Below are 72,089 nucleotides of genomic sequence, written 5' to 3'. Positions count from 1 at the left end.
GCAGTTGTGGGGTGGTCAGGTGGTGGTAGTGGTGGTCAAGCAGTTGTGGGGTGGTCAGGTGGTGGTAGTGGTGGTCAGGCAGTTGTGGGGTGGTCAAGCAGTTGTGGGGTGGTCAAGCAGTTGTGGGGTGGTCAGGCAGTTGTGGGCTGGTCAAGCAGTTGTGGGGTGGTCAAGCAAAAAACGCGATTCTAAAAGCTTAGAGATCTCCAGTGAATACTAGAAAGGACTGCCCTTCTAGCATCCAGCCTGTTACTGGGTTTTCGTAACAAGTAGTCAGTATCCTTGTCCAATTATCCATTAAAATTCAGTATGAATTATTAGTGCTTTAGGATTACAACTGGTAGGCTACTAACTAGAGAAATTAAAATTTAATAAATTTATTAAGTCTAGAGGTATATTATCAAAGTAAATTAAATCAATCACAGTAATGAAAATAATATCAATCTCTCGAGTTCAATATTATTGTGCTGAAAGCACATATCACATTTATAATTCTTAAGTACCGTCTGGTACATTAACATTTAATAAGATATTACAAATATGTACAAGTAAGTTTGTGTATGCGTGTAAGTGCTCTAAGTAGTTCACTATGTCTCAAGACTCGACTAGACTTAAACAAGTGACTGACAAAGTCCTCAAATAAACTAACTTCTTGACCGACTGGCAACCAGAACAGTCTGCTTGAACAATGAAAAGAATGCTAAGCCCAATAGCCATATAACAAGCGACTGCGACACAATCAGGATCAAGGAGATAATATAACGACACTAAGTAGGGACCATCAGCAGATCCTCCACAAAAGTTACAAAACTCCCATACTACTGAATCTAAGTTCAGCATAGGAAAAACCGTGACTGTGACAATACACAGAAACCAGTACAAAATTAGGTCAGAAGCTATAGCTAAGGACCTGAGATGTTCAGAGTGTCTAAGCGACACACAACCTCAGTACAACGTCGAAAATCACTAAGTCTATACAATGTTCTGTGAACAGAGTTCTACAGAACTAACAAGAATAATGAGACAGACAATCTGTCCAACCACCAAGCGAGTCTAGAGCAGACTGAATACTTCACGAGAGGTGAGGACACCCCCCACCTCGATCACATGATATCCCCGTGGACAGCACAGCTCAGAAGCCGGCAGTATAACGAGCGACAAGCGATAATTACAGTAGTTTGACAATCAAGACTTGAACTGAGCACATATTATGTACATCCTAACAACATAAGTCAAATAAGAATATAAAGCAATATATTTACGATTTAGCTATTATCGCAAATATAAGCAATATAAAATTATATGAAAAGATAATATACATTATATATATACATAATAATCATTGTAACCCATTCAGGGGTTGCAACAGTGGTGGTCAAGCAGTTGTGGGGTGGTCAAGCAGTTGTGGGGTGGTAAAGCAGTTGTGGGGTGGTCAGGCAGTTGTGGGGTGGTCAAGCAGTTGTGGGGTGGTCAAGCAGTTGTGGGGTGGTCAGGCAGTTGTGGGGTGGTCAAGTGGTGGTCAAGCAGTTGTGGGGTGGTCAGGCAGTTGTGGGGTGGTCAAGTGGTGGTCAAGCAGTTGTGGGGTGGTCAAGCAGTTGTGGGGTGGTCAAGCAGTTGTGGGGTGGTCAGGCAGTTGTGGGGTGGTCAAGTGGTGGTCAAGCAGTTGTGGGGTGGTCAGGCAGTTGTGGGGTGGTCAAGTGGTGGTCAAGCAGTTGTGGGGTGGTCAGGCAGTTGTGGGGTGGTCAGGCAGTTGTGGGGTGGTCAAGCAGTTGTGGGGTGGTCAAGCAGTTGTGGGGTGGTCAAGCAGTTGTGGGGTGGTCAAGCAGTTGTGGGGTGGTCAAGCAGTTGTGGGGTGGTCAAGCAGTTGTGGGGTGGTCAAGCAGTTGTGGGGTGGTCACGCAGTTGTGGGGTGGTCAAGCAGTAGTGGGGTTGTCAATCAGTTGTTGGTCAAGCAGTTGGGGTGGTCAAGCAGTTGTGGGGTGGTCAGGCAGTTGTGGGGTGGTCAAGCAGTTGTGGGGTGGTCAAGCAGTTGTGGGGTGGTCAAGCAGTTGTGGGGTGGTCAAGCAGTTGTGGGGTGGTCACGGGGTAGTTTACCTGGAGTTTAAAAAAAAATCAGGGAACGGATGGGGTTTGACCCCATCCGTTCCCTGTTTTTTTTAGAGTCCCAAAACTCACAGTCCAGTGCTGCGTTAACCACCTGGAGTTTACCTGGAATATCTTCTGAGGTCTCCGCCACCACGGCCCGGTCCCAGACCAGGCGTCCTGCTACTGGTCTGATCGTTCAAGCTGTTAGTGCCTGCCGCCCGCAGTCCAACGTATGCTCCACAACCAGGCTGACTGGAAACTATTTTAAGGAATCTGTCGAGTTCCCTCTAAGGTTAGGTAAGGTTCACCAGGAAGCAGAACAAGTGTTTCCTGACGCGGGTCTTAGTCATATGATGACCAACTGGAACTTTTAATAATCATCTGACCAGGGCCTTCCACTCTCTTAACGGCCCATCCCTTTTAAACTATGGTTTTGATTTTAAGCAATAAATAGCGTTCCCTCTTGAAGACAGCTATGGATTTGTTAGTAATAACCCCCCCCTTATGCATGAAGGAAGCGTGTTGACGAGTCGTGGTACCTTTACACTGAGTTCTCTCTCATTGTACTCATTGCTCCCCCGCATTTCGTTGGAGGTATCCTGCACCGTCTGCCAAGCCTCTTGTGTTAACAGAGCATAATTTCGGTGTGCAGGTTTGGGACCAATTCCTCCAGTATCTTCCAATTGTAGATATATCTTTCTCACCTTCTTTCTAAGGAGTACAGTTGTAGGGACTTCAGGTATTCCCAGTAATTTAGGTGCTTAGCTGAGTTTACGTGAGTTGTGAAGGTTCTCTCTACATTTTCCACCTCAGCAATTTCACCTGTCTTGAAGGGTTGTGTGATGGTAGTGGTGGTTGAGGCTGACAGATTGGGTGGTGCTACTGGTGATGATAGTGATAGTGGTGGTGATGATGGTGGTAGGGGTGATAATGGTGGTAGTGGTGGTGCTGATGGTGGTAGTAGTGGTGATGATGGTGGTAGTAGTGGCAATAATGGTAGTAGTGATGGTGATGATGGTGGTAGTAGTGATGATGATGATAGTGGTGGTGATAATGGTGTTGGTGATGATGGTGGTAGTAGTGGTAATATTGGTAGTAGAGGTGATGACGGTGGTAGTAGTGATGATGGTGGTAGTAGTGGTAATAATGGTAGCAGTGGTGGTGGTAGCTGTGGTGATGATGGTGGTAGGAGTGGTGATGATGGGTGTAGTAGTGGTAAGATTGGTAGTAGTGGTGATGTAGAGGTGGTGATGATGGTGGTAGTAGTGGTGATAATGGTAATAAAGGTGGTGATGATGGTGGTAGTAGTGGTAATAATGATAGTAGTGGTGATAATGGTGGTAGATGTGGTGATGGTGGTAGTAGTTGTGATAATGGTGGTAGTGGTGATGATGATGATATTAGTGGTGATAATGATGGTAGTGGTGGTGATGATGGTAGTAGTGGTGGTGATGATGGTAGTAGTGGTGGACAAGTGGTGCTTGTAGTCTCAGACCAGGTAACTTTCATGGCTGCTCCCTCATCCCTCTCTCACTGCCCTTCCCTTTCAATCTTAATCTCTCTCTTCCTCTTCTCCTCTTACCTCTCCCCTTCCGTCTCTCTCACACATTTCCCCTCACCCTCTCCATCACCTCTCCCTCACTATCTCTCGCTCTCTCTCTCTCTCTCTATCTCTCTCTATCTCTCTCTCTCTCTCTCTCTCTCTCTCTCTCTCTCTCTCTCTCTCTCTCTCTCTCTCTCTCTCTCTCTCTCTCTCTCTCTCTCTCTCTCTCTCTCTCTCTCTTTACACAGGGTTTGACAATGTTAAGGATCCCTAGCTATTTATTGACGAGCTATTTACAGATTAAGGATTCCTAACTTTATTGACAAGCTAAGAGCTGTTACCTACATCAGCTCATTTGAAAGCATTTTTATTGTTGAGACATACGAGTATTTTTATTGTTATGAGACATACAAGTAGGGAACAGGATGAAGTTGGAGCCATCTGTGGGCCAGCATTTTCATCTGATCAACTGACTTTATCTCGTTGACATCATAATGCTGTATGAATGTGTTCCATACTCGAGTCATCCTGGGGATAAATGATCTCAGATGAAGTGATGTTCTAGAGAAGGGCACAGCCAGAGTGAAGTTGCTGCTTTCTGCCCGTCTTGTGGTATAGAAGCTTGCTTCACGCTGTCCTCGAAGTGGATCCAAGTGTGGTACTTTGATAATGTTGGCCTTGTACATAACAGTAAGGCCACCCACATCCCTCCTGTGTTGAAGGCTCTGCTGAAATGACAGAGCTATCCAGGATTGGCCCAGGCGAGAGATGAGACGTCTTGCTCTGTTCTCGACTCTGTCAAGCAGTCGCAGATGAGAGGGGGGGGCAGGCGAACCAAGAAAGTGGAGCATATTCAAGGTGTGAGCGTACTTGTGCCACGTACAGAATCTTGCAACCCCTGCTGTCAAGCAGATGCGAGTTACGGCGAAGTGCTGTAAGCTTCCTGGCTGCCTTGTTTGCAAGATTTACAACGTGGTTTTTCATGGTCAGTTTGGAGTCAAATTTCACCCCAAGGATATCAACTTCTTCCCCAGGTGCCAACACCCTCCCATTCATCCTTACTACTGCACCGGCATTACCATCATGGTGCCTAGAGATCATCATCATTTGTGTTTTCTCAGGTGCAAATGTTACTTGCCATCTATTTCCCCAAGCTGATATAGCTCTTAGCTGGTGATTGATGTAGCTTAGAGCAGCTGGCATTTCTTCTCTTGGGTAAGCGAATGTCAGTGTACAGTCGTCTGCATATGCATGGGATTCTGGGATGAGATGAAGAAGGTCATTGAAGTAGACATTCCATAACAATGGTCCCAGAACGCTTCCTTGTGGAACACTTACCCCAATAGGATGTCTTGCTGATTCTGTTCCATTGAGAACTACCCTTAGAGATCTACCATGAAGGTAATCACTGAGGGAACATAGCATAAAGCCTGCAATTCCCAGAGCTTGCAGTTTTGCTAAGAGGCCCTGGTGCCACACCCGGTCGAAAGCACCAGCAATGTCCAATGCTACCACACAGCTGACTTTGGATTCATCCAGTGACTGGTGCCACTTAGTGGAGAGGTTTAACAACAGATCAGCAGCAGAGTAACCTTTCCTGAAGCCATATTGACGGTCACAAAGTAGTGTGTGGTAGTCAAAAAACTGTCATTTGTCTTGAGATTATTGTCTCAAGGAACTTGCCAGTGATTGACAGGAGTGACACTGGTCTGTAGTTGCTGATTTTTGCTCTGCTCTTCTTTTTGTGAACAGGGACTACATTTGCCTCTTTCCACAGAGAAGGCCATTTACACTGTACTAGGCAGTGCTGAAAGATGCGAGTTAGAGGTGCTGCTAGCTGGTCTGCACATCTTCTCATCAATCTTGGGCTCAACTTGTCTGGGCTCACAGCCTTTTTTTGGTCAAGCGATTTGAGAAGGAAAAGCACCTCTTCCTGCCTTATTGTCACCACTGACAGTTTTGACACAGTTCTTGCAGCTAGCCAAGGAGGGTCCCTTGCTGGATCTCTCTCTCTCTCTCTCTCTCTCTCTCTCTCTCTCTCTCTCTCTCTCTCTCTCTCTCTCTCTCTCTTTCTTCTCTCTCTCTCTCTCTCCCTCCCTCCCTCCCTCCCTCCCTCCCTCCCTCCCTCCCTCCCTCGCTCTCTCCCTCCCTCCCTCCCTCCCTCCCTCCCTCCCTCCCTCCCTCCCCTCCCTCAGCGCCAAGGAAATTGTAGAGAATCAGGTTTTATCTGAGGAAAGAAGAAGAGCTCCAGTTCCCTAGATCGGGAGCCCTTCACCGTCCTCACTGCACCTCCTCCAGGGTTCACCTTAGTACAGTGTTACTTGAAGCACAGTAACACTGTAAACAATACTGACAATTAGAATAAAGGTTCAACTTAGAGGGAAAAAACAAACATTATAAGATATAATGAAGAAAATATTATGCAAAACCGACAAGTTGATAAGTAAGACACATGTTCAACAGTTGCTTATTTTAATTGTTGAAGCGTGTGGCATAGGTGATAGTCTTCCTCAGTTATATACAGGAGGGCCCCCCAATGGAAATAAAGGACCCCAATGGAAATAAAGGACCCCAATGGAAATAAAGGACCCCAATGGAAATAAAGGACCACAATGGAAATAAGTCACTCTGTCTGACTTTTTTGGGTTATCCCAGGTTCTCTACACATATGCTGCTATGTATGATAATTCTATGTAACTGTATTTGTGTATACCTGAATAAATTTACTTACTTACTTACTTACTTATACAGCAGGTTAGGTTCCGGGCTGTTGCTGTAAAGCGAAAATCGCTCTAAAGTGAAACTTTTTATTTTTTTACTTTCTAATGCATATAAAAGTCTGATAACTTGTTTATACTCTCATATATTAAGTGAGCAGTAGAGCTAGGCCTAAATAAAATCATATACAGTACACACATTACTTAACTTAAAATATTTTCGTCCTTAGCATGTAGTGAGTATATTTATTGTAGGAAGTTTGAATAAAGGAAGAATAGGTATAATTGAAAACAGCTGCATTAGCAAAACGCTGTAAAGCGAAGCACTGTAAAGTGCTGCCTACCTGTACACAGGAGCAGGACCTTACAGGGGGGGGGGGGCAGCCGGTATGTTGGTCCGGGATCCGGCTGTGAATCTCTGTACGGGCCCAATAATACTCATATCCTTATTTACTACAAGTACATGTATATGGTGTATAGGCCTAGCTGACATCAGTGACATACTACTATATAGAAAGCCGCTTGTTATGCTGAGCATTTCGGGCAAATTAGATCAGTTTCGTCCCAGGATGCGACCCACACCAGTCGAGTAACACCCAGGTACCCATTTTATACTGATGGGTGAACATGGACGGCAGGTGTTTTATGGAAACGCGTCCCTAATATTTTCCAGCCGTACCGGGGTAGATTCGAACTCCGGACATTAGTGAGTGAGTTACGGGACAGCATATAAATAAATTTTTTAACAGACTACAAATTTTGTGAGATATTTCCAAATGTTTGTGTTAATTTGAAAATATTGTTGACAATTCCAGCTACAGTAGCGTTAACAGAAAGATCTTATAAGAAACTCAAACATATCAAAAAAATTTTAAGGTCTGCTACGTCTCAAACCCGACTTGTTGATTTAGGAAGACTGAGTATTGACTCAAAAATTGCCACAGAAATTGATTTTGATAGTCTTATTAGAAATTTTGTAGACAAAAAAAACGAAAGCTCATTTCAATAAGTAGTGTAAGTATTAAACTTTTAAAAAATTATTTTACTTTGAAAGAACTTATTAAACGTTTAAAAATTTAGGCACTTGTATAGTTTTAGATCAATAAAAATTTTCAAAATACATAAAGTATATGTATTAAGTATATGTTAACTGGTCATTGTGCTGCGCAGGAAATAAAGCTTAAAAGTTTACCAGTACTTTTATTGGGCTTCAAATTCTCAGTTTTGAGAGAAGCCTCAACCTGCTCCCTGGGACTCCAAATTAGTCTTGTTCCGCCTTCCAAAATTTCTCTTGAGTCCCTACAGAGGCGGGTAAACTAGAGAGAGCAGGAGTAATGACGAAGTATTTGACTGAAGAAACCTACCATGTAGGCCACACGTTTTAACAATAAAAATACTCACTGAAAGAATAAAAGGCAGTGTACCGTGACTGGAACAATATACAATAACCCGTACATGGGAGAATGAAACTTATGACGACGTTTCGGTCCGACTTCGACCAGTAACTAGTGTGACTAGTTAATGGTCTCTGTCGGACCGAAACGTTGTCATGAGTTTCATTCTCCTATATGCGGGTTGTGTATCGTGTAAGATATCGTGCAAATATATCTTACTCATCTAATTGTCGGTACTGTATACTATTTTCATCATTATATCTGTCGGACACAGCAGCACAACGGTATCTTCGTACAGAGGACATCTTCCACAACCCCATCGTTTAACAACTAGTTATAAGTAAAGAAGGGTTGCTTTTGAGAGGGACCTGCCTAGCATAGGCCAGTAGGCTTGCTGCAGTGCTCCTCAATTCATACCTTCTTGCTACTAGTAGTGGACCCCGCTTCCTGCAACGTCTTCCAGACCCTCCACATCCCACTTTCGGTAGTATATAAGACTCCATTCTCATGCTTCAGCTTCTCATTGTTCCAGACTATGGAGCAGAGCTCTTCTCCAGGCTGACAGACTGAGGCTAACAGACTGACTACCTCAAAAACTAGTTATCCAAGGTTGATAGACTTGATTACATCGTCTCTCCCTCGCCACTACTACTGTCTCCAGTTTATTCTTTCCTGTATTTGACTGAAGAATCCTGCCTTATATGCGACACATTTCAAGAAGATACGCAACTGTTACACCTCATGCTCGTACATTATAATATTTTTAATATGACAGAAAACAGGCCCTTCGGCTGTTTTCTGTCATATTAAGTTATTATTATTATTAAAGATTCGCCGGTATTCTCCCGGCCCGGGCCTTGTCCAAGTGGTGGCCCGGCCTTGGCTCCCTGTCTTGGGAGTGTCTGAGACCTAAGTCCCCCATGGGAGGAGGCACAAGTACCTCCTCATCTTTGGGACCAACTGTCCCCAGGCCTAGCCACAAGCTAGGCCTCTCTGGTCTGTCATCCCCGCCACAAGGGGGCTAATGGGAATGACAGTCTTGTGAGCTGCAAGCTCCGGCTCAGGCACCTTCCCTACCCTAGAAGAGCTGGGCATGGTGTCGATATCATATTAAGTCATCTTTGCATACTCTTCATATGGTTCAAAAATACAAATACCTTGTACTAGACCAGTTATGAAACAGTGTTGTCTTAATTCTAATTTGTTTTCATAAAATGTGTATACTATGGGCTTTCAAATAGTATATTTTTGTACAGTAATTTAAAAAATATAAATTATTGTTATTATTATTATTATTAACACACCAGTCGTCTGCCACGAGGTAGGGTGACCCCCCCCCCCAAAAAAAAAAAAAAAAAAAAAAAAACTTCCTCCATCATTGTCTTGCCAGAGTCGCGTCCTTACAATCTACAATATTCTTATTGTTATTTCTAAAAAACATGAAAAGTGTTAAAATTTTTGAAAAGCCGATAAGATTTGTTCGGATTTTTAACTGGGAGGTTAACCATCCATGATAACCCAGGAAAGTCAACACATCTTCTAAGACTATCTGTCTTATTTCCATTGTGGTCCTTTAATCTTGTCCCCCAGGATGCAACCCACACCAGTCGACTAGCACCCAAGTACCTTCTTATTGCTAGATGAACAGGGACTGCAGGTGTAAGGAAACATGCCCAACGTTTCCACCCATGCCGGGGACTGAACGAAGGACACTCAGTGTGTGAGGCGAGTGCGTTGCCAACCGAGCCACAGTAAATTATATATTTTATACCATGGGGAAAATAATATATACACCAAGAGGTGTGTATCTCTCAGTGTATATCCATTGAGAGTTTACCTTAATCCTTGTTTTAGGTATTAAAGTATCCTTGACTGGCGGTGAACAAGCGACATGCAGCCTTAATGACCCGTGGCTCGATTGGCAGCGCACTCGCTTACATACTAAGTGTCCGTGGTTCAATCCGCGGAATGGGCGAAAACGTTTCCTTACACCTGCTGTCCCTGTTCACCTAGCAGTAGGTAGGTACCTGGGTGTTAGTCGACTGGTGTGGGTCGCATTCTGGGGAACAAGAATGAAGGACCCCAATGGAAATAACACAGTTCTTGGTGATGCGCTGATTTTACTGGGTTATCCTGGGTGGCTACTCTCCCCAAGGTTAAAAAATCTGAAGAAAATGTTATCTTCGTGTAGTCCAGTTCCAGTTTGATTTGCCGGCCTAGTCCCGGCCCGGGTCTTGTCCAGCAGGTGACCCGACGTTGGCGTCCCTTTGGGGAAGTGTCGTAACATCGTCCATTCTTGATGTCTTGCAGAAACATCTTACCTTGGGAAGAGGGAAGTTCCTCTCTGTCTTCTGGGATACTTGCTGTTCCGATGTCTTTTTGCGCTGTCGATGATCATCTCAACGTCAGTGGTCAAGAATCTTGCATTGGTGTGAGTTGCGAGGCGGCAGAGGGCGGATAGTACTACTACTACTACTACTACTACTACTAATAATAATAATAATAATAATAATAATAATAATAATAATAATAATAATAATTTTTATTTCTACAAGTACATGTTGCAATTTATACAGACCTATCCGACATCAATGACATACTATATAATATTATTATAATGATAATTAAGCGCTAAACCTACTAGGATAATGCAGCGACATACTATATAGAAAGCCCCTGGTTATGCAGAGCATTTCGGGCAACTTAGGTTAATCTTGTCCCCCAGAAAGCGACCAACACCAGTCAGTTAACACCCAGGTACCTACTCGCTTGACTTACGAAATCGTAATGACACGATTGCTAACAAACCATACCACGGGCGGGGACTCTGATCGCGGGTTCTATCCCCACCCGTGGTATGGTTTACCTACTCGCTTCTAAGTGAACAGGGACAACAGGTGTAAGGAAACACGCCCATTGCTTTCACCCGTACTGGGGATCGAACCACGATGTCACATGTTTGACAGTGACATGTTAGAGTGGGTAAGTAGGTTTATTTAGGCACATGTACACATAAGTACAATTATTATATAGGGATAACCCCCCAAATGTCAGACTGTCTTATTTCCATTGGGATCCTTGTAATATCTTAGTATTTAAACCTTAAAAGTTAAAATAAACAGAAACGGTGGATCCTCAGCATGAACATTTACCTGTGGAGAAAAAACAAGCAGCCATCCCAAAAGCAGAAAATATAGGCTCCACTGGAGTTAGAAGGTGAAGGAGAGGGGATGGCAGAATAGTAGGAAAGGGGGAGTAGAAGGTGAGGGGAATGGGGTGTAGCGTTGAACATGGATAGATGGTTGGTGTCTTCAACGGGGCGACGGGTGGCATGGGATGAGTGGAAGCAGAGTCCTAAGGTCCTTGATGGCCAGGTACACTGTGTGCTGCCTTATCCTCCCGCACCTGTCCCACAGGGATCTGTGGGTTCGTGTAGTCAATAGGCTTTAATAATAATAATATATCTTTATTTCTACAAGTATATGTACAAGGTATACAGGCCTAGCTGACATCAGTGACATACTACTTCATAGAAAGCCATTTCTTATGCAGAGCATTTCGGGCAAATTAGGTCAATTTTGTCCCAGGATACGACTCCCACCAGTCGACTAACACCCAGGCACCCATTATACTGATGGGTGAACATGGACGGCAGATGTTTTATGGAAACACGTCCTAATGTTTTCCAGCCGTACCAGGGATTCGATCTCCGGATCTTAAGTGTGTGAGCTGAGTACGCTACGATCGGGCTACGGGACACCCAATTAACCATTTAATCAACTATACTATGGGCTTCACAGTATTACTGTACTCTCATCAAATATTCCTTTAAAATTATATCCATCTTGCTTTTTATTTGCTGTAAAATAAAGGATTGTTTTTATATCTATTCTGTGTTGGGCCATATATTAAGAAAATTAAGTAAGTTAATCCTAATTTATTTTCAAGTCTGGTTTTCTTTGTCACCTTTATATGTACTAAAGAAAACATGAGAAGTGTTTCTGGGTTGACTAAAGAAATATCATGAAATAGTTAAATAATAAGTAAGTGATGTTTACATGGCTTACCCTTCCGTATCTTGTTCCCCTACGTTGCAGTACTGACAGCACTGTTGGGGAATGGGTAACAGCCGTTACTGTTAAGCAGTCACCTGCTAAATACATTGAAGAAAGAGAGTTCACGGCCCGGTGGCCTGGTGGCTAAAGCTCCCGCTTCACACACGGAGGGCCCGGGTTCGATTCCCGGCGGGTGGAAACATTTCGACAAGTTTCCTTACACCTGTTGTCCTGTTCACCTAGCAGCAAATAGGTACCTGGGTGTTAGTCGACTGGTGTGGGTCGCATCCTGGGGGACAAGATTAAGGACCCCAATGGAAATAAGTTAGACAGTCCTCGATGACGCACTGACTTTCTTCGGTTATCCTGGGTGGCTAACCCTCCGGGGTTAAAAATCCGAACGAAATCTTATCTTATCTTAACTTGGTAAAATGTATGTACAATTATAGTAACGGTGCCAGAATTCATTTTGTGTGTAACAAATGTACTTTGGCACAGTTACCCTTTGCAATGATGACATTGATTTTACTAATTTTAATACAAATGACCCATTGTCATATATTTATGATTATAATTGTTTTATGAAGACAGGCCTTCACTTTATTCATGTCAACGCAAGATCACTTTCCAAAAATGGCAGATTAGGATTCTAGCTAATAGAACTAGAGCGGCAGTTATATCCATCTCTGAATCCTGGTTGGATGATACGGTGACTGACGACGAGGTCAAAATAGAAAGTTACAATATAAAACGCTTAGATAGGAACAGAAAGGGTGGTGGAGTATGTGCCTACATTAGAAATGACTTAGCTTACAACCCAAGACCTGATTTAAATAACAATAAACTGGAGATTCTATGGTTTGAAGTGCTGCTTCCCAAGACCAAACCCATCTTAGTAGGAACTAGTTACTGCCCTCCTACCCAGGACCAGTTCTTAGAAGACTTTTCCAGAGTCTTGTCCGGACTTGAAAACAATTGCGAGACAATAATACTGGGCGACTTCAATATCTGTTTTCAGCAGCAAAATAACGGGCTATGCAAAAGGTATAAGCAAATTCTAGGTTTAAATAGTTACACTCAACTAATTAATACACCAACCCGGATCGCGCAGTTCTCAGCCACCCTAATTGACCACATACTTTGTAACTGCTCTGAGAACATTAGTCAGTCAGGCGTCATTACCACAGGCCTTACCTGGAGTTTACCTGGAGAGAGTTTCGGGGGTCAACGCCCCCGCGGCCCGGTCTGTGACCAGGCCTCCTGGTGGATCAGCGCCTGATCAACCAGGCTGTTGCTGCTGGCTGCACGCAAACCAACGTACGAGCCACAGCCCGGCTGATCAGGAACTGCCTTTAGGTGCTTGTCCAGTGCCAGCTTGAAGACTGCCAGGGGTCTGTTGGTAATCCCCCTTATGTGTGCTGGGAGGCAGTTGAACAGTCTCGGTCCCCTGACACTTATTGTATGGTCTCTTAACGTGCTAGTGACACCCCTGCTTTTCATTGGGGGGATGGTGCATCGTCTGCCAAGTCTTTTGCTTTCGTAGTGAGTGATTTTCGTGTGCAAGTTCGGTACTAGTCCCTCTAGGATTTTCCAGGTGTATATAATCATGTATCTCTCCCTCCTGCGTTCCAGGGAATACAGGTTTAGAAACCTCAAGCGCTCCCAGTAATTGAGGTGTTTTATCTCCGTTATGCGCGCCGTGAAAGTTCTCTGTACATTTTCTAGGTCGGCAATTTCACCTGCCTTGAAAGGTGCTGTTAGAGTGCAGCAATATTCCAGCCTAGATAGAACAAGTGACCTGAAGAGTGTCATCATGGGCTTGGCCTCCCTAGTTTTGAAGGTTCTCATTATCCATCCTGTCATTTTTCTAGCAGATGCGATTGATACAATGTTATGGTCCTTGAAGGTGAGATCCTCCGACATAATCACTCCCAGGTCTTTGACGTTGGTGTTTCGCTCTATTTTGTGGCCAGAATTTGTTTTGTACTCTGATGAAGATTTAATTTCCTCATGTTTACCATATCTGAGTAATTGAAATTTCTCATCGTTGAACTTCATATTGTTTTCTGCAGCCCACTGAAAGATTTGGTTGATGTCCGCCTGGAGCCTTGCAGTGTCTGCAATGGAAGACACTGTCATGCAGATTCGGGTGTCATCTGCAAAGGAAGACACGGTGCTGTGGCTGACATCCTTGTCTATGTCGGATATGAGGATGAGGAACAAGATGGGAGCTAGTACTGTGCCTTGTGGAACAGAGCTTTTCACCGTAGCTGCCTCGGACTTTACTCTGTTGACGACTACTCTCTGTGTTCTGTTAGTGAGGAAATTATAGATCCATCGACCAACTTTTCCTGTTATTCCTTTAGCGCGCATTTTGTGCGCTATTACGCCATGGTCACACTTGTCGAAGGCTTTTGCAAAGTCTGTATATATTACATCTGCATTCTTTTTGTCTTCTAGTGCATTTAGGACCTTGTCGTAGTGATCCAGTAGTTGAGACAGACAGGAGCGACCTGTTCTAAACCCATGTTGCCCTGGGTTGTGTAACTGATGGGTTTCTAGATGGGTGGTGATCTTGCTTCTTAGGACCCTTTCAAAGATTTTTATGATATGGGATGTTAGTGCTATTGGTCTGTAGTTCTTTGCTGTTGCTTTACTGCCCCCTTTGTGGAGTGGGGCTATGTCTGTTGTTTTTAGTAACTGAGGGACGACCCCCGTGTCCATGCTCCCTCTCCATAGGATGGAAAAGGCTCGTGATAGGGGCTTCTTGCAGTTCTTGATGAACACAGAGTTCCATGAGTCTGGCCCTGGGGCAGAGTGCATGGGCATGTCATTTATCGCCTGTTCGAAGTCATTTGGCGTCAGGATAACATCGGATAGGCTTGTGTTAATCAAATTTTGTGGCTCTCTCATAAAAAATTCATTTTGATCTTCGACTCTCAGTCTGGTTAGCGGCTTGCTAAAAACTGAGTCATATTGGGACTTGAGTAGCTCACTCATTTCCTTGCTGTCATCTGTGTAGGACCCATCTTGTTTAAGTAGGGGCCCAATACTGGACGTTGTTCTCGATTTTGATTTGGCATAGGAGAAGAAATACTTTGGGTTTCTTTCGATTTCATTTATGGCTTTTAGTTCTTCCCGCGATTCCTGACTCCTAAAGGATTCTTTTAGCTTAAGTTCGATGCTTGCTATTTCTCTGACCAGTGTCTCCCTGCGCATTTCTGATATATTGACCTCTTTTAGCCGCTCTGTTATTCTTTTCCGTCGCCTGTAAAGGGAGCGCCTGTCTCTTTCTATTTTACATCTACTCCTCCTTTTTCTTAGAGGAATAAGCCTTGTGCATACATCGAGTGCCACCGAGTTAATCTGTTCTAGGCATAAGTTTGGGTCTGTGTTGCTTAGTATATCTTCCCAGCTTATATCGGTTAGGACTTGGTTTACTTGGTCCCACTTTATGTTTTTGTTATTGAAGTTGAATTTGGTGAATGCTCCCTCGTGACTAGTCTCATTTTGTCGGTCTGAGGCTCCACGCATACATGTCTGAACCTCAATTATGTTGTGATCTGAGTATATTGTTTTTGATATGGTGACATTTCTTATCAGATCATCATTGTTAGTGAAGATGAGGTCTAGTGTATTCTCCAGTCTAGTAGGCTCTATTATTTGCTGGTTTAAATTGAATTTTGTGCAGAGATTTAAAAGCTCGTGTGAGTGTGAGTTTTCATCAGAGCTGCCTCCTGGTGTTATTACTGCAACAATATTATTTGCTATATTCCTCCATTTTAGGTGCCTTAAGTTGAAATCCCCCAGGAGCAAGATGTTGGGTGCAGGAGCTGGAAGATTTTCCAGACAGTGGTCAATTTTTAACAGCTGTTCCTGGAATTGCTGGGATGTTGCATCCGGAGGCTTGTAGACTACCACAATGACTAGGTTTTGGTTCTCGACCTTTACTGCTAAAACTTCCACTACGTCATTTGAGGCATTAAGCAGTTCTGTGCAAACAAGTGACTCTGCAATGTACAGGCCAACCCCCCCCTTTTGCCTGTTCACTCTGTCACATCTGTATAGGTTGTAACCTGGGATCCATATTTCGTTGTCCAAGTGATCCTTTATGTGGGTCTCAGTGAAAGCCGCGAACATTGCCTTTGCCTCTGCAAGCAGTCCACGGATGAAAGGTATTTTGTTGTTTATTGCTGGCTTTAGACCCTGTATATTTGCAAAGAAGAATGTTATCGGACTGGTGGTATTGTTGGTACTGGGGGGGGATTTTTTTTCCGGCATTAGTATCTGTATCTGTTGGTTTGGAGTGGAGGCCATCGACTGTGGTTCCACTCCAGGAATGACTGGATTTGGTGTACGATTTCTGCCATTTCCTGCCAGTTTTTTTTCCTTCCTGGCACTAAAAAACCTCTCCCTCTTGAGTGGCTGTGGCTACCCAGGTTTTCCCATGGCCTGGATGTTTTGTATCTTTTTGTCCCCTTTAGATGGTATGCCTGGCAATTTAAGTTATAGCACAGTCTTTCCTGTACTGAAGAGGTACACATTTCATCATTTACTGCGCCAGGAACATCACTAGGGATAGGATAGGCCTACACAGGACAATAAAAATGAGGATTTTTTAGATTTTGCCACCGAAGTGGCTAGTTTATTGTGCACCCCATATCCATCCTGTGGACGGTAGCGCAAGAGCATATGGATACACAAAAGGCCCAGGAACTAGGCCCCAAGGGGTTAACATGAATACATATGGAGGTCAACTAGAAACTACAGTAAAGAAACACTGGTAAATAGACTACACAATTGTGACTGGACAGAGATAAGTTGCACGGACGTAAACGATGCCTGAGAAAAATTCAAAACAATGTTCACTACCATCCTTGATAATATTGCTCCAGTTAAAGAGGTTAGGATTAAACGAAGAACTGAACCCTGGATGACTACTGAGATATTAGATATGAAATTCAGAGACCAGCTGCTAAAAAGATTTAAAGCAAACAGACAGGATATTACAGCACTAAATGAATTCCAAAGGGTGAGGAACAGAGTACAGAGACTTATAAAAGGAGCAAAGGCAAAGCACTACTGCTCAAAAATTGAAGAGTATAAGCATAACCCCAGAAAGCTCTGGCAACAACTAAAACAGTTGGGGTATAGCCATAAACCAGTAGATAGGTCTAACATAGTACTCACTATCGATAATGAGGTATGCCACGAAACATCTAAGGTGGCAAATTGCTTTAATTCCTACTACACATCTGTTGCATCAACACTAGTAAGTAAACTACCAGCTGCATCAAATACCTTTAACACAGACTGATAAGTTTCAAACACACTATACCAATAAAGGGGTAACCCCAAACAGTTGTCAACTAGCAAGTGTATCTCATGACTTTATTCAAAAAGAACTGAGTAGGTTAAACCCAACTAAGAGCACCGGTCCGGATAACATCCCGTCTAAGTTCCTAAAAGATGGTGCTTCTGAACTGTCAATGCCTATTGCTCACATAATAAATCTGTCAATCACCACTAATACCATACCGGAGGGGTTCAAGGAGGCCAGAGTTACTCCTATCTTCAAGAAAAATAGTAGGTCTGATGTAAGCAACTATAGGCCTGTTAGTATACTTAGTATAATATCCAAAATTCTAGAGAGGGCGGTGTACTGTCAAGTAGTTAAGTACCTTAATGACAACAACAACATTCTCCATAGCTATCAATCGGGCTTTAGAAGATCCTAACCGACACCTTAATTAATCTGATGGATTACATGAGAACTGAAATGTCAATGGGGAATCTCATAGTATGGGCAGCTGTTGCAGTTGTAGCTCCTGAAACAGTCTCTGCACTCAGTGAATGCTCGCAGATGGACAACTGAACGAGGAAAGATGACAGCTCCACAACAGGTGTTAAAGCGAGTACGTCTGGGAACAGTAAGAAACTTATCATGTACAGTTTTGTAATTCTACTGGGTTATTAGCTGGACTTTCATCATTAACCCATTGTGCTGGATATGAAAAATGAGAGTCGGGTCAGCTTTTGTCAAGATCGCTTGGCTGACCATAATCGCAAAGAACACTTTGCTAACTATATAATCGCGAAGATCGTTTGACTGTCTATAATCGCATATCTGAAGCATTACTGGGCTAAATCATAAAATTTTTGACCAGGGTTGTGGGCCACACACCTCGTATATATTATTATTATTATAAAAAAGAAACGCTAAACCTACAAGCTTCGTGTATAGGCAGTGGAACTCATCGTGGAGACTGATTATAGTGAGGGCAAGAAATATTACAGGATCTTGATTATACATCGAGAGGAATTCTGTCGGGTATCACAAGGACGACTTGAGAGTTAATGGCCCGAAATCTTAAGTCATGAAACAATGATAGTTACATTCAGCTCCGCATTTACCTACCCACCTTAGAAGTCAACAAGGTAAGGCATACATATTTACAACAAACGACCTCCAGGGCTAACGGAAGTACACGCGAGTAACCATCAGAAAACCAAGTAACAGCCACGCGTCCGAGAACGTATGGATAACCATACTGATTAACAGGAGTACATCTAGATTTATATCTACAATTTGTCTTATCTGTTGCAAGCAAATTTATGCTATTGTCTTAATACTGTATGTATGGTATTTTATTTTGATTTATGAGATACTCTGACAATTCTTCCTCCGTAAGCCATGCCAGGAGCAAGGGGCTATTAACTCCTATATAAATTATTAAATTTAAAAATAAAATCTTTCTCTTTTAAGGTCACCCTGCCTCGGTGGGATATGACCGGTTTGTTGAAAAGAAAAAATATACTCTGAAACATCATAGTTTATTATACTCTATCTCTATATTTCTCACTAAGTGGACAATTAGGCACATTGTGTACAGAATAGTGACTATAAAGCTGACCACATACTTGACATTCAGAGTCTATATCATCACTAAAGACACTTAACTCACAGAGTGACGAACAACATACTCATTGGAGAAGCCAGGTATTGATACTCAAAAATTAGAGAAAAATGGAATTCATGTACAATTCTTACGAATTCCATCACACATTAAATTAGTCCTACATGATAAAGTTAAGAAATTAGAAAGTACCTCAAGGAAAAAATGTGGAATATAACTTGGGTATATATTTGTGTAGTATTTAGATTTATATTGGGAGAGAAGTAAATAATGAAATTGAATGTGACAGGAATGCAGCTCGAGACCCGAGTAGATCTATAACTCACTATAACACCATGAACATACATATATAAAAATGTTTACGGTGCAGTTTGCATCGTCATAGAGCGCTGCAGGGGAGGGTGTGTTGCTGGAGCAGAGTAGAGCCTGGGGTGGAGAGGATAACAGAGATAGAGTTAGAAAGGGCTGTGAGGAGTGCTACAGGAAGTATTATCAAAGTCTGTGATAAATCGGCTGCCGTCAAAAAGAAAGTTAATTTTAAGCCTGCTCATAATGCTCTGCATACAAGGGGATTTTGGCACGTACACCCAACTATTATAATACCTTGTACAACTATGTATCATGTCCAGATAAACTATATGAATATATATGAAGGTGAGACGTCAGCAAGGAGGGAAGGCGGGCAGACTCCCTCGTGGCAGTTTGTCTTACGCACAGATGACCAAACTAAACTGTGTATTGGGGAAGTAATATAATTATTAATATTATTATTATATTCAGGAAAAGCGCTAAACTCTGAGAGAACATATTCTAAGGTAATGGAAAACAATCCAGTTTGATCTAAGGAAACTGAGGATAACTCCCTGCCTTAGATCAAGTGTTCTTCACCAGAATCCAGGCTCTCCCTTGAAGGGAACATGATCAATAAACATTAACATGTGACCGCTAAAGATAATGCTACACGTATTTTTTTGGGCAGTTTTTACTTTGAAAGATGATCCAAAATTTAAGTCATTAAAAATGTAAAGTGTGTGGCAGAGACAGTCACACAGTAGATTATTATTATAATCAAAAAGAAGCGCTAAGCCACAAGGGCTATACAGCGCTGCAGGGTAGGGAAGGAAGCAAGGGAATTGGATGGCAGGAGGGAGGGGGGATGATCAGCAGGTTACAGAAAACAGCGGGGCAGGGGATAGTACGGGGGTAGAGGGTAGCAAGAGATACAAGTAGAAAGGGCTGAAAGTATCAGAATTTGTGAAGTAAGTCAGTCGTTGTCAAAAAGTCAATAAGAGAGTCCGGATGAAAGGTGGGTCCATCAGCGAGAAGGGAAGGTAAAGAGAGAGCAGCGGGGCGAAGACGACGACAGAGGTAAATTCTGCGTGCTCGTTGATAAAGTGGGCAGTCCAACAGAATGTGGCTGACTGATAATGGAGCTTGGCAATTCTCACAGAGAGGAGCAAGACGCCTCTCCATGAGATATCCATGAGTAAGACGAGTATGGCCAATGCGAAGACGGGAGAGAGTAGTCTCCCAACCTCGACACTGGTGATAAGAAGACGGCCAGTAACCTATACTCGGTTTAATAGACTGAAGTTTGTTGCCGAGCATAGTAGACCAACGTTGTTGCCAACGGGTGTGAAGGTGGGAAGATATTACAGCAAAATAGTCCGTACATGGAATACCTCTGTAAGAAACTGGTAGGTCATGTACTGCTGACCGCGCAGCAGTGTCTGCCTGTTCATTGCCCTGTACGTCAACATGACCAGGGACCCAACAAAAAACAATATCTTTATGCTTAGTAAAGATGCGGCGTAGCCAAAGTTGGATACGGAGGACTAAGGGGTGAGGTGTATCAAATTTTTGTATAGCCTGTAAAGCACTAAGGGAGTCTGAGACAACCACAAATGATGACACAGGCATAGATGCAATACGGATAAGTGCTGTAAGGATGGCATATAATTCAGCAGTAAAAATACTAGCTGAAGATAGTAAATGCCCTTGTACGACGCTGTCCGGAAACACTGCTGCGAATCCTACGCCGTCAGAAGACTTAGAGCCATCTGTGTACACAGCAATGGCATGAGAATGAGAGTGAAAGTGGTCAAGAAAAAGAGAGCGGGAAGCGACCGTAGACAGTTGGGCTTTCGAGCAAGGGAGGGAGAAAGAACAGACTCGAACAGCTGGGACCTCCCAGGGGGGTAGGGAAAAGTGAGATGCTACATGTACATAGAAAGGTGGTAGTTGAAGAGAAGACAAGAGCGAATGAAGGCGAAGAGAGAAGGGACGGAGTAAGCAGGGGCGGCGAACAAATAAAGAATGTCTACTAATATCAGTGACCATTCTATAAATGGAAGGATTGCGGAGATCATGAGAGCGTACATAGTAGCGCAGGCAATGGGCATCACGGCGATCGGATAAGGATGGAACGTTCGCTTCTGCATAGAGGCTTTCGACAGGGGAAGAGCGAAAAGCACCAAGGCATAAACGTAATCCTTGGTGATGAATGGGGTTAAGGCTAGAGAGAGTAGCAGGAGATGCCGCTGAATAGATCTGGTCACCATAATCAAGTTTCGATAAAATAAGGGTGGAATGTAGGTGAAGGAGGGTTCGACGATCAGCTCCCCACGAAAGATGAGCAAGGGTTTTAAGAAGGTTCAGCCGGCTGTGACAAGTTGCCTTCAGAGAGGTAATGTGAGGTTTCCAGGATAACCTACGATCAAAGAGGAGGCCCAGAAACTTGACTGTATCACGTTCAGGGATACGTGAGCCATAGAGGTACAAAGGATGATCAGAGATGACAGAGCGTCTAGTGAAAGTGATTTGGTGGGTTTTAGTGCTGGAAAATTTAAACCCATGTGTGGTGGCCCAATTGGAAACACGGTCGACTGCATGCTGGAGAGAAACTGTAAGGAGGTGACAGTCAGCGCCTGCACAGGCAATAGCAAAGTCATCAACATAGAGTGATGACCAAATATTTGATGGAAGACTAGAGGCCAAATCATTAATAGCAAGGAGAAAAAGTGTTGTGCTCAGAACACATCCCTGGGGGACACCTTCAGCTTGGACAAAGTCCGGGGAGAGCACATTATTAACCCGAACACGGAAATGCCTGTCAGTTAAAAAGTTCTTAAGGAAGGATGGTAGATTGCCTCGAAGGCCTAAGGAGTGGGCTTGGGCTAAAATATTATACCTCCAAGTTGTGTCATATGCCTTCTCAAGGTCAAAAAATATGGCAATAACTGAGTGGTTATTCGCAAAGGCATTACGAACATACGTATCCAAGCGCAGTAAGGGGTCTATGGTAGAACGTCCCTTACGAAAGCCATATTGACGAGTGGAGAGACTGTTGTGTGTCTCTAAATACCACACTAAACGTCTATTTACTAGACGTTCCATTACTTTGCAAACTGCACTGGTAAGAGCAATGGGACGATAGTGGGAGGTTTCATGTCCCGTAGTGCCTGGTTTGCGGAAAGGGAGAACAATGGCGGATTTCCACAGCTGTGGAAGAACTCCTTGTGACCAAATAAGATTGTAAAGGTGTAATAGGACTGCAAGGGCTGACTGATGTAAATGTTGTAGCATACGAATATGAATGTCGTCGGGCCCAGCTGCCGATGATCGACAAGCTGAGAGTGTTGCCTCCAGTTCTTGAAGTGTAAAAGGCACATTATACTGTTCTTCTCTGAGAGAAGAAAAGTCCAAGGGTGCTAACTCTCTGGCAGACTTTGAGGAAAGAAATGAGGGGCATAGATGGAGTCCCTGAGAAATACGGACCAGATGATTGCCAATTTCATTGGCAACATCTAGTGGGTTTGCTATATCAACACCGGCAACCCACAGAACAGGAGCCGGGTCAGGAGAATATTTACCACTCAGTTTTCGTACTTTTTTCCAGACTGCACTCATAGAGGAAGCAGAGGTGATGGTGGAGACATAATCTCGCCAGCAAGTGCGTTTAGCGTCACGGATGACACGGCGAGCGATCGCACGCTTCTGTTTAAAATCAAGGAGTCGCTCTGTGGTTCTATTGTACCGGTACCTGCCCCATGCAGCGCGTTTCAAACGTACTGCACGAGCACAAGCAGGAGACCACCAAGGCACGCATTTCTGAGAATGCCTGCCCGAAGTTTGGGGTATAGAATGAGAAGCTGCGGTGAAAACGGAGGACGAGAAGAGGTGTAAAAGCTCATCGATGGAGGACGAAGAAGGAACCTCTTTAAAAACAGTCAGGTGTGAGTAAAGGTTCCAATTTGCCCGATTAAATTGCCAGCGTGGGGTGCGAAGAGGTGGCGAATATGAAGGGGAAGTAAGAATGATTGGGAAATGATCACTGTCATGTAAGTCCGGGAGAACAGACCAAGTAAAGTCTAATGCGGCGGAGGAAGAGCAAACTGAGAGATCGATGCAAGAGAGAGTATGAGTCCGAGGATCAAAATGGGTGTGAGTACCTGTATTTAAAACATGGAGGGGGTGGGTGGCAAGAAAAGCCTCTAACTGAATTCCACGGGAATCACAGTGAGACCCTCCCCAGAGGAAATGGTGGGCATTAAAATCACCAAGTAACAGAATCGGTGGCGGTAATGACGAAACAAGGAAGGCAAAATCCGGAATAGATAATGCCCGAGAAGGAGAGAGATATAAAGAACAGAGCGTATACCACCTATGTAAGTGGATACGGGCTGCTGTGTAATGCAGCGAAGTATGAACAAATAGCTGATGGTACGGAATATCAGTGCGGAGAAGAAGGGCACTTTCATTAAAGGTCCCATCAGGAAAAGGATCTGAAGAATACAATAAATTATAGCCTGAGATGTGAGAAATAACAGCAGAGTGTAATTTTGGTTCCTGTAAGCAAACACCAACAGGGGCAAACTGGGAGAGTAACATCTGAAGCTCACCCCGATTACCCCTGAGGCCGCGTATATTCCACTGTAAAAAGGCCATGATTGGCAATGATAAAGATACTTGAAATCCGCAGGTAAGGGTTCCTACGGACTAGAAGGGTTAGAAAAGTCCACATGCGGAGGCAGTGGAAAATGTTCAAGCAGCGAAGGAACGGTGCGCTGTGAAGAAAGGAGTTGCGCAGATGGAGCAGAGGAGAGAGGAAGAGCGGAAGGTGGATCAGTGTCCATTGATGGTTTGGTCTCTGCAATATATTCAGAGATTGCTTCAAGTGTTTCGGAATTCAGAGATGTCGTATGGGAGACAATATTGGGAATGGTAGGGGGAGGATGAGTAAAGATTGGAACTGTATTGGACTGTACCAAGGTAGGGGGGGGCGAAAGGGTGGAGGGAACTGGAGAAGCGTGGCAGGGGACAGAAGAGACAGGAACCTGGGAGGTGGCAGAAGAGGAAGAAACTTGGGAGGGAACAGGGGAGGAAGGTACATTACGAGGAGGAGGGTGAACCTCTGCACTTGTAACTGAGCCAGTGAGAGGGGAAGAACTAGGGACAGAGACAGGGAGGGTAAAATGAGGAGGTGGAAGATGGGTAGGAGGTGTTACCGGACCTTTTTTTGACTTTTGAGAAGTAGAGGGACGATTGGGAAGAGGTGTCGTACGAGGTCTCGTCGATACTGAGGCTTGTAAGAGAGAACTCGAAGAAGCGAGATTAGACTGAGGCGTTGAAGTAGGGACGTCTGAGCCGAGGACAGCAAAAGGATTAGATACAGGAGTGATTATGGGAGAGGTAACCACAGAGGTGGGTGTAGAAGATGGGATACCAGAAGTGGGGGGACGTTTTGAAACACGGGAATAAGAAACACGTGGGAGTCTCCCTTGGAGGCGGAGATGAGAAACTGCCATGGCATAAGGGAGACCTTCTGTCTCTTTGAGGTAACGGATTTCCCGCTCGTTTAAATAGACCTGACAACGGCGAGAGTACGAAGGGTGAGCCTCATGACAGTTAAGGCAAGAGGGAGATCGATTGCAAGACGTATTAGAATGGTCATCGGCACCACAGACTGGGCATTCGGCGATAGATCTGCAATATTTCGCTGGATGGCCAAATCGCCAGCAATTTCTACACTGTTGTGGTGTAGGGATCACCTTTCGAACTTGTAACCGATGTCCTGCTATATAAACGGAGGATGGGAGTTCTCGGCTGTCAAAAGTTAAACGAGCCACATTGCTAGGGTATCGTCTCCGCCCACGGGCAGGAAGAACGTAAGTGTCTACCTTGAGGATTGGGAGATCTTGGAGTTCCAGCTGTTCTAGAATGTCGGTGCCACATGTCTGGAAATTTTGTTGAACTATGGTATGGGGCAGAATAACGGTACCACTACAAGAATTGAGGGAATGATGTTTTTCAAGGGTGACAGGAACAGTATCTATATGGGTAAGACGAGAGAGCTCACGAGCCTGGGTAGCATTCTGTACGGTAATGATGCGCGTACCGCTCTTAAGAGCATGAAAAGAAATATCTTTACCAACATGGCGTAGGAGTGCCTTGCCAATACTATGGTCAGAAAGATAGGCAGTAGAGGAAGTTGGTCGTAAAGTGAAGAATTTAGTCCACTGTTCAGTCTGAAACTGAGCGTGGAAAGGTAGTGAAGGACGTGTCGATCGTTTCTGAGAAGAACGAGAAGGTGAAGGTGGAGAAGTATCATCAGCAGGTAATTGTCGTTGACGTTTAGGCGTGGGACCAGAGTTGGTCCGACGTGGAACGGGTCGGCGATTTGAAAATTGCCGCACCGTAGAGGGAGAGGCCGGAAGCATAGTCAGAGGAGAGCAAAGGTCTGATAAATCGAAGGAGTCAGTCGAGGCCTCAGTACCTGAAGCGGGTGAGGAAACAGCACCGGCAGTAGGTACAGAGGCATGAGGAATGTCTGAAGAGTGGTCCAAAGACGAGGCGGGGTCAGAACGGGGTGCGGTATCAAGAAGGGGCCCGGGGGTACCAGGTTCATGGACTAGGGCTGCCATGGTTAGGTTACTTCTTTCTTTTTGTTTTTAAGAAAAAAAAAGAAAGAAGAAAAGAAAATAAAAATAAAAAAAAGAAAAAAAAAGGGGGGACCGGGGAGGGATAGTTCCTAGGAGGGATGAAAGGGCCAGAAATCTCCCTCCGCGCCCAAGAGGACTCGACACCGCTAGTAGCGCAGATGCAGCATGGAACCCGTGCCATACCCTACCCTTCATGCCAGTAAACCAGCAATCTGGGATAGCAACCTCACATCTGCCGAGCTACCTCGGTGGACAAAAGAGAGGGCGGCCGGATATCCGCCACAAAGCATACCTCCTTCAGCCACCACCCCCGGAATCCGAAAGGTGGCTTCCAGAGCTACACCCGTCGCCCAAAAGACACCCAAAGCTACTCCGGGATACCGGAGAGGGATCGGGACATCCCTAGGCAATCCAGATTCCACGGCAAACTACGCCACCGCCAAGAAACCTCAACGGAATGGGATGGACCCCGGTGTCCTTTCTCCTACCTAGGAACTAGCGCGCCTGTGGGAGAAATCCCAAAGGACAAAAAGAGGAAGGGCAAAAGGGAGGAGTGGGGAGGAGGAGGAGGAAAGGAAAAAGGGGAGGATGGGGAGGATGGGATAGGGGAGGGGAGATTGGGGGGTAATTAGGTTCGGTCTGAGGAAGAAGACCGATAGGTCTAATTCCTCAGACCAAGAGCCTCTTCACCACGCCAAGGAGCCCCCCTTGAAGAGGTCACACAGTAGAACAATCTTACACTGTACAAAAATAAAACTCTTTAGATCTACAGCTGTATAGTCCTTGTGGCTTAGCGCTTCTTTTTTGATTATAATAATAATAATTTAGATCTACAAACTTTACATAAAATGGCACATCACTATTATTAATGTTAATATACCTGAAGTCTTGAGATTGTATCCACTTTTTTTATATTTTACATTATATAAATTCTATTACATGAAACTAAGCTATGCAGTTACTTAGTTTTATAATAACCAAACTTATTTACCCAGTTACGTCTTATAAAGACCTCCTGAGAGACTAATCTTTGCGTGTTACTATTCACATAATGAACTAACAGGTGACGACTTTATCTAATCAACCTTGGAGGCTTATTAACCCAGGATAACTAGAGAAAGCCAAGCAGACTATCATATTTCTATTAGAGTCCTTAAGGTACTCTTTCCAGGATGAGAACCACAACAGCAGACTGCCTGTCGCTAGAATAATCAAATACAACACTGCCCCTGTTAAACATTTTTACGTCTGGAGAGGTCAGCTGGGGCCTTCTGTAATCGCAGATTCTGGACCTCCCTTTGCGCTTCCTTACTAACAGGGAGGCCCCACCGCTGGTAGTGAAGAATTAAGTCTGCTCCTACAGTGTAGCTTAGTTGTTTGTAAACGTAGTCATACTGGTGTTGAGTGCAGGAGGCCAACTTGTCAGCGTCTTCTTCAGATAAAGAGCGAGTGGTGCGGTTCAAGAGTCTGAACATTTCCCAGCCCTTCTGTGGAAATGAATGTTTAATTTCCATGAGAAACACAAGTTTCTCCCAGCAGTCTGCCTTCTCGAATGTCAGTCCTCTGTCCACAGCTGCTGCTGTCTTCGTGTAGCGGTTTTCCTTCTTCAGGCGATCCTCACATTTCAGTTGCTCTTGAATATATAGAGAAAACAAATTGACAGTTGATTCGCTTCCATAAGCGTATGACCACCAGTAACTTTGTTGGTAGTTGTGACCTAATTCATGCCAGGTTACCCAGTCATGAGGTGTAGATGTGCAACATAAGTCATAGTACTCCCTGTCAAACATGGCTGGAAAGCCAGAATGTGCACTCCCAGCAGTGATCTGCACATCATCTACTAGCCATTGCTTGCCTTGTGGTGGGGGATCTCTCTCATCAAATCCAGACAGAAAATCAAGTTTACTGATCACATCGTCGTACCGCCTTAGTAACTCGTCAAGTTCGGTGATTTTTCTAGCTGACAGTGTTGGAACCACCACCACTACCTTGTTTGTCTCTAGGATAGAGTATGGCGCATCTAATTGTTTCAATGTCTTCCATTCTGCAGCAGTAGTTTGTCCCAAAATATAATGTGGAGCCTTAACAACATTTTTCACTTCGACATTAATATTAAAACTCTCCCCCTCATCAAACATGAAGATCAAATTGCCACCAAACTGGCTACGCAAGCAGTTTTCGCCAGGATCTACATCAAACTCCTCCGTCACTAGTGGCATACGCTTAAATGAATCCTCAGATACGTTGTGCGAGTGTGGCTCCAGACAGTCACACTGAGCACCCACACGCACAGAGATTTGTGAAGCACTCTCAGGTGATAATGTGAGCGGCAGGATGACTTGGAATACGCTTCCAGCCGCCACGTACAGGTCAGTGGCTTGCCAATCTTCAGGCACAGTCATGCGCAGGTTTTCACGTTGTTTCACTCCAGTGATCCTTAGGGTGATGCTTCTGTTGATCCTTGGTGTGGTGGGCGCCACACGGCCGGGAAAGTTATCAATATCCCTCTGGTAAGGCACCGGCTGAGACAGCGGACTCAGCTTGTTGATCAACCCTCGGGCAACTTCTTGCTTGTATGTTGTATAATCTTTGGCAGAGAATGGATATATACTTTGCTGCGATGCTGCTTGAAGACTAGAGAGTGTCCACCATCTCTGGTTTATACCCCCATGTCTTGGGTACATAATGATGCGTGTTCGAGGCTTCTCCCAGGGCACATCCATGACATGTTGTCCCACACTTATTATCCCGTCTGCATCGATATTCCAAGTCCAGGAGCTAGAGCTGCAGGGCTCAAGCTTGAGGGAATAGGAGTTCCAGTCAGGCACCAGACAGAGGGAACGATCACATCCCCACAACCAGCGGCTATCTTTCAGGAACCACTGCTGACTACTGCCTCCTTCATAGGGTGCCAAGCCCACCACAGCATCGTCAGCGCCTCCACCACTCACCACCGTCACGAAGGTGTTCGTGCTCTGGCTGATTATATAGTCAGGCGCCTCTGTTGGTAAGTATAACTGGAATTAGTAATCAATGAAAGTCGAGCACAGGTAGTAAATAAACATGGAGCTATGTGAAAGATTTTACATTTTTATTAGTTACTTTTTTTTCGAAATATGCATTGAAACCCCTTTCCGATTTGCCAAATAGTATGTCGTTATTCTCTTTTCCTCGTGTCAACTTTATATGGCGCTTTCCTTCTGTGCAAACCAGCCAAGAGAACTCTCATTATACTTACACATATATTTTATAAGGAGGTAGCAGGCACTGTTGATGATAATGTTCTTTACAATGTTCTTCAGAGAATATTTGTTGCTGCTCAAGCAGCGCTGTAAGATAAGATAAGATAAGATTTCGTTCTGATTTTTAACCTCGGAGGGTTAGCCACCCAGGATAACCCAAGAAAGTCAGTGCGTCATCGAGGACTGTCTAACTTATTTCCATTGGGGTCCTTAATCTTGTCCCCCAGGATGCGACCCACACCAGTCGACTAACACCCAGGTACCTATTTGCTGCTAGGTGAACAGGACAACAGGTGTAAGGAAACGTGTCGGAATGTTTCCACCCGCCGGGAATCGAACCCGGGCCCTCCGTGTGTGAAGCGGGAGCTTTAGCCAGCCCTTGTGGCTTAGCGCTTCTTTTTGATAATAATAATAATAATAATAATAATAATAATAATAATAATAGTTGCTGCTCAAACACTTCAGTAACCAGGCTGTTAGCAACTGAAATATTTTGAAAAAACTATTTCTTAGCTCATTTTTCAGTGGGATCAAACGTACTTACAAGGGAAAAGAAAGAATGGGGGGGGGGGTCTAAATAAGAATATATACTACTGTAAATATTAAGAAAAAAAAATACGAAATTGCTGAAAAAATAATGCATATGGTATACCTTACTGCTTCATATATTTATAGCCTCATTGAAGGATTCTTTTCATATTACTATTATTAAGAATATTTAAATAAAAGTGTTTTTTTTTTTTACTTTAGGAAGAAAATAATCGACATAATTGTGGGTAGATTAAGACTCATCTGAACTTAAGTTTTGTTTAACTCGGCAGGAGATGCAACATTACAGTCTTCAAGCTGGCACTGGACAAGCACCTAAAGTCAGTTCCTGATCAGCCGGGCTGTGGCTCGTACATTGGTTTGCGTGCAGCCAGCAGCAACAGCCTGGTTGATCAGGCGCTGATCCACCAGGAGGCCTGGTCACAGACCGGGCCGCGGGGGCATTGACCCCCGAAACTCTCTCCAGGTAAACTCCAGGTTACCCCAGTGAAAAGTAGCGGCGCCACGAGTACACAGAGACAACACAATAAGTGTCCGGGGCCCAAGACTGTTCAACTGTCTCCCAGCATACATAAGGGGGATAATCAATAGACCCCTGACTATCTTCAAGAAAGCACTGGACAGGCACCTAAAGTCAGTACCTGACCAACCGGGCTATGGTTCGTACGTCAGTTTGCGTGCGGCCAACAGTAACAGCCTGGTTGATCAAACCCTGGTCCACCACGAGGCCTGGTCTCAGACCGAGCAGCGGGGGCGTTGACCCTCAAAACCCTCTCCAGGTAATTCCAGCCAAGTAACACTAGACAACGAGAGATACTGTTGCCACGATATTTTTCTGCTAGTGCACGACTCGTACTGGTTTAGGGTTTTACTCAAGGTGCTTGTCTGGTGTATTGTAAACTGTGTCGGGCTTAATGCCAATTATACAATATCTCAACACGTTAACTGATACCTACTATTAGTAGGCAAAGCTTGTGAAGGTCACATCAGCTAAATTATTAATGGGTAGCTCTAGAGTCGTAGGTGTCGTACAGCATATGAGAAATGGGAGGGGAATAAATTTGATCCAAGGAAGGAGAAGGTAAGGTAGCTCCAGCTCTATGGATCACAACCTTGTCAGCAGCAGCAAGAGCAACGATTACTGCGTACTAAATAATGCTGATTTATCGCTTGGTTTAGAGTAATATTAGTATTACTGTTACTATATAAACATGTCATAAGATTTTACCACTTTTAATTAAAGTTAAAGCGACACAGAATATAGAAGCAAACTCTCCTCCACTCAAGGAATTAATACATCTGCTTTGGCTTACTTTTTACTGGTAATAAATTTTAACCACTAAACAATTAATATACCTTAAAAATTGTAATTGTGAGGAGTTCATGCAGTTGCAAAGTTCTGACATTTGTGTAATTATAATAATGATATAATCAAATTAAGCGGTAAATGCTAAAGGGTCGACACTTTTATGTAGATATCTTGAACAATGAGTCACAACCCTGTGACTGGAAGAATCCGCTATCTGCAAACTGGAAATTAAAACTGGACGATGTTTCAGTTTGTCCTGGACTGTTATTAATGACATATCCAGCACGGACCGAAACGTCATCTAGTTTTGATTCCCAATATGGTAGGTTTAGTTTTGAGATGGATTATTTGACCCACCTTGACAGTGACAATCTCTCCATTGGTCAATCTCGCGCTGGCAGACCTGTGTGATGTGTTGCGGGAGGCAGCAGTCTGTGTTGGACGTAGCCCCCAGGCACGTCTTGAGCCCTGACAATGTCCACCATTTCTGGTTGATATGATCGTGTTTGGGATACATAATAACACGGGTCCTGGGGTTCTCCCACGGCACGTCCAGCGCCAGTGAACCTGCAACCATCCTGTCGTACTTATCTAGCGTCCATACGACCCTCGAGGTAGAGGAGGGAGCCAGACCCAAGCTGCCATTCCCGTTAGGCACCAGGCAGTAAGCACGGTCACCTGCCCACTGCCACTGCCCACCTTGTACATACCACTGCTGCTTAACGCTGCCCGTGCTTTTGGCCATGGCCAGCACGGCGTCAGCAGGGCCTGTGCCTCTCACCACCGTCAGGCAGGTGTGGCTGCTCTGGTTTACCAGATACTCTGGTCTCTCTACATTTCCAGCCATCACTAACACCTCACCTGTAATACATACTCAATCAGTATCCTTAATGATCAAGCCCTACCCGTGAACAACTGAAATAACCGTAATATCTTGTTTTTGTTTGAAAGTGGTTTAACTGGCCAGTAAAAATAATTTAAAATATATTAAACAAATTATTATTATAATCAAAAAAAGAAGCGCTAAGCCACAAGGGCTATACAGCGCTGCAGGGCAGGAAGGGAGGGCATCAGGTGGCAAAAGGGAAGTGAATGAGTAATAGGTTACGGATAACAGCGGAGCAGTGGATGGTGAAAGGGTAAAGGGCAGCAAGAGACTGAGCTAGAAAGGGTTGAGGGGAGTGCATAAGGTATCATCATCAGAGTTTGTGGAGTAAATCAGTCGTTGTCAAGAAGTCAATGAGAGAGTCAGGATTAAAAGAGGGTCCATCAGCAAGAAGGGAAGGTAAAGAGAGAGTAGTAGAATGAAGACGGCGTTGGAGGTAAATTCTGCGTGCTCGTTGATAGAGAGGGCAGTCTAACAGAATGTGGCTAATCGATACTGGAACTTGACACTGCTCACAGAGAGGTACAGGGTGCCTCTCCATGAGATACCCGTGAGTAAGACGAGTGTGGCCAATGCGAAGACGGGAGAGAGTGGTCTCCCAACCACGGCACTGATGACAAGAAGACGGCCAGTAACCTATGCTCGGTTTAATAGAATGAAGTTTGTTACCAAGCAGAGTTGACCAACGTTGTTGCCAACGGGCGTGAAGGTGAGTAGCTATTGCAGCAAAATAGTCCAGAAATGGAACACCTCTATAGGAAATTGGTAGGTCATGTACTGCTGACCGCACAGCAGTGTCTGCCTGTTCATTGCCCTGTACGTCGACATGACCAGGGACCCAACAGAAAATAATATCTTCATGCTTCATAGAGATACGGCGTAGCCAAAGTTGGATATGGAGAACTAGGGGGTGAGATGTATCAAATTTTCGTATAGCCTGTAGAGCACTAAGGGAGTCTGAGACTACCACAAATGATGACACAGGCATAGATGCGATACGAATAAGTGCTGCAAGAATGGCATACAGTTCAGCAGTAAAAATGCTAGCCGAAGATAGTAAATGCCCCCGCACGATGCTGTCCAGAAACACTGGTGCGAATCCGATGCCGTCTGAAGACTTAGAACCATCTGTGTACACAGCAGTGGCATGAGAATGGGAGTGGAAGTGATCAAGAAAAAGAGAGCGGGAAGCCACCGTAGGCAGTTGAGCTTTCGAGCAAGGGAGTGAGAAAGAACAGACCCGAACAGCTGGAACTTCCCAGGGGGGTAGGGAAAAGTGAGATGCTACATGAACATATAAAGGTGGTAACTGAAGGGAAGACAAGAGTGAATGTAGGCGAAGAGAAAAGGGACGGAGCAAACAGGGGCGGCGAACGAATAAAGAATGTCTACTAATATCGGTGACCATTCTATAAATGGAAGGATTGTGGAGATCGTGAGAGCGTACATAGTAGCGAAGGCAATGGGCATCACAGCGATCAGACAAGGATGGAACATTCGCTTCTGCATAGAGGCTCTCAACAGGGCAAGAGAGAAAAGCACCAAGGCACAAACATAATCCTTGGTGATGGATAGAGTTAAGGCTAGAGAGAGTAGCAGGAGAGGCCGCAGAATAAATCTGGTCACTATAATCGAGTTTCGATAAAACGAGGGCTGAAAGTAGGCGAAGCAGAGTTCGACGATCAGCTCCCTAGGAAAGATGAGCAAGGGTTTTAAGAAGGTTTAGCCGGCTGTGACAAGTTGCCTTCAGAGAGGTAATGTGAGGTTTCCAGGATAACCTACAGTCAAAGAGAAGGCCTAGAAACCTGACTGTATCACGTTCGGGGATACGGGAGCCATAGAGATACAAAGGATGATCGGAGATGACAGAGCGTCTAGCGAAAGTAATTTGGTGAGTTTTGGTACTTGAAAATTTAAACCCATGCGTGGTGGCCCAAGTGGAAACACGGTCGACTGCATGCTGGAGAGAAACTGCAATAAGATGACAGCGCCTGCACAAGCAATAGCGAAGTCATCAACATAGAGTGATGACCAAATATTGGGTGGAAGAACAGAGGCCAAATCATTTATAGCAAGGAGAAAAAAGTGTTGTGCTTAGAACACATCCCTGAGGGACACCTTCAGCTTAGACGAAGTCCGGGGAAAGAACATTATTGACTCGAACACGGAAATGTCTGTCAGTTAAAAAGTTCTTAAGGAAGGATGGTAGATAGCCTCGGAGGCCTAAGGAATGGGCCTGGGCCAAAATATTATACCTCCAAGTTGTGCCATATGCCTTCTCAAGGTCAAAAAATATGGCAATAACTGAGTGATTATTCGCAAAGGCATTGCGAACATACGTATCCAAGCGTAGTAAGGGGTCTATGGTAGAACGACCCTTACAAAAGCCATATTGACTAGCGGAGAGACTGTTGTGTCTCTAAATACCACATTAAACGTCGATTTAGGAGACATTCCATCACTTTGCAAACTGCACTAGTAAGAGCGATGGGACAATAGTGGGAGGCATCATGTCCTGTAGTACCCGGTTTGCGGAAAGGGAGAACAATGGCAGATTTCCACAGCTGGGGAAGAACTCCTTGTGCCCAAATAAGATTGAAGAGGTGCAAGAGGACTACAAGGGCTGACCGATGTAAATGTTGTAACATATGAATATGAATGTCGTCAGGCCCAGCTGCCAATGATCGGCAAGCTGAGAGCGTTGCCTCTAGTTCTTGAAGTGTAAAAGGCACATTATACTGTTCTTCTCTGAGAGAAGAAAAGTCCAAGGGTACTAACTCTCTGGCAGACTTTGAGGAAAGAAACGAGGGGCATAGATGGAGCCCCCGGGAAATACGGACCAGATGTGTGCCAAGTTCAATGGCAATGTCGAGAGGGTTTGCTACATCAACACCAGCGACCCGTAGAACAGGAGCCGGGTCAGGAGAGTATTTACCACTCAATTTCCTCACTTTTTTCCAGACTGCACTCATAGAAGACGCAGAGGTGATGGTGGAAACATAGTCTCGCCAACAAGTGCGTTTAGCTTCACAGATGACACGGCGAGCGATCGCACGCTTCTGCTTAAAATCAAGAAGTCTCTCAGCGGTTTTATTGTACCGGTACCTGCCCCATGCAGTGCGTTTCAAACGTACTGCATGAGCACAAGCAGGAGACCACCAAGGCACGCACTTCTGAGAATGCCTGCCTGAGAAGCTGCGGTATAAACTGACGTCGAGAAGAGGTGTAGGAGCTCATCAATGGAGGATGAAGAAGGAACCTCACTAAAAGCAGTGAGGTGTGAGTAAAGATCCCAATTTGCCCGATCAAATTGCCAGTGAGGGCTACGGAAAGGTGGTGAATAGGAAGGAGAAGTAAGAATGATTGGAAAATGATCGCTGTCATGTAAGTCCGGTAGAACAGACCAGGTGAAGTCTAGTGCAGTGGAGGAAGAGCAGACTGATAGATCGATGCAAGAGAGAGTATAAGTACGAGGATCAAAATGGGTGGGAGTACCCGTATTTAAAACATGGAGGGGGCGAGAGGCGAGAAAAGCCTCCAACTGGATGCCATGTGAGTCACAATGAGACCCCCCCCAAAGGAAATGGTGGGCATTAAAATCACCAAGTAACAGAAGTGGTGGTGGTAAGGATGAAACAAGAAAGGCAAAGTGTGGGATAGAAAATGCTCGAGAAGGAGAGAGATATAAAGAACATATTGTAAACCACTTAGTCAAGTGGATATGGGCTGCAGTGTAATGCAGCGAGGTATGGACAAATAGTTGACAGTACGGAATATCATTGCGTAGAAGAAGGGCACTTTCATTAAAGGTCCCATCTGAGAAAGGATCCGAAGAATGCAATAAATTATAGCCTGAGATAGGTTGGAAAACAGCCGAGTGTAATTTTGGTTCTTGTAAGCAAGCACCAACAGGGGAAAACCTGGAAAGCAACATCTGAAGCTCACCCTGATTACCCCTGAGGCCACGGATATTCCACTGTAAATAGGCCATGATTGGCGATGAAGAAAATACCAGGAATCTGTAGGTAAAGGCACCTACGGACTAGAGGGGTTAGAAAAGTCAACGTGTGGTGGCACTGGAAGATGTTCAAGCAGCGAAGGAACGGAGCGTTGCGAAGAATGGGGTTGTGAAGATGGAGGAGAGGGAAGAGAAGGAACAGGAAGTGAATCAGTGTCCATTGAAGGTTTAGTCTCTGCAATATATTCTGAAATGGCTTCAAGTGTTTCTGAATTCAAAGATGTATGGGAGACCATATTGGAGATAGAAGGAGGAGGGTGAGTAAAGATTGGGACAGTAATGGACTGTACCAAAGTAGAGGGGGAGGGAAAAGTGTAAGTGACTGGAGATGAAGTGTGGGGGGGGACAGAAGAGGCAGAAACCTGGGAGGTGGCAGAAGAGGGAGAAACTTGGGAGGGGACGGGGGTGGAAGGCATAGTACAAGGAGGAGGGTGAATCTCCACACTTTTAATAGAGCCAGAGAGAGGGGAAGAACTAGGTACAGAGACTGGAAAGGTAAAGTGTGGAGGTGGAAGAAGGGAAGGAAGGGGCAAAGAAGATTTGAGCAATGTGGATTTTTTGGACTTCTGAGAAGTAGAGGGGCGATTGGTATTAGGTGTCGTACGAGGTCTTGTCAATACTGGGGCTTGTGAGGAAGGACGCGAAGATGTGAGAACAGACTGAGTTGTAGTCGGGACGTCAGAGCCAAGGACAGCAAAAGGATTAGATGCCGGAGTGGCTATGGGAGGGGTAACAACAGAGGAGGCTGCAGAAGATGGGACCCCAGAAGTGGGGGGATGTTTTGAAACACGAGAATAAGAAACACGGGGTAGTCTCCCTTGGAGGCGGAGATGAGTAACTGCCATAGCATAAGGGAGACCTTCTGTCTCTTTGAGGCAACGGATTTCACGTTCATTTAAGTAGACCTGGCAACGGCGGGAGCACAAAGGGTGAGCTTCATTACAATTAAGGCAAGATGGAGGTTGACTACAAGATGTATTAGAATGGTCGTCGGCACCACAGACTGGGCATTCGGCCATAGATCTGCAATATTTTGCTGGGTGACCAAAACGCTAGCAATTTCTACACTGTTGCGTTGTAGGTATCACCTTTCAAACTTGTAACCGATGTCCCGTGACATATACAGAGGACGGGAGTTCTCGGCTGTCAAAAGTTAAACGAGCCACATTGCAAGGGTAACGTCTCCGCCCCCGGGCAGGAAGGACATAAGTGTCTACTTTGAGGATTGGGAGATCCTGGAGTTCCAGCTGTTCAAGAATGTCATTGCCACATGACTGGAAATTCTGTTGGACTATGGTATGGGGCAGAATGACAGCACCACTACAAGAATTGAGAGAAAGATGGTTTTCAATAGTGATAGGAGTAGTATCGATATTCGAAAGGAGAGAAAGATCATGAGCTTGGGTAGCATTCTGGACAGTGACGATGCGCGTACCGCTCTTGAGGGCATGAAATGAAATATCTCTACCAACATGACGCAGGAGCGCTTTGCCAATACTGTACTATGGTCAGAAAGGTAGGCAGAAGAAGAAGTCGGTCTTAAAGTAAAGAATTTAGTCCATTGTGTGGTCTGAAACTGAGCATGGAGAGGGAGTGCTTGATGTGTTGGTCTTTTCCGAGTAGAATGGGAAGGTAACGAAGGAGCATCATCAGGAGATTGACGTTGGCGTTTAGGAGTAGGACCGGAGTTGGTCCGGCATGAAATGGGCGGGCGATTCGAAAATTGCCGTACCGTAGAGGGAGAAGCCAGAAGCATAGTCAAAGGAGAGCGGAGTTCAGACAAATCAAAGGAGTCAGTCGAAGCCCCGGTACCTGAAGCGGGTGAGGAAACAGCACCAGCAAGAGGTACAGGGGCATCAGGAGTGTCCGAAGAGTGGTCTAAACACAAGGCAGGGTCAGAATGGGGTGTGGTATCAAGAAGGGGCCCGGGGGTAGTGGGTTCATGGATTGGGTTCTCCATGGTTAGGTTACTCCTTTGCTTTTTGTTTTTAAGAAAAAAAAAGAAAGAAGAAAAGAAAATAAAAATGAAAAAAAGAATAAAAAAAGGGGGGAGCGGGGAGGAATAGTTCCCAGGAGGAATGAAAGGGCCGGAAATCTCCCTCCGCGCCCAAGAGGACCTCAGCACCGCAAGTAGCACAGATGCAGCATGGAACTCGTGCCATACCCTACCCTTCATGCCAGTAAACCAGCAATCCGGGATAGCAACCTCACATCTGCTGAGCTACCTCGGTGGACAAAAGAGAGGGCGGCCGGATATCCACCACAAAGCATACCTCCTTCGGCCACCACCCCCGGAATCCGAAAGGTGGCTTCCAGAGATACACCCGTCGCCCGAAAGACACCCAAAGCTACTCCGGGATACCGGAGAGGGATCAGGACATCCCCAAGCGATCCAGATTCCACGGCAAACTACGCCACCGCCAAGAACCTCAACGGAATGGGATGGACCCCGGTATCCTTTCCCCTACCTAGGAACTAGCGTGCCTGTGGGAGAAATCCCAAAGGCCAAAAAGAGGAAGGGCAAAAGGGAGGGGTGGGGAGGAGGAGGAGGAAAGGAAAAAGGGGAGGATGGGATAGGGGAGGGGAGATTGGGGGGTAATTAGGTTCGGTCTGAGGAAGACCGACAGGTCTAATTCCTCAGACCAAGAGCCTCTTCACCACGCCAAGGAGCACCCCTTGAAGAGGTATATTAAACAAAAATAGTATTTCATCAGTATAAAAAAATCATTACATCTTGTAAACTAGAGTTGAAATTCCCTAACAGCATATTCACCCAGAGTTTCCAGCCCGCTTCTGTCCTTTTTACCTGTGGCAGAAACCCAGATTGGACTGCCAGTGTATCTTTAGCTTAGATTAGGGATAGTAAATGCTAACTCAGACTTGTGTGGCCAGTAATTATTCAAAGAAAAAATGTAATTTATGTCTTCCTGTCAGTTGAAATTCGTCGTAAAAATATGGCGTAACCTTTATGCCATACTTAGTGAGATATTGACTGTGCAAAGTTGTGAGGATTGATTAAGGTAATAATCTTACCTTCACAAATTCCATATACACATTTTTTTTATGGATAAAAATGGACGAAAGGCCAACAGCATGTGCAACATTCGTGCACAAGAAATACATGATGGATAAAACCACAAGTGCAGTATAATGCGACCGCTTTATACTTCATTTGTCTCTCTATCCATCTTGTCTGTATTTTATAGCATGTTTCTCCAAGACAGACTTGAGGTGTGGTGACTGTACGTAGTTAAGGTCCTCCCAGCTGACTACCTTTAACAAGCTTCGCGTTTAAGGTTTACCATCTATAAATGTAAACTGATTTAGGTATTTGTAGCCATAAAACAAGGTTAACAGTTAATTCTTATACCCCGTGCTAACTGATATTAATTTAACAAGTGAACTGTTCAAAATAATGACATTGTGAGGGTACATTATTAGGGTATTTAAGTCGGTAAGAACTCTTTTAATGAGACCTTTAGTGATGATCTATATATTGTGCAGCCATTACAAAACAAGTTATTCATATAACAAGTGGTCACTCACGACAGATTCTGGCACTCAGATACGCCTATTTCTTTGTGGAGATAATTCTTGGGTGGCATCTACATTTCTATTTAGTTACATTTACATTTTAGTAATGAACTCCAGGTAGATCTGGTCACATTCATGACCAAGTTACAAAAGTAATGACTCCCCTGCACATCTATACATGGTTACGATCATTTCTTCATGATTATAACCATGTAGTTGATTCATTACCTTTGTAACTTGTTCAGCTATCAAAACTTTGCGGCCCGGTTCCTGGACCCATTATGTACCTCTGTAATTTTTTTGACTAATTTAATTACATTAGATCATTATTATGTTGGTCAAGGGTGAGGAAGTTAGTCTCACTTCGAATTCCAAGAAGTTGTGTACAGTGGTGTTGCTGGGGTTGGTGTCACCCCCCATGAAATATAAGGGTGGGGGAGGGGGGGGAGTAAACTACTGCGTGACCAGTTACGTCACTACTGCGTGACCAGTGACTAATGTTTAGCAATGAGAACGTTTAAGGGCCATAAACCGAACAGGAGAATACATCTCAACTTTATTAATGATAAAATATATAATCATACTAATATTGAGGAAAACTCAAATACCACTAAGTACAGGCAACAGAAGTTAGTTAAGTTTAATATGTTTATTATGCACCCCATACCCATCCTGTGGGCGGTAGTCAAAAGATTACAGAGGTACATAATTGGTCCAGGGACTGGACTCCAAAGTTTTGATAGCTGAACAAGTTACAGAGGTAATGAATTCACAATTTACAAAGGTAATGAACTCACAATTTATAAAGGTAATGAACTCCAGGTAGGTCTAGTCACAATCATGACAAGTTACAAAGGTATTTACAGATTACAGAGGTACGTAATGGGTCCAGGGACCGGGCCCCCAAAGTTTTGATGGCTGAACTAGGTACAAGGTAATGAACTCTCAAGTTACAAAGGTAATGAATACTGTAAGAATGGTTACTTACGTTTATACATGGCTACAATCATGAACAAATTATAGAGTAATGAGCAATTCACACTTCCACACCCGGTCACAACTGTAATGAGTTATTGGTGCAAATATTGATTGTTGACACACACACACACACACACACACACACACACACAAACTCATACACATACGCACACAAACTCATACACACACGCACACACTCATACACATACACACAAAGACACACACACTCATACACACACACACACACACACAAACACACACAAACACACACACACGAGCTTGGACTCGACACCTGCAATCTCAACTAGGTGAGTGCACACACACACACACACACACACACACACACACACACACACACACACACACACACACACACGTGGTAATGCTTTAGTTACAGCTAGCAAAGTCAGGGTATTTCTCCAGAATGGTCTGCAATATACCACTGTGGTATATTTCTTGAACATTTCTGAGTGAGTTGTTTCTAAATTCATTAATTTTATCACACTCCAGTACATAATGACGCAAGGTGTGACAATAGTCCATCTGGCAAAGTTTACATTTCGTTTGGTCTACATCTGGTGGTGGTGTTTTAACCTGCCAAAGGTACTTGTAACCCAGCCGGAGCCGGGCAGTAGTGACATCCAAGAGTCTGCTTATTTAGTTGGATGCACCATAGACATGTGGCTCCTCCTGCATGATAGAATGATGATAGATGGACTCACTGGTGTCAATCTCCCTGAGCCTTAAGTCCATAAAATTCAGTTGAAGTTCTTTTCGTATTGTTCTCAAACTACTACCTGACAAGCCAAGATTGTAATCTACTCCCTCTTTGAAAGCATACAGCTTAGCCAATTTATCAGTTCTATCATGCATCTGAAGACCAATGTGAGATGGAATCCACAGCATGTGCACTCTGACTCCACTGTCCACAATCTTACCATACCTGTGTCTGGCTTCTGACACAAGCATGCCACAATTTATGCTTAATGAGTTGAGAGCATTTATGGATGACAGAGAATCAGTTACAATTAAACTGTCAATCTTTGATACATAGATGCATTTCAGTGCAAGGAGTATGGCAAATAGTTCTGTCTGAAGGGTAGAGGCCCAATTATTGATGTGTGCTCCAATTTCTTTAAGAGAGCCATCACTCTGTACGACAACAGCAGCACTACCAGCTGCACCAGTGGATTGGTGAACAGAACCATCAGCGTAAATAATTTGCGAGAGTGTGTGCTGTGTGACTAAGTTATCAATACAGCTTAAGGCCTCATGTTTGGCTTCAAGGCGAAGTTTTGGTTGTGATTTAAGAAGTAGTTTGGGGGGAAATGGAGGAATGGTAGTTTGGAATGGGGTAATATTCCATGGAGCGGAGAAGTGCCGCTGTTGCCTTACTTGACATAGATCATGTATCTGATTCATGCGGAGGTCGGTTCCAGTTTTTTCGATCCATCTGGAGGAGTGTTCACCAGTGCTGAGGAAAGTTTGGAGGGCTTCTGTGCAGGGGTTTGAATGAGCTTGCCTGAGCATATTAACCCCAATTAGGATATTTCTTTCAGTAACACGATCTCTGATGCTTGGAATATCAAGTTCTTTTTGCATATTTAAAATTTTGGCAGTACGAGGGCATCCTAAAATGATCCTCATTGCTTCGTTCTGCAGTTTTTCCAGCCCTCCAAGCTTCCAGTCAGACACAAGAGCAAGTAGTGGCGCAGCATAATCAACCAATGATCTAATATAAGCAAGATACATCATTTTCACAATTTTAACATTAGCACCATACCTGGGGTGAAGCCCTGCCACAACTCTAAGTGCTCTTAGTCGTTCTTTGTATTGGCGACAAAGTCTTGTTACAACAGGTCCAAGTAGTGGAACCTCAAAGCCTAGATACCTGTATCTGCTTACATATTCTAGAAGAGACCCATCATGCAATTGGATCTGACGAACTGTGCCTCTCTGTCGAGGAGGACGCCTATTGAGTATCTTTGTTTTATCAGTAGAGATTATCAACCCCAGGTCCTGACACGAGGCTAGTACATGATTAAGAATGTTTTGGGTGTTGGAGAATCCGGTGGTGTGAATCATTATATCATCAGCAAAACTAATCACATAATGATGGGGCTGACTAGGCATAGCATTAAGTAATGCATTAATTAGAATATTGAACAGTGTGGGACTGAGCACACCTCCCTGTGGGGTTCCTAATTCAAAGTCTTTAGTTACACTTCTATGTCCCTGGAACAACACAGACGATTTTCTGTTGGACAGGTAGCCTTTAATCCAGCGGAGAAGCCATCCTCCAACATCCATTCTGGCAAGTTCACTAATGATTACATGTCGGTTGGCTACATCGAAAGCGGATTTAAGGTCAAGGAAGGTAGTGTATGAGCTGTCAGTGTGCAGGGTGAGAAAGGTGGCTATGCAATGATGCACACTCCTTCCATGCATGAAACCATGTAACCGGGGAGACAAAAATTTTTTGATTCTGTGCATGAGACGATTAAGAATCATTCTCTCAAATGTTTTACACAAGCAGCTAGTAAGAGATATTGGGCAAAATGCATTTTGTTGATTGGGCTTAGGAATTGGAATGACGAGGCTGTTGGTCCAAGATTGAGGGAGCTCCCCAGTTACATAGCTCATGTTATATAATTCAAGTAATGGATTACCTGGTACTCGACACAGCAATCTGAGTATGTTGTAAGTAATACCATCCTCACCAGGCGACGTGGAGTTGCCCTTAGTTAGTGCTGCATCAAGTTCATAATTAGTGAAAGGAATGTTGCAATCATCTGCCTTGTTGAGCATAAAGCAAACAAGTCTCTCCCTTGCATCATATTTGTCATTTAATTTTGCCTGTGTGGTACTGGGAAGATTGTCATAGCTAGATGCAGCAGCCCAAGCACTAACTCATTCGCCCTATGTAAGGGATGAGGGTGCGCGATCTGCCCAGTTCTGTTACCCTTAATTCTATTTATGTCCCTCCATGCCCGGCTAAGTGGGGTATGAGCATTAAGACCGTTGACAAATTGTTCCCAGTCTGTTTGCCGCAGCTCTGTCATACGCTCTCTGGCAGCAGCAAGGGCAGTTTGGAAGAGCCTCAGCATTCCAGGGGTACGATGTTTTCTATAGGCTAGGCCTAGTCTGCGAGCAGTACGTTTCAGTGTACGAAGTTTAGAATCATTGTAATAAGTATGGTTTTTGAAGGAGGTATGATTATTATGGAAGTTTGCTGGGTTTAGAGTACCAAGAGGTTTCAGTGGCGGCTCTAAGTAGTTCTGAATACTGCTCACAAGATCATTGTTAAAGGTCTCTACAGAGGAACACTCATAGGAATTATACCAGTCAGTCACATGTGCAACAAAGTCATCATGCTGATCAGTGGGAACATTAAAACGTTTCCGTTTGAATATCCCACCAGGAAGGATAGTATTACCAATATCTAGTGAGGCTAGCCTAGGGAAATGATTAGATTAGATTTCGTTCGGATTTTTAACCCCGGAGGGTTAGCCACCCAGGATAACCCAAGAAAGTCAGTGCGTCATCGAGGACTGTCTAACTTATTTCCATTGGGGTCCTTAATCTTGTCCCCCAGGATGCGACCCACACCAGTCGACTAACACCCAGGTACCTATTTGCTGCTAGGTGAACAGGACAACAACAGGTGTAAGGAAACGTGTCGAAATGTTTCCACCCGCCGGGAATCGAACCCGGGCCCTCCGTGTGTGAAGCGGGAGTTTTAGCCACCAGACCACCGGGCCGCTATATCTGTTACAATGGAAGACTCACAGCTGGCAGAAGTAATGTTGAAGCCCAGGCACAGATCAAGGACGCCTCCATAGTTATGTGTGGGTTCAAGGTCATCTACAATTTGGACATTATCATGACTGTTTAAGAGTGACAACAGTTGATTACCATTACGATTACCAAACTGAGTTTCCAATGCTTTTGTGTCTCGCATTGTAATCGCCAATAAGAAGAGTAGGCTCAGAATGAGCACAAGTTGGGAGCTCCAAGTAATTAAATTTATCAGCAGGAGCATACAAGTTAAATATGTTGAGAGCAGAGTTCCCTATATAAATCCTAACACCGTGATATTGTAGCCCCTCTGTTTTCTTGTGTGCAAGAAGTTGATGGGGAAGCGATTTTTTAATATATAGAACACAAGAGTTAGTAGATTTGAGGTTATATGCAACAAATGATGGTAATTTAGGAGGTTGGGATTTTTCAGGGACTCTGCACTCTTGTAGACACACAACATCAATGGGTTCGGTGGTTACTTTATGATGAAGGTCAGGAAGTCTTTTTCTAAGTGATGCAATATTCCAGCTTAATATAGAAAGTTTATACGAGTTTTGATCCATTATAGTAGTCCTGGGATCATCTTGAGTTTCTCAGCATAATGAAAAAATTGTTCATATAAATAGCAGACCTTATCAATGTCAACAGTGCTACCCTTGTCCATGAGTTTTGTAAGTGCACTTCCAGTTGTAAGGCCTCGTGGGAGTCTTCGTATACCCAGAGCACGACGCTGTTTATGTGTGAATGTATGATAGGTGACACCACCACTCACATTCCCTCCTCCACTAACATTACACGCAACACTACAACTGTCATCACCAGCGCCACTACCAACATTGTGTTCATTACATTTATCAACAGTATTGTATTCAACATTAATGTCTATGTGGTTAACCTCATCACACTCTGCACCACCACTTATATTATGCTCATCACTATTACTAACATTATAGACACCACCGCTCTCATCACACTCTTCACCACCACTTATATTACGCTCATCACTATTACTAACATTATAGACACCACCGCTCTCATCACACTCTTCACCACCACTTATATTACGCTCATCACTATTACTAACATTATAGACACCATTGCCCTCATCACACTCTTCACCACCACTTATATTACGGTCATCACTATTACTAACATCATTGACACCATAGCCTTCATTATGATGCTCGCTACAGTTATCAACACAAGTATTATATTCGTCATTACTGTAATTAAGAACACCACCACCACCTTGTTCAGCAACCTTATATTTGCTTTCACAAATTGTGACAATCTTGTTATTGGTACACTCTACACATCTTTCCTTGTGTTGTTCAAGTTGTTGTTTCAGGAGAAATTGTTGTGTTTCCAGTACTTTTATGCGCGACATCAGGTTGTATACCACAGGAGCAAGACTTGGAACATCTGGAGACGTGAAGTCCCGGTCAGCTGAGCTCGTTGGCTGACTGTCAGCTGACTCAGCTAGGCTGGTATTGACAGCCGACGTGATGGGGGTCTGTTGACGTGCTCCCCAGGTGAGGTGCTCAACCCCATTGTCTGAGGGCAGGCATGAGCCAGTATTCAGACCCGAGGTACCTGGTAGTCCTGGGGGGTCATTATGAGGGGGACAGGGTGAAGTGCGGTTGGCTGCGATGCGATCAGCCCTCACACTGCAGTCAGTATGAGCTGCTGTGACTCCTGAGGTCTTACAATTGATACATTGTTTAGCAACAGTCTGTTGCTGTTTGATCATATCATAACACTGTTCAGAAGGATGAGCATTGGCACACACTGCACACCAGTGTGACTTAGATGGGCATTTCCTGGCAATATGGCCCCAGCGTTGACACTTATAACATCGACGTTGAGGAGTTCTGTACAATGCAATGTAATAGCGTCTGTTGAAGGCTGTGCGGGAGTGAATATAGCGTGGCAGAGTCCCCTGGCCAGTCCACTCAGCTAATATCAGACCGTTGGAAAGTCGACGAGGGCTTGCAACTTGCTCTGACGCCAGATATTGAGGATTCAAGTGCTTGTTGACGTTGTAGATGACAATAAGCACTTTATGTGCCCTTGGTGGGGCTGCTCGGAGTTTGATGTTGGCATATTCGCGAGTGAGAAGTTTGTCTATAAATGCTGATTCATTAGGCACAAAGACGTAGTTATCCTCATCGTGACAAACTTGATCGTTTTCTCTAGGTTGTCTATACTAGCTTCGAAAAACCAGTTACACTTGGTCTCTTGATCAGTGTTGTTAGGGAAATCTAACCTGACAGCTTTGGGAGGGTGTGTGCCCACTGTATTGCTTTCAGCAAGCTTTCTCTGGAGGCCTCGTTCTTTTTTCCAAGCCTGTTTACTAAAATATGTTTCAAATCTGCCTTCACCATCATCTACATCAACACCATCAGCTATACTCATAGCTGACAGGAGTTTCACACTGGCGATGGGCTAAAGGATACCGGTGAATAGAAGGGACAAGGAAGGGATATTCACCTCCCTAGACTCAGGCAATATGGGTGTAGTGTCCTGCGGGTCGCAGTGCGATTTTCAAGGTCATTCACGGGGCCACAGTCGTCTCGAGAGTTACCAATATTGCACTACTCATTAATTACTCCAAACCCACAGCACTTAACACAGCTAGCACACGTGTCTAGGAATGACAGACAAATTTTCACTCTGTGGACAAACAAATCAGCACAAACTTAATATGTTTATAGATGAACCTCTGGCTTGTTACAGTTAAAAAGCCGTCTTCAAAGGAGTTACCAGGTACTAGCCTTTCAAAACGGAAAACTAATTCCAGTGTTTCACTAGGTATATCCCTAGTCACAACTCACACACAAGAGTTCTCACAACACCGAAGGTACGGCCGGAACACTGTAGAACGTTCACAAAGGCATTCTGGGATTCAGAACAGATGTAACTGCAGTGTAACTTGGCCTTCACTGGCTGGCTTGGAGTGCTGTTTAGCCTGGATCGGCTAAACTCGCCCTTATCCCATATGTAGATAATGGCGATGAGCTAAGGGATACCGGTGAATAGGAAAGTCGAGGAAGGGACATTCACCTCACTAGACACACGCAGTATGGGTGTAAGTGGCATGCGGGTCTTATAGTGCCATTTTCAAGGTCACCCAGCAGGCCATACATTCCTCACTCATTTTAAGCCTACGTAGGTACTGATGGTAGCACAATGTCCTAAGTCAGTGAAATCCACTCGTGCAAATAGTTACAACAAACCTGCAGCACTTAACACTTCTAGCACACGTATGACAGACGAATGTTCACTCTGTGGTGAATGCACTTAGCACAAACTTACTATGTATTTATAGGTGAACCTCTGGCATGTCCCACTTAAAAAGTTAGTACTGCAATGCTCGTTAAATTGTCATGTGGGGTTCGAAACGTGGATTGGGTAAAAATACTCACGTAGGCTGGTAGTACATATATTATAACGACGGAAGTATGGGAAGCGCCACAGCCGGCCTGCCTCTCTGCTCTCTATCGTAAAACTGACTAACTCACAGTGCCCATATGTGAGGGAGTGTTTGAAATCCTGCTATGGTCAGCAGCAATATGAATACAGACAGTGATTCACGCAGAGACGGTTGGTAGTGAGTCATCTACTGGTACACTGGTTACTGGTAACTGGTTACTACTGAGAGCTCAGTGACGCTAACGTATGTCGTCCCGACATACAACTAATACAAACTAGAGATGGCAGGTATACGGCTTGGGCTGATTCTATACAATGTCAAAGTACACAACAATTGAACATTATAACATACATAAGTAGAACATTGGAATGGAAGCTTACGTAACTGAAACTGTAATGCAATACAAGGTATAATATAGCACAACTCATCGAATGAAACTCAACGTTGAGATTACATAGTAGAAGTGATAAAAAAAAAAATTTGATCGATCGATCTGTATTCATGTGATCTACGGATTCTGAGGGAGGAATATATACAAAGAAAGAAGTGTTTAACAGAAAGGCAGATTCGGTGCACTCAAATCTAGACTGTTAACTCTCAGAATTCGGAGAGAACGTGAACACAAAAAAAAAAAATCTTGAATACTGATAAGTTGATACTGTAATTATTCATCTATACAGGTTATTTACATTTAACCCCAACTCTGCTAGGGTGAGATTGACATATGCAGAATGGGTGTCATCTCTGGGAGGATCAAACTCTGTAGCACTGGCTAACTCATGCTGTATTTGAGGCAAATCTGAATTGGTAGTTACAAATGATACTTGAGGATTTCTCAATACCTGTTGTGTACGTAGGGAATAACGACATTCAGGTTGATCATCTGACTGAGTATCAGAGGAAGAGAGTACAGGATCAGGAGGATTGTCAGAGTCTGTCACATTAGTCTGGGTTGGAACATCATTATCATCACATACTAACTTCATATGATCTAAATGCGATTCTTTATACTGACCAGTACTAATTTCTCTAACCTTATACTTATTACCAGTGAGATGTTCAACTACTCGATAAGGACCAACAAACTTTTGATCAAGCTTTGGCATTGCAGACGTTTTGTTAAAGTTAGTCAGCATAACTCTCGAACCTACTTTGATTTTGGATGGCTTTGCTCGAGTGTTTGCGACTCTTGTAAATTCTGCTGTTGATTTATGAAGTGTTTCACGGATTCTTCTAAAAACACTTTGAGCTAAGCTGGTACGAGTTGCTATGAAATCATCAGGGTTGTAATTTGGTTTCAGATTAGAATATAACAACTCATAAGGCAAACGTTTATCTACACCATACAATGCATAATGTGGAGTGTCACCTATGGAAACATTGTAAGCAGAATTTATAGCACACTGCACATCAGGTATAACTTCATCCCAAGTTTCACCGTTGGGATTGATAGTGGCTCTCAAGACATCAAGTACTTTTTTATTGGTTCTTTCCGCTAACCCATTGCTGGCAGGATGATGAGGAACAATGGTGGATTTAGAGATCTTGTACAAGGTGGACAAATTTTCAAGAATCTCATTACAGAATTCACCTCCATTATCTGTTACTAGGGACTTAGGGGTGGTATGCCTGCAGATAATGCGTTCTTTAAACGCTTTAGCTACTGTCTCGGCAGTCTTATCTGCAATAGGAACTAACTCACAATATCTGGTGAAATGGTCTACCATAACACACAGATGTTTGTTGCCCTGGAGGGAACATTGGAAATTAGTTAACAAATCTAGCGCAACTCTTTCCCAAGGTTCGCTAGTGGTTGGATATACTTGGATTGGATTAGAACCATTAGCATTACCTTTATGTTGCATGCAGACACTACATTTCTTAACATACTCAGAAATATCAGTTGCCATACGAGGCCAAAAGTATTTCAATCTGGCTTGTTTTACTGAACGATCCATACCAGGGTGTGCAACATCTGGTACATCGTGAACTAGCTGTAAGGCTACATTCACTAGTGACTGTGGAATTACTAACTGGTATACTCTTCTGCTAGGAGTACCCAACTCAGCTGCTCGATACAGTAATTCTTGGTTCATGACAAAGTCACTGATGGGTGCTGGTGGCTTCACAGTCAGAATAAGATCTTCCTGGAGCAGGAATCGAATCACACCAGACCACATGGGATCTGTTCGTTGAGCATTCTTTACATCTTCAGCACTAAATGGAGGGTCTGCAGTTACTATACTAACATGTCGCGATAAGGCATCTGCGACTACATTTGACTTGCCAGGTAAGTGTTCAAAGGTGGGATTGAACTCTTGGATAGTCAAGGTCCATCTGGCTAACCTTCCAGTAGGTTGTTTGTTCTGGAATAAAGGTATCAGTGGAGCATGGTCTGTCAAGACATGAACAGAGTACTGATAAATAATGTCTCGGAAGTGCTTTAAAGACCATACTATTGCTAAAGCTTCTTGCTCAGTTACTGTATAATTACGTTCAGCCTTTGTAAGGACTCGGCTAGCAAATGCAACTGCGTTGTACTTGCCATCGGTCTTCTGAGCTAGTATGGCGCCTATGCCAATTGAACTAGCATCAGTTGTCAGATAGAAGGGCTTAGAAAAATCTGGAAATTTCAAAATTGGAGCAGATGTTAGCTTTTCTTTTAGAGTTTGGAATGCTCTTTCTTGACGGAAGGTCCAAACAAAAGGAACATCTTTCTTAAGCAACTCAGTTAGAGGAGCAGCTATGGAAGAAAAATTGGCAATGAAAGATCTATAAAAACCTGCTAAGCCCACAAAGGATCTTACGGCATCAGCAGTTTTGGGAGTTGGAAATTTTAGTACTGCAGTTACTTTACTTTGGTCAGTCGTAACCCCTCTAGGAGTGACTACGTGACCAAGAAACTTGATTTCTGATCTGAAAAATTGACATTTAGACAGTTTGATCTTTAAATTGGCTTCTTCAAGCTTACCAAGTACTATATCAAGTCTTTTCAAGTGTGTATCCACGTCTTTAGACATGACGATTACATCATCTAAGTACACCATAAGTGCATTACCTATGAGACCTCTAAAGATATTAGTCATGAGCCTTGAGAACGTGATAGGGGAGGATCGTAATCCAAACGCCATACGGAGGAAGTGATAATGACCTGTAGGAGTGGAGAATGCAATTAGCTCTTGGCTGTCCTCGTGAAGAGGGACTTGCCAAAACCCTTGTAACAAATCCAGGGTTGAAAAGACTTTGTTATCTCCGATGTTACGTAAAAGATCACCCAGTACAGGGAGTGGAAAGCGATCTGGAATAGTTTTCGCGTTTAACTTCCTAAAGTCAATTACTGGGCGCCAAGTACCATCCTTCTTAGGTACTAGGATCAAGGGCGCATTCCAAGGTGAATTGCTAGGTGCAATAACTCCATCATCAAGCATTTGATTGATCAATTCTTCTGCGACAGCAACTTGTGAATGAGGCATTCTGTACGCAGGTATATAGATGGGTCTAGTACCAGGTTCAAGTGGAATACGATGGGACAACAAGGTCGTAATACCCATCTTCTCACCTGGTAAGGCAATGGCTTTATGACGTTTGTTCAACAGAGTCAACAAACGCTTGACTTCATCTGGGAAGTCAGTGGGAGCTAAGTCTTTCTCCTCAACTGGTGGAACAGATTGATCCAGTGAAGTGGATGAGGTCTCCCCGGCAGAAATAGCACCGACCCACTGGTCAGGTGACAACTCATCCTCTACCTGAACAGGGTAAGGATAGTGAACAAGGTCAACAAGATTGGTATTAGCTCTGAGATGAACACTGTGACCAGAAGTGTTGGCTAGGAAGAAATTGATCTTACTATCTCTTACAACATGTAAGGATGGTTCAACAAATAGACCTTTTACTTTGCAGGAATCACTGTCAACTAGGACGTTATCACCATCTGGAACACTAGGAACAACAACAGACACTCTAGTGAGGGCACTAGCTGCGACAGAAACGTCTTTCTGCAGACAGCATGTGACATCAACAAGAGATGGCATTACTAGTTGCAAGTAATTGTTTTCCGACAAGGCGTCCCGTGGAGAAACTACTACTTGAACTAGCAGACATTGCAGGGATAGGCTCAGCACTCAAGGTAGTCAGAGCATCCTCGGACACTTGAGGTAACTGGACACTATCTTGCAAGTCTGAAGTTGCAGGAACACAGACAGGAGTGACAGGATCATCAGTGCCTGACCGCTTGGGTACGCTACTGGAAAATGCACTGGCCTGTAAGGACTTAATTCGAATGTCGTACTCTGCAGCAGTATGCCAGATCTCGGATCCAAGCTGGTAACCCCAAAATGGTACGATCAAGTCATCAATTTGGGCATGCCATCAATAAGGGTCGAGCACAATGCGTAAGTCTCGCATGGAAGCAAATCCCAGTAGAAGGTCACCAGGGAAAGTAATCTGGTCGACAACAAGGAAGGAAGCAGTGAAGTCTCTACCTTGGATAGAAAAAGTTAGGGAAGTCCGACCTCGGACACCCAGGTGAGAACCAGCTACTCCACTAAGGGAGGACACATGAGTCGGTTCTACGAGAAGGACATGTCGTAACTGCTTATCCTTAAACAACTAGACCTAATAATATTGACTTGCGCACCAGAGTCCATGAACAAATGAACGGGCGCATTATGAACAGATGCTTGGACTATAGGGCCTATGGTTGCATTGGAAGTTATGTGCAAACAAAAAGGTGGATTGTCATCAGAAAAGACTTGTTCCACTTCATCCCCAAAATCATCTATGTCAGAGACATGTGAAGCAACATCATCAGCAGGATTGTCATTCTCGAGACTGCTTAAGGCTTCAAAGGAATTGTGAACGGGAATGGTGTACTCATTATCACCTACTGTCACCATGGGACGGTTTGACTGGGGCGCTCGAATTCCCCCGAATTGGAAGAATGAACCTGGTTCTGGTTATTTTGAGAATTGGAAGAATGAGCCTGGTTCTGGTTATTTTGAGAACCACGATATCTGTTTCCTCTACGGGTTCTGCGGTTGGAACGGCCACGGAAAGACCTAGAGTACTGAAGGTTGTAGAGAGCATTGCACTCAGATGTGTCATGTCCATGTATTCTATGATAAGTACAGTACGGCAGTGACTGGTACTCATCATCAGTACGACGTCTCTTAGGGTAACTATCAGGACAATTAATTGCAATATGGCCACGGAAACCACAGTTGTAACAAGTCCGCTGACTATGGTTACTGAATGTACTATGAATACTACGAGGTTTATAACGACTCTGTACACTGGTCCTTGGTGATCTCTGAGATGGTTGACGACTACGATTTGTCTCTGTGGCGCAAACAAGAGGTGGTGCAGACTGAGCCATAGGTGTGAAATTACTTTTGATACATGGGAAAGTACCCTGGGGGCACAAGGAACATACATGATTTAGGGCTGTAAGTGGTTCCATCGTCACAGTTGGAGGATTAGCCTCATAAGCACACACGGAAGCAGGTGGCATTAGTTCTTTGATTGCTCCAAAAGCTGCTATTTTAGCAAACGGTGCTGTGAATGGTTTAACCTCGTCAGGGACAAAAGCTGAGGACTGGACAGCATTGATAAATGATGATAAAAGTTTGTCTAATCTAACAGCAAAGGCACTCAACGATTCATTAGTCATGGGTGTAGCATTCACAAGTTCCCGAAGAACGACATATGGATCAGCTGTTTTTACTGGTACAAGGAAAGAACGAATCAGTTCCTCATATTGTGACCACTTAGTAAGATTCCTGAAGTCTCACATATCAAGGAGATCAACAACGTGAACAGCAGCAGGGGATCGATGAAGAGCTTCTTTCGCAAGTCTGATAAGACTTTCCTCAGAAGGAAGACCTTCAACTAGAGCATTAACACGAGAACGAATGGCAGTAAACCATGCTTCAAGACTATGTACATGGCCACTGAATAAAGGTAACGCATCAAGGGAATCACGAGTAAAACTATAGTGTCTCAGTGTCTGGGTCGGTCTGTCAGTCACTAAGGAACTGTGAGGACTAATGACAGGAGCAGCAGTAGCCTGAGAGGTCTGAGTGTCGACATTCACTAAATCACTTGACGGTATGTGAGACATAATGGCAAAGAAGTTGCACAAGAACAAATAAGGCAAAAATAATGAACAATAAAAATGATACAAAATGCTAAAATTGAAATAAAAGAGATGCAACTAATTCTGCAGAAGTAATAAAAAAAATGTCTAAGATACACTGCAAGAGGAAGGACAACTCAATGTAAAGGACTGTTGGCCAAGATAAAAATTACATTGAAATTTACAAGTAAAAATATTACTGGAGACTGAATTAAATGCAAAATGAGCTGTCTTTACTCTTGCTAATAAAGGAATTAACTAATAAAATTTTAAATCAATGTAAAAAGTATAAAATAAAATCACTAAATTGTATGCAACGAGAGATAACTGGGAAATTTAAATATTTTCTAAGAATGCATAAACAAAATTAAAATATAATGCAAAGACAACAACAGGAAAATTAATAAAATGAAAAACAAGATGCAATAATGAACTGAGAATAATAAAGCATAAAAATATCAATAAAAGAAAATAATTCACTGCAGAACAAGTTCAACAAAATAAGGTGTAGAAATAATCACTGCAGTAATAAAAGTCTCACTGGGAAAATGTAGGTTAAATAATAAAATAAAAATATGAAGAAAAACTGATTGAACACTTTAACTCTTAATTGTAAATTAGACAAAACAACTTACTCAAACAGAGTAAAGAAAACACTTTACGTTAAAAAGAAAATTACACTAAGAGTGAATTTGTTCAAAGAAATATGAACAATATGAATAAAAATAAAACAAGAAACAAACGGGAAGTGTAACACTTACAAGTGGCGGGGCACACAACACTTAATCACGTATTCATTATTTTAGTATATTCTTACAACAAAATCTTGCTGTGACTGATACGACAAAAATTTGCTGGCAAAAATAATGGTACACAAGTCTGCAAAAAAATTAGAGGAATGAGACACTGCTGGCATACGAAAAAAAAAGGTACACATAGAAATAAATGGATAATTTGGGATACTGGGGTGGATATCACTGCATGAACTACAATGACAAATACTGGAGAATACAATGCTGAAAGAATACAAGATAAAAAAATGAATTACTTCACACGGAGTGACTGACTGGTACACTACACAATAATACTTACTACAGACAGAGAGTAGCATAAAATAAAACACACATAAAAAGAATACGAGATGAGCGAAAACACTGAAAAATATTGCAAAAATAACGAGTCAAAGAAACACTGAGTCTACACTGAAAATACAAGGCTTAGAGTACACAAGAAATTCACTGTAAATGTCTCACACACGCAAATGTCTTTAAATGCAAGAAAAATGTCTCTAAACAGAAAATTATCACTGGAGTCTGGAGTAGTAGATGGGATGACTAGTGATGAGGGGAAGCTTGTCCTATGCGGGAGATGACTGACGCCTCCTACACTCACACTGTCGTCGTGAAAAAATGCGCTTTCTAGGTGAACTCACATAACTGGCTTTATCGTTGGCGCTCAGCTACAATCTCTTGACCAATTATGTGAGCCAAAACAGTATTAGGACCCGGTACAAGGGTGCAAACAGCCACAGGTAGATGAGGTGAAGAGTGTGTGGGTGGTGGTGGTTGTGGTGTTGGGGGCAGCGGAACAAGCTGGCCCTGTGCGCTCTCACTGCCACGCACTTCTCACCACACACAAGGTGGCTTAACTAATCACTATGCCACAGGAATGATGAAGACCACTCTTACCAGCATCCAAGCAAGCGATATATGAGACAATACTTCAGAGGAACTTGCGTGGCTTACTTCTCTCTCTCAGCTGGGTTAGAAGCTGGGTTGGCTGACTGGCTTAACCCACGAGAATGGCTGACTGGAAGACGTGTAATGGTGCACACAGCATGAAGGAGCAGGTGGATGACAGGAGACAGGCTGGATGGTAGGCTGAGGCAGGCTGACTAGCGTTCACTTCCACAGTCTGGCTTACTGACTGGCTTAATTGCAAAATCCGGGTCAACCCCTCAGAGATTGAAGCAATTAACACACGAACTAAGCCAGGAAGCTTGAAAAACGGCTGTAACAGGCTTGCAGGCTGGAGTACACAGGGTGGAGGTGGTGAGTGAGGGTAAGCGGCTAGCTACGGTTCACCTTTGACCTGCCGGCTCCCCACAGTCTTCTAACGTCTTGAAATACCCTTAAATCCATGCTCCCACACCGCTGTCACCATTTGTCATGTGGGGTTCGAAACGTGGATTGGGTAAAAATACTCACGTAGGCTGGTAGTACGTATATTATAACGACGGAAGTATGGGAAGCGCCACAGCCGGCCTGCCTCTCTGCTCTCTATCGTAAGACTAACTCACAGTGCCCATATGTGAGGGGGTGTTTGAAATCCTGCTATGGTCAGCAGCAGTATGAATACAGACAGTGATTCACGCAGAGACGGTTGGTAGCGAGTCATCTACTGGTACACTGGTTACTGGTAACTGGTTACTACTACTGAGAAAATTGTTCTTAACTAAGCCACTACAGGAAACACTGGTATGCCAGCAGCACTGTAGAACGTATACGTAGACATGCTGGCGGTCAGGAGCTGTAACTGCAGGCTGCCTTAGCTTGTCCTGGCTAGCTTGGAGTGCTGCTTTCAAGCTTGCTTGAATGTGCTTGCGAAGCCCGTGTCAACCACTTGGATATTTGATTGTAGCAGGCAGGTAGGCACACAGGAGACATATTCGTAAGATGAGTGGAGTGCGGCACAAAGAACTGACACGGGCACTCAAGCATTTACGTAGTCTGGCAAAAACCGCCTCTAGACCATAAGTAAATAGAGGCGAATGGCTGAGTTCCAAATCGAGGAAGGAGGGGAGTTAGGCGAGGGGGAGTGAGGGAAGGCCTCCTACAGCCACTTCAAATCAACGTTTGTGTTTCACTAGGTATATCACTGATCACAGTTCACACATAAGAGTTCCAGCAGTAATTCAGCTGTGCTCCAACGATACTTGTTGCATGATGAGTCATCAGTCGGGTGAGATAAGCAGTTCTGACATAGAAGGCCTAGGACCTCACTCAACACACACACGTCCTCTCCCCTCAACCACTCAGGCCTTACTGCAGGCAACAGATCCTACATTTATTCATCTTCAACAATGAAAAAAAAAAAAAACTTGAAAAATAAAGAAAAACATTGCAATATCAGAGAAACACTAGTTCCGATTTGACCTTGAGTACAGGTAACATCTCAGTGAATCTTATCTTGCATTTCCTTGCTTTCAATCCTTCAAAATCATCTATCATATTATGAAAATCAATGATTTTCCCCATATAGGCCTATTTGTACTCTTTAATCATATAATAGGCTATATAGAAACGAAGGATTTTTCTCTTATGTTGGTGCAGCACTGTTTTGGACATTTGTGTCACCTTCTTTAGAGGCTCTATGGTGTCACCTGGCACTGTACTTCCCACCTCCAGGACTCAAGTCTGGCTAACCTGGAGTTTACCTGGAGAGAGTTCCGGGGGTCAACGCCCCCGCGGCCCGGTCTGTGACCAGGCCTCCTGGTGGATCAGAGCCTGATCAACCAGGCTGTTGCTGCTGGCTGCACGCAAACCAACGTACGAGCCACAGCCCGGTAGATCAGGAACCGACTTTAGGTGCTTGTCCAGTGCCAGCTTGAAGACTGCCAGGGGTCTGTTGGTAATCCCCCGTATGTATGCTGGGAGGCAGTTGAACAGTCTCGGGCCCCTGACACTTATTGTATGGTCTCTTAACGTGCTAGTGACACCCCTGCTTTTCATCGGGAGGATGTTGCATCGTCTGCCAATTCTTTTGCTTTCGTAGTGAGTGATTTTCGTGTGCAAGTTCGGTACTAGTCCCTCTAGGATTTTCCAGGTGTATGTAATCATGTATCTCTCCCGCCTGCATTCCAGGGAATACAGGTTTAGGAACCTCAAGCGCTCCCAGTAATTGAGGTGTTTTATCTCCATTATGCGCGCCGTGAAGGTTCTCTGTACATTTTCTAGATCAGCAATTTCACCTGCCTTGAAAGGTGCTGTTAGTGTGCAGCAATATTCCAGCCTAGATAGAACAAGTGACCTGAAGAGTGTCATCATGGGCTTGGCCTCCCTAGTTTTGAAGGCTCTCATTATCCATCCTGTCATTTTTCTAGCAGATGTGATTGATACAATGTTATGGTCCTTGAAGGTGAGATCCTCCGACATGATCACTCCCAGGTCTTTGACGTTGGTGTTTCGCTCTATTTTGTGGCCAGAATTTGTTTTGTACTCTGATGAAGATTTAATTTCCTCGTGTTTACCATATCTGAGTAATTGAAATTTCTCATCGTTGAACTTCATATTGTTTTCTGCAGCCCACTGAAAGATTTGGTTGATGTCCGCCTGGAGCCTTGCAGTGTCTGCAATGGAAGACACTGTCATGCAGATTCGGGTGTCATCTGCTAAGGAAGACACGGTGCTGTGGCTGACATCCTTGTCTATGTCGGATATGAGGATGAGGAACAAGATGGGAGCGAGTACTGTGCCTTGTGGAACAGAGCTTTTCACCGTAGCTGCCTCAGACTTTACTCTGTTGACTACTCTCTGTGTTCTGTTAGTGAGGAAATTATAGATCCATCGACCGACTTTTCCTGTTATTCCTTTAGCACGCATTTTGTGCGCTATTACGCCATGGTCACACTTGTCGAAGGCTTTTGCAAAGTCTGTATATATTACATCTGCATTCTTTTGTCTTCTAGTGCATTTAGGACCTTGTCGTAGTGATCCAATAGTTGAGACAGACAGGAGCGACCTGTTCTAAACCCATGTTGCCCTGGGTTGTATAACTGATGGGTTTCTAGATGGGTGGTGATCTTGCTTCTTAGGACCCTTTCAAAGATTTTTATGATATGGGATGTTAGTGCTATTGGTCTGTAGTTCTTTGCTGTTGCTTTACTGCCCCCTTTGTGGAGTGGGGCTATGTCTGTTGTTTTTAGTAACTGTGGGACGACCCCTGTGTCCATGCTCCCTCTCCATAGGATGGAAAAGGCTCGTGATAGGGGCTTCTTGCAGTTCTTGATGAACACGGAGTTCCATGAGTCTGGCCCTGGGGCAGAGTGCATGGGCATGTCATTTATCTCCTGTTCGAAGTCATTTGGCGTCAGGATAACATCGGATAGGCTTGTGTTAATCAAATTTTGTGGCTCTCTCATAAAAAAATTCATTTTGATCTTCGACTCTCAGTCTGGTTAGCAGCTTGCTAAAAACTGAGTCATATTGGGACTTGAGTAGCTCACTCATTTCCTTTCTGTCATCTGTGTAGGACCCATCTTGTTTAAGTAGGGGCCCAATACTGGACGTTGTTCTCGACTTTGATTTGGCATAGGAGAAGAAATACTTTGGGTTTCTTTCGATTTCATTTATGGCTTTTAGTTCTTCCCGCGATTCCTGACTCCTATAAGATTCCTTTAGCTTAAGTTCGATGCTTGCTATTTCTCTGACCAGTGTCTCCCTATGCATTTCAGATATATTGACCTCTTTTAGCCGCTCTGTTATTCTTTTCCGTCGCCTGTAAAGGGAGCGCCTGTCTCTTTCTATTTTACATCTACTCCTCCTTTTTCTTAGAGGAATAAGCCTTGTGCATACATCGAGTGCCACCAAGTTAATCTGTTCTAAGCATAAGTTGGGGTCTGTGTTGCTTAGTATATCTTCCCAGCTTATGTCAGTTAGGACTTGGTTTACTTGGTCCCACTTTATGTTTTTGTTATTGAAGTTGAATTTGGTGAATGCTCCCTCGTGACTAGTCTCATTATGTCGGTCTGGGGCTCCACGCATACATGTCTGAACCTCAATTATGTTGTGATCTGAGTATATTGTTTTTGATATGGTGACATTTCTTATCAGATCATCATTGTTAGTGAAGATGAGATCTAGTGTATTCTCCAGTCTAGTAGGCTCTATTATTTGCTGGTTTAAATTGAATTTTGTGCAGAGATTTAAAAGCTCGTGTGAGTGTGAATTTTCATCAGAACTGCCTCCTGGTGTTATTACTGCAACAATATTATTTGCTATATTCCTCCATTTTAGGTGCCTTAAGTTGAAATCCCCCAGGAGCAAGATGTTGTGTGCAGGAGCTGGAAGATTTTCCAGACAGTGGTCAATTTTTAACAGCTGTTCCTGGAATTGCTGGGATGTTGCATCTGGAGGCTTGTAGACTACCACAATGACTAGGTTTTGATTCTCGACCTTTACTGCTAAAACTTCCACTACATCATTTGAGGCATTAAGCAGTTCTGTGCAAACAAGTGACTCTGCAATGTACTGGCCAACCCTTCCCCCCCCTTTTGCCTGTTCACTCTGTCACATCTGTATAGGTTGTAACCTGGGATCCATATTTCGTTGTCCAAGTGATCCTTTATGTGGGTCTCAGTGAAAGCCGCGAACATTGCCTTTGCCTCTGCAAGCAGTCCACGGATGAAAGGTATTTTGTTGTTTGTTGCTGGCTTTAGACCCTGTATATTTGCAAAGAAGAATGTCATCGGACTGGTGGTATTGTTGGTACTGGGGGGGGGGGGATTTTTTTCCGGCATTAGTATCTGTATCTATTGGTTTGGAGTGGAGGCCATCGACTGTGGTTCCACTCCAGGAATGACTGGATTTGGTGTACGATTTCTGCCATTTCCTGCCAGTTTTTTTTCCTTCCTGGCACTAAAAGACCTCTCCCTCTTGAGTGGCTGTGGCTACCCAGGTTTTCCCATGGCCTGGATGTTTTGTATCTTTTTGTCCCCTTTAGATGGTGTGCCTGGCAATTTAAGTTATAGCACAGTCTTTCCTGTACTGAAGAGGTACACAGTTCAGGGTGAAAAAGCTTAGAGGAAGGGAGTTTGCATTTTCCTGTTGTCATATGGGCATGGCATTTTCTAGGGTGGTCATAGTTGCACGTCCCATCTGTTTTTCCAGATTTCCCATGCCTGCAGGTACCAAGTGCATAGTATGTGCACAGGCTTGGTTTCCGTTTGCCTTGGGTCTCCGTGACTGTATTCCCTGTTGGTGCATGTTTCCCTGTCTTATTCCTATCCTCCCTAGCACCAACAATGGAGCTCCCACCAGTTGTTTTTGGTAATATATCCTCACTATTGCTAGTGGAGTCCTCTTGTTTGCTATTTCCTGCGGTATTTCTAGTTTGCAATATTGGTTTTATCTTATCTTTGACTACACTTGTTTCCCTACTACGGCTCCTGTCCCCTATGAGGTCATTTATATGTATTCCTTCCTGCGTATAATTCCCGACTACCTGGACAAAATCTCCAGCTTCACCATTACTGTCTCCCAGGACAGCACCTCCAGCTTCACCATTACTGTCTCCCAGGACAGCACCTCCAGCTTCACCATTACTGTCTCCCAGGACAGCACCTCCAGCTTCACCATTACTGTCTCCCAGGACAGCACTATCAGCCCCACATTTACTGACTACCAGGACATCACCTCCAGCCTTACAGTTTCTGACTACATGGCCAGTATCAAGGGCAGTACCATTCAGCCCAGACTTTTTATGTTCCCATCTGTTGTAGAAAGCTTCCAGGTTGTCTATGAAAGCAGTTTTGATGTTATCCTCTTTTAATACCCTTGTGATTTTAGTCCACAGATTTATCTCATTTGGGCATACCCAAAAACACTTCCCTGTTTTAATACTGCTTGTAGATAGTTCTTGGATATCTGCACAAGGGGCGTGACACCAATTTCCACAAAAATGACAATTTATCCATGTGGAAGCCCGTTTGTTTGATTGACCGCAGACTACACAGAGCTTCATAATGATTTGAATGGTTGATTTACTGTAATTCTACTAGCAACCTCTTGAACATTCTATTAATAACCTCCTTAAATGAAGCTCTAGCTATTTGTATTTCTATTTCTAACTGTTTTTGTATATTGGACAGTTTACCGTGTACGTTCCTGATTTATATTTATTGTTTGTGTTTGATAAGGGCGCCTACAACCCCATCCATTTACAGTCTGCTTTATTGTCCAACGAATCCGTTTGAAACCAGTCAAGGGTTCAGACCAGTCAAGGGTTTGGACCAGTCAAGGGTTCGGACCAGTCGAGGGTTCGGACCAGTCGATCTGATCTGATCAGTGGGTCACTTTATTTAAAACATACTGGTCGGTGATTTGGGCTAACACATGAAGGATCTACTGGAAATTATCTACCCGAGTAATATGTGATTTGATTGATACAAAAGTATAACTTGCGTGTTGAAGAACCGGTGATTTCTGGCAGCTCCTACAATGACCAACGGTCGAGCCTCAACCCTTGTTTATCAATCGCTGTATCTAGCTTTTCTAGTTTTTTTTCGTCTCCACCACAATAAATGCTATATTATCACTATAGTTGACTGGTGGAAATTTTGGAGGAAGGACGCTTTTTCTGTAGTAATAATTGCTTCTCGTTGTGTATATTGCGACCGCTGGTAACTACAGGTTATATGAAATTCACAGTATACGTCTGGTATTTCAAGAAAAAAGAAACTAATGAAAGTCACAGGGGACAAACGAGAGCCCATAGCAACACCGAAGGTTTGTGAATAAAATCTACCTTGAAAAGAAAAGGAGTTAGAGTCCACACAAAGGTGAATAAGATCAAGAAAGGTATCAGTAGGTGTTGGGAGATGAAGTAACCCTTCATTAGCCTTCACTGAGAAAATTAAGATCATCAAGATGGACATTAATGAAGAGGGACTCAACGTCAACACTAAGCATCTAACTTCTGTGGAAACTGGGCTCACGCCCCATGTGCAGATATCCAAGAATTATCTACAAGAGGTATTAAATCAGGGAAGTGTTTTTGGGTATACCCAAATGGGATCACTCTGTGGACTAAAATCGCATTGGTATTAAAAGAGGATAACATCAAAGCAGCCTTTATAGAAAACCTGGAAGCATTCTATAACAGATGGGAAAATAAAAAGTCTGGGGTGGATGGTGCTATCGTCCTTGGTTGCGGATGCTGTCCTGGCTGACAGTAACTGTATGACTGGAGGTGCTGTCCTGGTAGGCAAACTACATGAATGAAGGAATGCATATTGGTGGCCTCGAGAGAGATGGGGGCTGTAGTTTTGAAACAAGTGTAGTCAAGGACAAGATAGAACCAATATTACAAACTAGCAATACCACAGGAGATAGCAAACAAGGGGACTCCACTAGTAATAGTGAAGATAAATTACCAGAAACAACTGGTGAGAGCTCCATTGTTAGTACTAGTGAAGATAGGAAAACATGCACCAACAGGAAATACAGTCACAAAATCCAAGGCAAACAGAAATCAAGCCTATGTAAATATTATGCACTTGGTATCTGCAGGCATGGGATATCTGGAAAAACAGATGGGACGTGCAACTTTGACCACCTTAGAAAATGCCGTACCCATATGACAGCAGGAAAATGCAACCTCCCTTCCTGTAAACTTTTTCACCCTGAAATGCGTCACTCTTCAGTACAGGAAAGACAGTGCTTTAACCTATTTTGCCAGGCACACCATCTAAAGAGGACAAAAAGATACAAAACATCCAGACCATGGGAAAACTCGGGTAGCCACGGCCACTCGAGAGAGGTTCTTTAGTGCCAGGAAGGAAAAAAAACTGGCAGGAAATTGCAGAAATCGTACACCAAATCTAGTCATTTCTGGAGTGGTATCACAGTCCAGGGCCTCCACTCCAAACCAACGGATAGATATTAGTTCCGGAAAAAAAGTCCCCCCCCAATACCACCAATCCGATGACATTCTTCTTGGCAGATATACAGGGTCTAAAGCCAGCAACGAACAACAAAATACCTTTCATCCGTGGACTGCTTGCAGAGGCAAATGCAATGTTCGCGGCTTTCACAGAGACCCAAATAAAGGATCACTTGGACAACGAAATATGGATCCCAGGTTACAACCTATACAAATGCGACAGAGTGAACAGGCAAAAGGATGGGGTTGGCCTGTATATCGCTGAGTCACTTATTTGCACAGAGCTGCTAAATGCCTCAAATGATGTAGTTGAAGTTTTAGCAGCAAAGATCGAGAACCAAAATCTAGTCATTGTGGTAGTTTACAAGCCTTCGGATACAACGTCCCAACAATTCCAGGAGCAGCTGTTGAAAATAGACCACTGTCTGGAAAATCTTCCAGCTCCTGCCCCCAACATCTTGCTCTTGGGGGATTTCAACTTAAGGCACCTAAAATGGAGGACTATAGCAAATGTTGTTGCAGTGATAACACCAGGAGGCAGCTCAGATGAGAACTCTCTCACACACACGAACTTTTAAATCTCTGCAGAAAATTCACCTTAAACCAGCAAATAATGGAGCCTACTAGATTGGAGAATACACTAGACCTCATCTTCACTAACAATGATGATCTGATACGGAATGTCACCATATCAAAAACAATATACTCAGATCACAAAAAAATCGAGGTTCAGACATGTATGCGCGGGGCCCCAGACCGACAAAATGTGATCAGTCACGAGGGAGCCTTCACCAAATTCAGCTTCAATAACAAGAACAAAGTGGGACCAAGCAAACCAAATCCTAAGTGATATAAGCTGGAAAGATAGCCTAAGCAACACAGACCCCAACTTATGCCTAGAACAGATTAACTCGGTGGCACTCGATGTATGCTCAAGGCATATTCCTTTAAGAAAAAGAAGGAGTAGATGTAAAATAGAAAGAGACAGGTGCTCCATTAACAGGCGACGGAAAAGAATAACAGAGCGGCTAAAAGAGGCCAATATATCTGCAATGCGTAGGGAGACACTGGTCAAAAAAATAGCAAACATCGAACTAAAGCTGAAGGAATCTTATAGGAGTCAGGAATCGCGGGAAGTACTAAAAGCCATAAATGAAATCGAAAGAAACCCAAAGTATTCCTTTTCTTATGCCAAATCAAAGTCGAGAACAACATCCAGTATTGGGCCCATACTTAAAACAAGATGGTTCCTATAAAGATGACAACAAGGAAATGAGTGAGCTACTCAAGTCCCAATATGACTCAGTTTTTAGCAAGCCGCTAAATTAATTTTTTATGAGAAAGCCACAGAATTTGGTAAACACAAGCCTATCTGATGTTATCCTGACGCCAAATGACTTCGAACAGGCGATAAATGACATGCCCATGCACTCTGCCCCAGGGCCAGACTCATGAAACTCCGTGTTCATCAAGAACTGCAAAAAGCCCCTATCACGTGCTTTTAACATCCTATGGAGAGGAAGCATGGACACGGGGGTTGTCCCACAGTTACTAAAAACAACAGACATAGCCCCACTCCACAAAGGGGGCAGCAAAGCAATAGCAAAGAACTACAGACCGATAGCACTAACATCCCATATCATAAAAGTGTTTGAAAGGGTCCTAAGACGCAAGATCGCCACCCATTTAGTTACCCATCAATTACACAACCCAAGGCAGCATGGGTTTAGAGCAGGTCGCTCCTGTCTGTCCCAACTACTGGATCACTACGACAAGGTCCTAAATGCACTAGAAGACAAAGAATGCATATGTAATATACACAGACTTTGCAAAAGCCTTCGACAGGTGTGACCATGGCGTAATAGCGCACAAAATGCGTGCTAAAGGAATAACAGGAAAAGTTGGTAGATGGATCTATAATTTCCTGACAAATAGAACACAAAGAGTAGTAGTCAACAGAGTAAAGTCTGAGGCAGCTACGGTGAAAAGCTCTGTTCCACAAGGCACAGTACTCGCTCCCATCTTGTTTCTCATCCTCATATCTGACAGACAAGGATGTAAGCCAGAGCACCGTCTCTTCCTTTGCAGATGACACCCAAATCTGCATGACAGTGTCTTCCATTGCAGACACTGCAAGGCTCCAGGCGGACATCAACCAAATCTTTCAGTGGACTGCAGAAAACAATATGAAGTTCAACGATGAGAAATTTCAATTACTCCGATATGGTAAACGTGAGGAAATTTAAAGTTCATCAGAGTATAAAACAAATTCCAACCACACAATAGAGCGTAAAACTAACGTCAAAGACCTGGGAGTGATCATGTCGGAGGATCTCACCTTCAAGGACCATAACATTGTATCAATCGCATCTGCTAGAAAAATGACAGGATGGATAATGAGAACCTTTAAAACTAGGGATGCCAAGCCCATGATGACACTCTTCAGGTCGTTTGTTCTATCTAGGCTGGAATATTGCTGCACACTAACAGCACCTTTCAAGGCATGTGAAATTGCCGACCTAGAAAATGTACAGAGAACCTTCACAGCGCGCATAACTGCGATAAAACACCTCAATTACTGGGAGCGCTTGAAGTTCTTTAACCTGTATTCCCTGGAACGCAGGCGGGAGAGATACATGATTATATACACCTGGAAAATCCTAGAGGGACTAGTACCGAACTTGCACACGAAAATCACTCCCTATGGAAGCAAAAGACTTGGCAGACGATGCAACATCCCCCCAATGAAAAGCAGGGGTGTCACTAGCACGTTAAGAGACCATACAATAAGTGTCAGGGGCCCGAGACTGTTCAACTGCCTCCCAGCACACATAAGGGGGATTACCAACAGACCCCTGGCAGTCTTCAAGCAGGCACTGGACAAGCACCTAAAGTCGGTTCCTGATCAGCCGGGCTGTGGCTCGTACGCTGGATTGCGTGCAGCCAGCAGTAACACCCTGGTTGATCAGGCCCTGTTCCACCATGAGTTATTACTAGATGAAGGTTGGTAAATCAGCTGACATATGTAGCTGCTCTCTCCTCAAGTTTTATAAAGATAATTTCCGAAACTAATTTTCAAGATTGTTTTAAAAATCTTTATATGGTCGACATCACAATCTGAAGTATTTTTAATACCCAGATTATTTTTTTTAATACCTGGGTATTAATTCACACATATTAAAATTTTTAAATACCTGGTATTAATTTTGTTTTAATGCACATGCACAAAAAAATTCTGCACAAGTATATATATATATATATATATATATATATATATATATACAATGTCGTGCCGAATAGGTAAAATTGGTCAATTAGTAAGAACTAATTTAAAATCAAGTCCTTTCTAAAAATTTCTCTTAAACGTTTCAAGATATATCTTTTTCATTTTTGTAAATTTAAATAATTTTAATTTTGTAGCAAAAGAACCTTAGAAAACTTACTTGTCCTTATTATAACAAGCGCAATTTAACTTAGCCTAATATAAGTAAATATATTTTAGAGAAGTTTACAATAATTTAATAATAAACAATGAAATATATTTTTTTTCGTTACGTTCAGAATGATTTTTGCGAAATTATTGCATACACAAGTTTTCGCTTGCTTTATTCGGCAAGAAGAAAGTTGATATTTAAGCCAAAATCGCAAGTTTTACCTATTCGGCTCGACATATATATATAATATTGGCGGCATCATAAGCTTATAACCACTCTGCGCTATTCCTTTTGCATGCACAGAGTTAGAGTATGTTTAACTTATTATATACAGAGAGATCTTCTCTGGATAGCACAGCGACAGAAATAGAGGAGAGTCAACATGCACATCCTCCACGTCAACACTGATATTTGTTGAGCATTTAATAATAATAATAATAATAGTAATAATAATAATAATAATAATAATAATAATAATAATAATAATAATAATAATAATAATAATAATAATAATAATAATAATCGTCTTTATTTCTACATGTACAAGGTACACATGCCTAGCTGACAATTACATACCAGTATATGAAAAGCCTTTGACAAGTGCGACCATGGTGTAATAGCACACAAAATACGTGCTAAAGGGATAACCGGCAAAGTAGGCAGATGGATCTTCAACTTTCTAACCAATCGAACACAAAGAGTAGTGGTAAACAGAGTTAAATCGGATGCTGCCATAGTGAAGAGCTCTGTCCCACAAGGCACAGTACTCGCACCTATCCTGTTCCTTATTCTCATATCAGACATAGACAGAGATGTAAACCACAGCGCTGTATCATCTTTTGCAGACGATACTAGGATCTGCATGAGAGTGTCATCCATTGAGGACACTGTTAACCTCCAAGAAGATATAAACCAAGTTTTCCAATGGGCAACGGAGAACAATGTGATGTTCAATGAAGACAAATTCCAACTACTCCGTTATGGAAAACTGGAGGAAATAATAACTAGAACTGAGTATACTACAAACTCCAATCACACAATAGAGAGGAAAAGTAATGTGAGAGACCTGGGAGTGGTAACGTCAGAGGATCTCACCTTCAAGGATTACAACAATGCCACTATCACATCTGCTAGGAAACTGATATGATGGATAATGAGAACATTCAAGACAAGAGATGCTAAGCCAATGATGATCCTTTTTAAATCACTTATTCTTTCTAGGCTGGAATACTCCTGTACATTAACATCCCCATTCAAGGCAGGTGAAATTGCAGAGCTAGAGAATGTACAGAGAACCTTTACTGCACGTATAAGTTCCATCAAACACCTTAACTACTGGGAGCGCCTGGAAGCACTTGACTTGTACTCACTAGAGCGCAGGCGAGAGAGATATATTTTAATCTACACCTGGAAGATTCTGGAAGGGCTGGTCCCTAATATGCACACAGCAATCACTCCTTACGAAAGCAAAAGACTTGGCAGGCGATGCAACATACCCCCAGTGAAAAGTAGGGGAGTCACTGGTACACTAAGAGAAAACACAATAAGTGTCCGGGGCCCAAGACTGTTCAACAGCCTCCCACCAGAAATAAGGGGCATTACGGGAAGACCCCTGGTTGTCTTCAAGAGGGAGCTGGATAGATACCTAAAGACGGTGCCGGATCAGCCGGGCTGTGGTTCGTACGTTGGATTACGTGCGGCCAGCAGTAACAGCCTCGTTGATCAGGCCCTGATCCACCGGGAGACCTGGTCGTGGACCGGGCCGCGGGGACGTTGATCCCCGGAATTCCCTCCAGGTAGGTAGTTATGCTGAGTATTTCGGGCAAATTAGGTCAATTTTGACCCAGGATGCGACCCACACCAGTCGACTATCACCCAGGTACCTATTTTAATGCTAGGTGAACATGGACAGCAGGCGTCTTAAGGAAACACGTCCTAATATTTCCACCCGTACCTGGGATCGAACCAGGAACCTCAGTATGAGAGCTGAGTGCGCTACCAATTCATGAAATTTTCACCATCTAGCTTATAATGGTGGATGGTGTGACAATAGTCCGCTAGTGACACTTTTTACAATATGTGACGCAATTACTGGCAATTTATGTGATTATTATTGCAGGAGTTGCAGAGGTCAAAGATGACACAAATATGAGTTAGTTATTACCATTAAGTTACAGGCATTACTGATTAAGTTTTATTTTCGTAAAGTTATTTTAACAAGAAATTTTTTAACTTTTAATTTAGTGTCTATGTACAGTTAGAAGAAAGTTACGACACTTGACATATATTTCCCAGTACAAGAGTTATCTGTAGGAAAAGTTTGGCACATTAATTTAATACTTACAACGGAAGTGCCAGAGCCGTGCAAGTCGTTCAACTTGGTAAACTTGAATGACTCATTCATTTGTAGACATTTCTTTAACCAGTGGCTTTATCAGTTCAAGGACATAATGTGAAGAATGTAGAACTGTATACAAGAGATGTTGCATTCCTGTCTCAGTTCTTCATCTTGTTGGTGTTATATACCAGTCATGCACATTAAGCTTGACACTACACAAGGAATATTAGTCGACCTGGTCACTCAGTCAGTCATTATTATTATATTCCCGGGGACGCCAGCTCGTAGGGATGAGGCAGCGCCTAGCGAATGTGAGATAAACAGGTTCGAAGCTGTCATACACCGTTCTTTCCAACACCACCTCTACATTTGTTTGTCTTCTTGCAATATTTAAGCTAGAAATGTCTGCTGTAAGTCGTAGTTTGTACTTGCAGTGTATCATCCTGCTGACAACGACACTGTTACAATACTGTTAATTTATGAACTGGAGGATAAACCTTTATTTAGCACTAATACACTTGTAAAAACTTTAACGCTGGTTTTATATATGTAGAACTTAACCTAGGATAACCCAATATAGATAACAGTGTGACATTCAGCTTTCACTTCTCCCTTCTATCTCTTCCCATTTCACCATGTTTTGTAATATATAATAACACTAACCAAAACCTGCATTCCGATGCAAATCATCGCTTTTGTTCATTGTTAATATAGTAGGGTGAACCACTGATAGTTATTTGATGGCATCAAGTTAATTTATAAACAGTGTCAGCAGTATGTTAGTGTGCGTACTGGTGATTCTTAAAAGTGAAGTGAACAGGAACGTAGTAACATTAATAAATCTGCATGTACAATACCTGGAATTGTTTGTTGAGGGCAGTAGAGGTAATGTAAGTTAGAGCAACAACCACATGTACGTAGATAAGTACACACTTGTAGAGCGACAGTTGATATACTAGCCACCTAACCCATTACACCACCACACCCTCACCATCTGTACCTCCGTCACTCAGTTACAACCTTCCTCAAATATTACACCTCTTTACTCTCGACATTTATACATTCTTTCATAACAGTACCAACAACTGAACAAAAATTTATTGAATTTCTTGCATTTAATTAAATCTAACACAAATAATTAAAGGGGAAAAACATTAGAAAATATACTCTGGCAACTTCTGGGAGTCCCGCTTTAAGACATGCCAAGTGCTACACATAATTCATTAAGCTGTGCTGTTTTGTGGATATAACTGGTTATCATTGCATTTCGGATGATTCATTCAAGTCTTAAACAATACTTGGATCTCAGTGAATGAAACTAACTAAATGAAGAACTGGTAGTAATATTTGTTACAAGTGGCATCGTGTAAGACACGCACACACACACACACACCCAGTAGCGGCCAGTGAACAGGCGGGGCCAGGAGCTATGACTCGACCCCTGTAACCAACAACTAACCAAAACTAGGTGAGTACAACTAGGTGAGCACACACACACACACACACACACACACACACACACACACACACACACACACACACACACACACACACACACACACACACACACAGGAGCTCGGACTCGACCCCTGCAACCTCAACTAGGTGAGTACACACACACACAGGGGCAAAGAAGACCGCAGACAGAGTATAGGCCAGGTGGACAAAGACTACAGACCTCACTCAGGGTTCTAGAAAGACCTTGGGGTGACCATAACACCGAGCACGTCACCGGAAGCACACATCAACCAAATAACTGCTGCAGCATACAGGCGCCTGGCAAACCTGAGAATAGCGTTCCGATACCTTAATAAGGAATCGTTCAAGACACTGTACACTGTGTATGTTAGGCCCATACTGAAGTATGCAGCACCAGTCTGGAACCCACACCTGGTCAAGCACATCAAGAAGTTAGAGAAAGTACAAAGGTTTGCAACAAGGCTAGTCCCAGAGCTCAGGGGAATGTCGTACGAGGAAAGGTTGAGGGAAATCGGACTGACGACACTGGAGGACAGAAGGGTCAGGGAAGACATGATAACGGCATACAAGATACTGCAGGGAATAGACAAGGTGGACAGAGATAGGAAGTTCCAGAGAGGGGACACAGAAACAAGGGGTCACAACTGGAAGCTAAAGACTCGGACGAGTCACAGGGACGTGAGGAAGTATTTCTTCAGTCATAGAGTCGTCAGGAAGTGGAATAGCCTAGCAAGTGAAGTAGTGGAGGCAGGAACCATACATAGTTTTAAGAAGAGATATGACAAAGCTCAGGAAGCAGAGAGGGAGAGGACCTAGTAGCGATCAGTGAAGAGACGGGACCAGGAGCTGACTCTCGACCCCTGCAACCACAATTAGGTGAGTACACACACACATACACAGGAACTATGATTTGACTCCTGCAAACACAATTAGGTGAGTACACATACAGGTTAGCGTTTCCATATCTACGTAAGGAGTCATTCATGACACTGTACACCTTGTACTCATCGAGTTGTTCCCCCGTGTACATATTAGAGTATGCAACACCAGTATGGAACCCACACCTGGTCAAGCACGTCAGGTAATTAGACAAAGTGCACAAGTTTGCAGCAAGACTAGTCCCGGAGCTAAGTGGTATGTCTTGTGAGGACTGATGAATCTGGATACTGGAGGACAGGAGAGATATGGGCAACATGTTGAGGGGAATTGACAAGGTGAACAAAGCCAGAATGTTTCAGAGAAGGGATTCAGGAACAAGGGGATACAACTGGAAGTTAAAAACTCAGATGAATTGTAGGGATGTTAGGAAGTACTTCTCCACTCTTAAAGTTATCAGGAGGTAGAACAATCTGGAGTGTGAAGTAGTGGAGGCAGGATCCATACATAGCTTTAAGAAAACATACGATAAAGCTGTTGGAGCAGGGAGAAAGTGAACCTAGTGGCAACCAGCGAAGTGGCGGGGCCAGGAGCTCTTAATCGACCCCTGCAGCTACAAATATGTAAAGTACATGCACACATGAAGGTGATTTGGTTGGGAGACTCATTTGGTTGGCAAACTCATCCATAGCTGAGGGAAAGAAACGGTGAAGGATTCGGGTATAACTACTAGGATCGTGTATAACAAGGTTAATAAACTGAATGAA

The 72,089-nt window shown here is 43.6% G+C and overlaps 1 protein-coding gene across 2 annotated transcripts; it reads right to left on the bottom strand.

Annotated features, from left to right (window-relative positions):
* Positions 1-26,393: 26,393 nt before the first annotated feature.
* LOC128706467 (TRPM8 channel-associated factor homolog) lies at positions 26,394-69,978 on the bottom strand. Of its 2 annotated transcripts, XM_070096935.1 has the most exons (4): positions 69,825-69,961; positions 68,974-69,269; positions 31,110-31,613; positions 26,394-28,653 (listed from the first exon to the last, which is right to left on the bottom strand). In XM_070096935.1, the coding sequence occupies exons 3-4, from the start codon at positions 31,597-31,599 to the stop codon at positions 26,885-26,887; spliced, it is 2,259 nt and encodes a 752-aa protein (XP_069953036.1). In that variant the 5' UTR covers positions 31,600-31,613; positions 68,974-69,269; positions 69,825-69,961; the 3' UTR covers positions 26,394-26,884. The 2 variants fall into 2 exon arrangements, with proteins under 2 accessions (XP_069953036.1, XP_069953035.1); XM_070096934.1 differs by lacking the exon at positions 68,974-69,269 and having other exon boundaries at positions 26,395-28,653; positions 69,825-69,978.
* Between the last annotated feature and the right edge of the window lie 2,111 nt (positions 69,979-72,089).

Source organism: Cherax quadricarinatus, chromosome 55 (assembly GCF_038502225.1).
Source record: "Cherax quadricarinatus isolate ZL_2023a chromosome 55, ASM3850222v1, whole genome shotgun sequence".
NCBI lineage: Eukaryota > Metazoa > Arthropoda > Malacostraca > Decapoda > Parastacidae > Cherax > Cherax quadricarinatus.
The sequence above is the reverse complement of the archived record's forward strand: the minus strand, read 5'-3'. Positions and strand labels throughout refer to the sequence as shown.

Bases quoted from the DNA above. Each gene is read 5' to 3' on its own strand.
- LOC128706467 (XM_070096934.1), bottom strand. From the start codon at position 31,599: ATGGCTGGAAATGTAGAGAGACCAGAGTATCTGGTAAACCAGAGCAGC. The intron at 28,654-31,109 runs GTGGGTCAAATA...ACTTACCAACAG, and splicing joins GAGAGATTGTCACTGTCAAG to AGGCGCCTGACTATATAATC.